Source organism: Bufo bufo, chromosome 4 (genome assembly GCF_905171765.1).
Source record: "Bufo bufo chromosome 4, aBufBuf1.1, whole genome shotgun sequence".
Lineage (NCBI taxonomy): Eukaryota > Metazoa > Chordata > Amphibia > Anura > Bufonidae > Bufo > Bufo bufo.
Window position 1 is genome coordinate 450098516 of NC_053392.1, and position 72089 is coordinate 450170604.

General features: G+C 44.4%; 1 long non-coding RNA gene across 1 annotated transcript; it reads right to left on the bottom strand.

Annotated features, from left to right (window-relative positions):
- Window positions 1-13136: 13136 nt before the first annotated feature.
- Window positions 13137-33865, bottom strand: LOC120998652. The gene is made up of 3 exons (XR_005778451.1): window positions 33733-33865; window positions 27459-27464; window positions 13137-13147 (listed from the first exon to the last, which is right to left on the bottom strand). It is a non-coding gene; the product is annotated as an uncharacterized LOC120998652 (long non-coding RNA).
- Between the last annotated feature and the right edge of the window lie 38224 nt (window positions 33866-72089).

The window sequence follows — 72089 nt, forward strand, 5'->3', positions numbered from 1 at the left end:
CATGGTTCAGATTTTCAGTTGTCACGGAGAAAGCCACGATTCGATTTAGTGATGAAGGACACAGAGCAGTTCCTCCCCTTTGTTACATAGTTACATAGTTGATACGGTTGAAAAAATACATAAGTCCATCAAGTTCAACCAAGGCATAGGTGGGGACGCGGATCACAGAAGGAAGCGAGACTCAGATTTCTACATTTATTTTAAGCATTAATGTTGTTTACTTTTAAGAATTCATCTAAACCCTTTTTAAAACTGTCCACTGCTCCTGCTGTGACCACATCCTGAGGAAGTCTTTTCCACTGATTCACAGTTCTTACAGTAGCTATAACGCTTCTGGAGACTGAACTTTTTCTTCTCCAGTTGGAGGCAGTGCTCCCTTGTCTTTTGATATAAAGTGTATATAAAATTTAACTTAACCAGCACGAATAAAAGTTACCTTTTATATACACTTTATATCAGGGTCAAGTTTGGGTAATTAGCCTTGTTTGGCTTTCAGTGTTAATAGTATACATCTGCCCATACCCTGATGGGGTCCATTAGGGAATTTTGGTATATGCCCTTGTCTTTTGAGGGCATTTTACATAGAACAGTTTTTCATTGTATTTTTTGTATGGCCCATTTATATATTTGGATAGGATAATCATGTCCCCCCTTAGACGTCTCTTCTCAAGACTAAATAAATTAAATTCTTTTAATCTTTCTTCATAACTAAGAACCTAAATTTCCCTTATCAGTTTAGTCGCTGTCTTCTGTACCTTTTACAGCTGCAGTGCATCCTTTCTATGGACCAATGCACAGAACTGAACTGCATATTCCAGATGAGGCCACACCAACGCTTTGTAAAATGGTAATATTACATCCCGGCCCCACGAGTCCATGCCTCGTTTAATGCATGACAATATCCTGGTGGCCTTAGAAGCAGCTATTTGACATTGTATGCTGTTATTTAATCTGCCATCTACAAGGAACAAAGACACCCAAATCCTTCTCTATAAGTGACTCTCCCAGTGTTATATCTCCTAGGACATATGAAGCACATAGATTATTACTACCAAAATGCATAACTTTACATTTATCCACATTAAACCTCATTTGCCAAGTTGATGCCCAATCACTCAAGAGTGTTCAAGTCAGCTTGTAGTTTATGGACATCTTCCATAGACTGTACAGTACTACCAGCTGCGTACATAGAAATCATGGGGCCCCATAGCAAAACTCAGAATTGGGCCCCCCTCCCCCCACTTGCAATAAAAAATAGAATTATTGTAGCTGATCCGTTGGGGTGTGGAGTTCAATCTGATATTGATGAGAATAAAAGCTTGTGAAATGTCTTTTGGCTTTTTTTTTTACTTTCAATAAAATGGTATGTGTATTATCTTTGGCACCCCCTCCCCCATACTTAAAAAAAATTGTACCACCTCACAGTAGTATTGCCCTCATTGCACAACCTTCACAGTAGTTTTGTACAGATGTGTGCCCCCTCAAAGTAGTTATGCCTACATTGTGCTCTCTCTGTGCCCCTTTCACAGTTGTAATGCCCTCTTTTTGCCCCCTTCACAGTAATAATCCCCATTGTGCCCACTTCACAGTAATAATCCCCATTGTGCCCCCTTTATAGTAGTAATCCCCATTGTGCCCACTTCATAGTAATAAATCCCATAGTGCCCCCTTCATAGTAATAATCCCTATAGTGCCCCCTTTATAGTAATAAGGCCTACTGTGCCCCCTTTATAGTAATAATGCCCATTGTGACCCTTCACAGTAATAATACCCATTGTGCCCCCTTAATAGTAGTAATTCCCACTGTGCCCCCTCCATAGTAGAAATCCCCATTGTGCCCCTTCACAGTAATAATGCCCAATGTGCCCCTTCACAGTAATAATGCCCAATGTGCCCCTTCAAGTAATAATGTCTTCTGTGCCCCCTTCATTGTAGTAATGCACTCTGGATCTGTGCCCCCTCCATAGTAGAAATGCCCATTGTGCCCCATTCACATTAGTAATGCCCTCTGTTCCACCTCCATAGTAGTAATACCCTCTGTGCCCCCTCCATAGTAATACAGTCCTCTGTACCCCCTCCATGGTAATAAAGCCCTCTGTGACCCTCCATAGTAATAAAGCCCTTGTGCCCCCTCTGTATTGAAAAAAAACAGTATCTACTCACCTTGTCCCATTCCTGAAGCTCACATACCTCTCTTCCCTGTAGGCACAGATCGCTCTGCAGCACTGTGTGGGCAGAGCTTATGCAGATTTCCGGGCTGCAGGCTCCACCCACACATGCTGGCAGCGCGATCTGTGTTTGCAGGCTGAATGGTGGAGCGGACAGAAGTCTTCCTGCTTCACCATTCAGAGCGCCGCCAGCCTGAAGGAGGGGAGGAGCTCAGGGAGATGAGCGGTGAGTGACAGGACCGCAGCTCCCAGCGCTCCAGCAATGAGCACTTCCATCTGTATTGATGGAAGCGCTCATTGCTGCTGGCACCCCCCCTGAGAGCCACCCCCCCTTGCTCTGCCCAAAATGATGACCAATCTCAGATAATGGTAGTATGTCAACAAAACTTATAAATTATTGGCTTGATATCAAACTAGGGAATATAAAGATTCCCAACAGAGAAGCTCTCTTGTTATCAATATCAGATCTTGTATTCAGTGATATGCATTTTCACTAAATGCCGTTGATAGTGATGTAATACTAACACTATACGTCCGCAATAGAAGGGGTTTGGCTAAGTATCAAGCCAATTAATTTATATCAATACTATATAAAACAAAAATATACGTTACCCAAGGATCAAGTGATGTGCAGAGTCTCGGGGCAGTCAGCTCCCAAGATTTTTTCTGATAATCCAAATCTTTCTCCAGAGATCTCCCTTCCTTTCTTTGTTTATCCCTCTTTTTTTGTGTCCCCCTCCTTTTTTTGTATGTGGTTTCTTAATCAAAACTTATCAGATGAGCACACCTTCCTAGTTTGGAACTTTCCAATCATTGTTGGATAGGCGTGTGCATTGATAAGGTATGTGACGTCATAACACTACCCAGAATGCACCTTTGCTACTGGTGTAGTGTTACCTGCTCGTACCTAGGTGGCACTGTTGTATAAGCTATAAGCATCATACCATTAAGGGTTAACTCACACGTGCCTGACATTTACAATACTACACACCTCTGACATCTGAAGGCCTTGTCTCAGAGCTGAGGGACAAACTTTGATACATGAATATATACTAGACAATTCTCATACTGTGGAATTCATGTTCAGATAAGAAATACAATGAACCCTCTACTTCTGCAGGTGTTCTGTATCTTCTGTCTAAATGTATAATAGATTGTTACAATAACATTAGCTCTTTGAATGACGCAGTAATCTTCCCATGGACTTACTTCGGCCTACATTAAAAATCCATACAAAATAGTAAATATAAACTAACATTGCTCTTAAAGGCAATATCCATTATAACTAGAATACTCATATACACTCATGAAAAGGCACAAGAACTGTCTGCACGTCACTGATGTCCTCTCTAGGTCAGGAGCCTGACCGCTCGCAACACTAGCTCCCACGCCACTCTCCTCATCATGACTTGCCCGCCTAGTGGAGGAAGCAGCGGATGTCTCCTCCACATCTTGGCTTGCCAGTAGCTGCTGACTGTCTTCTACTATCTCATCCTCACTATATAGTGGAGCTGAGCCTACAGCATACAATACTACTCTGGCTGAGGGAACAGAAAAGAACAGATGCAGGTTGAGGACAGGTGAGGGCACAGGGCCTGCTCCCAGGCCATGCCAACTAAGGGTTGTGTCTGACGAACCCAATGACTCTTGGCTGGGGGTGGCTGATGTCACTTGAGATGAAGTCGAAGATCAAGTCAAGAAATCAAGAACCGCTGGGTTGCTGGTCAAGACCCGACCGCTGGCTGACACTGGAAGCACAAGCCTCTCAAAGTAACCTCTGCTGCCACGGCCCCTTACTCTGCTGCGACCTCTGCCTGCACCAGAAACATTTAGGCCTTTGCCACTCCCCTGTGCAGGGCCTGGCACGTCCCTGTCTGGCATACTGTTAGATCAAATAAATAAAAAGAAAATTAAAGCACCCCCAAAAAGTCTGTTATTTTCTAACTTCACCACACAACGGCTATTAAGCCTTTTTTCCCCCACTCACGCACAGTGGCTTTAGAACATATAACTGCACCGCTGAACGGCAAATATATTTTACTTTTGCCACTATTACACACCACAAAAGGCTTTAGAACATAAAACTGCACTGCTGAACGGCAAATATATTTTTCTTTTTCCACTATTACACACCACAAAAGGCTTTAGAACGTTTAACTGCACAGTTGAACAGCAAATCTATTTTTATTTTTCCATTTATACATGACAAAAAAGGCTTTAGAACATATAACTGCACCGCTGAACGGAAAAGAGGCCCTTATTTTTTTCCACTTATACACGACACAAAAGGCTTTAGAACATATAACTGCACTGCTGAAGGACAAATATATTTTTATTTTTTCCACTTATACGCTCCACAAAAGGCTTTGGAACATATAACTGCACAACTGAACGGCAAATATATTCTTTTTTTCACTTACAGTATACACTCCACAAAAGGGCTTTAGAACATATAACTGCACAGCTGAACGTCAAATAGGCCCTTATTTTTTTCCACTTATACACTCCACAAAAGGCTTTAGAATATATAACTGCACCGTTGAACGGCAAATATATATATTTTTTCCTCTTATACACTCCACAATACACTCCTTTTCCTTTGCCACTAATACATGAAAAAAATTGCTTTAGAACATATAACTGCACCCCTGAACGGCAAATATATATTTCTTTTTTCCCCTTATACGCTCCACAAAAGGCTTTGGAACATATAACTGCACCAATGAACGGCAAATATATTCTTTTTTTGCACTTACAGTATACACTCCACAAAAGGGCTTTAGAACATATAACTGCACCGCTGAACGGCAAATATATTTTTCTTTTTTCCCCTTATACGCTCCACAAAAGGCTTTGGAACATATAACTGCACCAATGAACGGCAAATATATTCTTTTTTTGCACTTACAGTATACACTCCACAAAAGGCTTTAGAACATACTGTATAACTGCACAGCTGAATGGCAATTTTGCTCTTTTTTCCACTTATACATGACACAAAAGGCTTTAGAACATATAACTGCACTTCTGAACGGCAAATATATTTTTCTTTTGCCACTAATACATAAAAAAAAGGGCTTTAGAACATAGAACTGCATCTCTGAACGGCAAATATATTTTTCTTTTTTCCACTTATACATGACAAAAAGGGCTTTAGAACATATAACTTGTTGTGGAAATTTTATTAAGATGTGGTTTTAATATAATGTGTATTGTCATCATGTCTCTCAGTGTCAGGGTAAACCATTGGAGTGGATATTTTCCTGTGTATGTGGAGTCACAGCTGCCGGGTGCAGAGGTCTCCGTCGGCGAATGGTCCATGTGCTATGCACTGGGCTGTGGGCCGGGGGAGACTGATGTGTTCAGAAGAGCAGTGTTTTCTTGGCTAATGTATGGATGCATACATTAGCGCAAGACGTGGATTTATTGGCTTGGCGTGGATGCATTTGTTAAGAGAACAATATATGAAGGGAACATGCGTTTGTTGTCTCTAGTGCGCCTGATCAGCCGCTGGAGATAATGACTAGTGATGGACGAACATCTGCCGGGACGGTTTGCGAGCGCGATCGCGCAAACGTGATCAAATGTTCGCGAACCGCAAGTTCGCGGCGGGTCCCATTCATTTTAATGGCAGGCGAACCTGAAAAACCTTCAGCTCATATTTGCAGCCAAGAAATAATTACTAGAAGTGCACAAATAGTCCCACAACATGGACAGTGACATACCAGATGTTTTATTCGAATTTGCGATCTCCATTCATTTTTTTTTTATGCGAAATATCGGCAAAATAATTTTCACGTACGCGCATGCGCAAATGCACTATACAGTACCCAAATGCACTATAAAGAAAGTATATTGGTATATAACACTCAGCTTCAATCAGTTTTTTTGGGGGACGACTGGTATATCACACCAGTAGAAATTATTTGTTCCAATAACGCTTGTCCCTCTATATACCTGCAGTATCGCAGCAGAACCGCACACAACTGCCGCACAATACAAATGCACTATAATATACTTTCTACCATAGAAAGTACACTGCTCAAAAAAATAAAGGGAACAGTTAAACAACACAATGTAACTCCAAGTCAATCACACTTCTGTGAAATCAAACTGTGCACTTAGGAAGCAACACTGAGTGACAATCAATTTCACATGCTGTTGTGCAAATGGGATAGACAACAGGTGGAAATGTTAGGCAATTAGCAAGACACCCCCAATAAAGGAGTGGTTCTGCAGGTGGTGATCACAGACCACTTCTCAGTTCCTATGCTTCCTGGCTGATGTTTTGGTCACTTTTGAATGCTGCCGGTGCTTTCACTCTAGTGGTAGCGTGAGACGGAGTCTACAACCCACACAAGTGGCTCAGGTAGTGCAGCTTATCCAGGATGGCACATCAATGCGAGCTGTGGCAAGAAGATTTGCTGTGTCTGTCAGCGTAGTGTCCAGAGCATGGAGGCACTACCAGGTGACAGGCCAGTACATCAGGAGACCTGGAGGAGGCCGTAGGAGGGCAACAACCCAGCAGCAGGACCGCTACCTCCGCCTTTGTGCAAGGTGGAACAGGAGGAGCACTGCCAGAGCCCTGCAAAATGACCTCCAGCAGGCCACAAATGTGCATGTGTCTGCTCAAACGGTCAGAAACAGACTCCATGAGGGTGATATGAGGGCCCGACGTCCACAGGTGGGTGTTGTGCTTACAGCCCAACACCGTGCAGGATGTTTGGCATTTGCCAGAAAATACCAAGATTGGCAAATTCGCCACTGGCGCCCTGTGCTCTTCACAGATGAAAGCAGGTTCACACTGAGCACATGTGACAGACGTGACAGAGTCTGGAGACGCCGTGGAGAACGTTCTGCTTCCTGCAACATCCTCTAGCATGACCGGTTTGGCATTAGGTCAGTAATGGTGTGGGGTGGCATTTCTTTGGAGGGCCGCACAGCCCTCCATGTGCTCGCCAGAGGTAGCCTGACTGCCATTAGGTACCAAGATGAGATCCTCAGACCCCTTGTGAGACCATATGCTGGTGCGGTTGGCCCTGGGTTCCTCCTAATGCAAGACAATGCTAGACCTCATGTGGCTGGAGTGTGTCAGCAGTTCCTGCAAGATGAAGGCATTGATGCTATGGACTGGCCCGCCCGTTCCCCAGACCTGAATCCAATTGAGCACATCTGGGACATCATATCTCGCTCTATCCACCAACGTCACATTGCACCACAGACTGTCCAGGAGTTGGCAGATGCTTTAGTCCAGGTCTGGGAGGAGATCCCTCAGGAGACCGTCCGCCACCTCATCAGGAGCATGCACAGGCGTTGTAGGGAGGTCATACTGGCACGTGGAGGCCACACACACTACTGAGACTCATTTTGACTTGTTTTAAGGACATTACATCAAAGTTGGATCAGCCTGTAGTGTGTTTTTCCACTTTAATTTTGAGGGTGACTCCAAATCCAGACCTCCATGGGTTAAAAAATTTGATTTCCATTTATTTTTTTGGTGTGATTTTGTTGTCAGCACATTCAACTATGTAAAGAACAAAGTATTTCAGAAGAATATTAAATTAATTCAGATCTAGGATGTGTTATTTTTGTGTTCCCTTTATTTTTTTGAGCAGTGTATATTATAACATTGTACAAGGAAGGCAATTCATTAGAATATACATGAAGATAAAACGTAACCTTTAATAATTTTACTATTAGGGTCCATTCACACGTCCGTAAGTGTTTTGCGGATCCGCAAAACACGGACACCGGCAATGTGCATTCCGCAATTTGTGGACCGCACATCGCCGGCACTATAATAGAAAATGCCTAATCTTGTCTGCAATTGCGGACAAGAATAATACATGTTCTATTTTTTTGTGGAAACGGAAGCACAGATGCGGAAGTGCGGATCTGCAAATGCGGATGTGGATCCGCAAATGCGGATAGCACATTCCGGACCCATTGAAAATGAATGGGTCTACACCCGTTCCGCAAAATTGCGGAACGGATGCGGACCCATTTTGCGGATGTGTGAATGGAAAAGATGTCCCTCAAAATGTAAATAAATTAATTAAAGTTAAACAAAAAGCATAGATGTGGTAGGCAATAACAAGTGCTCGGCAGCACCAAATCAGAAACCATATGTCCTACCACAATCCGGGGGGTTCCAGTGCACATCGATGAATCCAAGAGGGAAAGCAAAAAAACATCCATCCCTGGGCTAGATGATGATGTGGTATTGAAGGACAGGGTGGGCAAAGAACTGTCCCTGATATTGCCCTACAGGGGGTGCTATTCTGGCCCTGATAGCCTAACCACAGACCACCCGCCCCGATAACAGCGACCCCATCTGGAACCTTGCCCTATATAAAAATGGCCCTAGTAAGCCCCTAGGCCCCTGACTTCCAGGTGATCACTATATAGATCTATGTTTTTTTGACTCATTATAAAAGTATATTATAAGTATATCGCACCCCTCTGTGTATCACACATATCAATAGCACACCTATACTAGTGCTTAAAATGACATTTGTGGCCCTATTAGCTAGCATTTGGTGTCCCTAACAGCCTGTCCCTGCTCCACACAGCAACCTCTTCCTACACTGGCAAAACACTGAATATAAAATGATGGCCAGATCAGGTTTATTTATAAGGTAGGGGGTATGTTCATGTGCTGAAATGTCTCAATTGGCTGTCCTGTACCACCTGATGGATGTGTCATGGGTCAAAGTTCTTCACAATGTAAAAAAATATGGCGGGCGCAAATTTCTCCATATGTTTGCATGTTCGGCGAATCGCGAACACGCAAAGTTCGCCGTGAAATGACCGCCGGGCGAACCGCAAGGCCATCTCTAATAATGACGTTGTCCTGTAAATAAACATGCATGAGGATCATAGTAACTTTATTTGGCATTGATCACTGGGCAGGGCTGGATAAAGTTCACTCCAGTGGTAATGGGAGATTATTGTATACATGTGTTTTGTTAGCTGGCTATGTTATTTTAAATGATAGTGGTTTCTCATCTTCCTGTATCATCACTTCCTGTATGTTTGTTACATGAAGGAAGTGGTCGGGTGAGGGGCCTGCCCCTTTCTATTGTTACACCCTTTTGTGAGTAAGAAATAATAGTGAAACAGACTGCGCAGGAAGGGAGGCAGTGCTCAGCAGAAACTCAACATGAAAATACCTTTGTCTGAGTCTTGAAGAGGTTTACCTTTCCTTGCACAAAGTCTGATGCAAGCGAATTTACACTACAAACTGCACTGCTGAACAGCAAATAGGCCCTTATTTTTTTCCACTTATACACTTTTCTTCTGCCCGCACGACAAAAATGGCTTTAGAACATATAACTGCACTGATAAACGGCAAATATATATTCTTTTGCCACTAATACACAACAAAAAGGGCTTTAGAACATAACTGAAAAGCTAAACGGCAAATAATTTTTTTTTTGTGCCATTGATACACACCAAAAAGGGCTGTAATTTTTGCACTTCACCACACAACCGCTAGTAAAACCTTTTTTCCCACTAATACAAGCCAAAAAATTATTTAGAACATATAACTGCACCGTACAAGGGCAAATAAGACGTAGAAATATTTCCTTGTAATAAACCCTGTTAATGCCTGTATCAAACAGCACTTGCACCCCAATAACAAGAACGGTTTGCTGGAATTACAGAGCTGTATAATGGCCATTTGGATCCCCAGTCAGTGTAGCAAGGTGTAATAGGATTGTTCCTATTACCCAGACTGTAACCTCACCTACTGAACTCTATTCTACATAAATTCTGTGAAATGATTTCTCTCTATCCTTTCCTTACACCTTGAATAATCTTTCCCTGAACTTATTAATTTTTTTTTTTTTTTTTTTTAGCACAATGAAGTATTTCCTAGCACTGTCCCTAGCGCCTGCTGACATCTCTCCCTGCACTTACATTGGAAAATGGCAGAATCCAAGATGGCTGAGGCTATTTATAGGGCTGTGACATCACTGGGCTGGCTGGCTGCTCATTGGCTACATGCATAGCATTATGGGTGATCCCCGTTCCCAGAGTTCCTTGCTCCATGTCCTCACACGTGTAGCAGTGTTTTTGGGAAAAATGCGATTCGTTACCACGAAGCGTGAGGAAATTCGGATTCGGTGGGAATCAAATTTTTCCTGAAATTCGGGTTGAATTCCAGTTTGTCAACTTCGATTCGCTCATCTCTCATAGTTACATTGTGGGGAGGTGGCAGAGGGTCAGGCAGCCCACTAGGAGAATGGGTAGAGTCTATGGCAAGTCTGCCCTTACCTGCAGCTCATAGAATGGCTGGTGCTGTTACCAAATCTATTTTGCACTATTAGTAACTAGGAGAATCATTCCAACAGAATTGCCTCACTCACTGTGTAGACAAAATTTATGCAAACTAAACCCAGTCCCTGCCTCCTAAACTTCGTGGCTCACAAGCATTAGCATCAGAGGCGGGAAAGTGAGGGGTAAAAGTCAAAATTGCAGCCGAAGAGAACAATGTACTGCTTTTCTATTGTATTTTTCATGGTCTACAATTGTGATATCTGACGAAACAAGAGCAAATAGCAAAGACAAAAAAAAGGATATTATGTTACATTTTGTTGGTGGCTCTTTTTTGTTTGAATTCTGGGTTTAGTGTCCCTTTAACCCCTTCTACCCTAGCCTAGACCACCAAAGTTAGTGACATTGACCTTTACACTTCATTAAGTGTCAGGGAAGTTTTAATAAGTGCCAGAGAAATTTTAAAGGAGTTATCCAATTTCTGAAACCGCACCCCATGGACCGGGCCCCTCACAGGTAATATACTTACCCCGCTCCAGGCGCTGCTCCTAGTCCCCGCATTGCCACTGCTGCTCCTCACTGTACATCAATGAAAACATCCGGTGGATCTTGTTTTTTCTTAATACAGTACACAATAAGTGAACAAGAACATTATCCAATGGACAAAATCATGGAAAATAAACAATATCACTGATGTCCAAGATTGTCAACAGGTATCAGGAAACTTTACAATGGTTTTTATTCTCCAGTTTTCTGTCCAATGGATGCTTTTAAGAACAATGGGAATTGATGGCAGCAGTGATAATAGTAAAAATTCTAATTTTATAAACAGGTTTTGTGTATTTAACAAATGAACAATAAACAATGGCTCATATTTACTAACGTGCAGCAATTTGGCAAAAATGGCTGTTGCTTCACATGAAAGGCGCTTGGTCTACGATGCAATTATAGCGTAAAATTCTGTCCCAAACTAAGCCACCCATTAGTTGGTACAAAGGTTTTTAGCTTCTAGCAAGGCACCAAATTTATCATCCAATATGAGCCATTGAGATACATTTGTTGCATTGCTTGACAAACTGTCAATGTTATTACCATCTATAGAATTAGGAAATCTATATTTAAAACTGTAACACAACTGTAACACAACTGTAACTGTAACACAATTTAGAAATGTTCACATACTAATTAATATAAGAAGTAACTCACTCAGATATGGAAGCACATTTTGGCTTTATTTTCTCACAACTGTCTGCATTTAGATTATCATCCATCAAGAAACATGATCTACTATTTTCTGTGAAGAAAAAGCAAATTGATAATTCATTACTTTATAACCATGTAGGGAATGTACTTGGAGAAAATATATATTTAACACATATACAACATTTTTAAGGCAAATTTTGAACACTGAGTCAACACCAAGAACATTTTTCACTGCCTCTATCTTCACGAATTGAGCCTCCTGATCCCGTTTTTTTTTTTTTTTTTTTTTACTACATAACTCCTATTACTGTCTGGTTAAGTATGCAGCTACATATGAAAAAAGTCAAGCTCCCTTTTTAATGCAGGACAGCAGCTGCCCACTGCTATTTTGGTTTAGTTCCACCTTCACTGTGACATCTGCAGTTTCAGAAGGAGCTTCAGTCCAAACGGATCTCAGATGGAAATGGCTCAAACAGATGCTAAATGTGCATAAGGCCTCATGCACACGACCGTTGTTGTGTTCCATGTCCGTTTTCCATCATTTTCTGCGGACCCATTGACTTTCAATGGGTCAGTTGAAAACTCGGAAAATGCACCGTTTGTCATCCACGTCTGTGATCCGTGTTTCCAGTCCGTCCAAAAAATATGACCTGTCCTATTTTTTTGACGGACAACTGTTCGTGGACCCATTCAAGTCAATGGGTCCGTGAAAAAACATAAAGGCACACAAGATTGTCATCCGCGTCCGTGATCCGTGTCCGTTTTTTTCCTATCATCTTCAAGGCAAACTTGACTTAGATTTTTTTTTTCACTTTTCATGTCTGGTGATCCTCCAAAAATCAAGGAAGACACACGGAAACAAAAACGGATTACGGAAAAACAGAGCCCCATTTTGCGGACCGTGAAAAAATACTGTCGTGTGCATGAGGCCTAACTGATGCACAGGATGTTTTTTCACTGGATCCTGTTTTTTTAATTTTATTTCTGTTCTTCTGATGGATCAGACAAATGGAAAATTAACGATGATGTGAACTCTATAAACAAAATGGTATGGTGAAAAAGGTATACGTCCAAATTAATAAATCAAGCAAATATAATTAAGGACGTTAAAATTCAAAATAAAAAAAGTTTAATGATACTCAACATTAAAAATACAAGGGGGTGTATATCCTCCAATCGTGATAGATGGATAAAATACATAGGTACAGGTATCAAGTGCAGCCTAGGGCAGTCTGTGGTGTATAATCTATGTATTGCCACAATAACACCCCTCCCTACAACGTGATTCACCTCGGGCAAACTGTGGTGTATGGTGTATTTATTATCTCAGTTAACACACAAGCCCAGCACATGGACAAATTATTGTAATTGATCCTCAATACCAAAGGCTGTCAACCTAGTGATATCGGGGTCAAACTGGGCCATATGTAACAAAATATGTGTTGTGCCCTGGCAACATAAGCACAGACCTCTGGGCATAGACAAAGAACCCAGTGCTAAGCACAATAAGCGTACCAATCTCGCCACTTGAAAATAATTGTCACCCAGGAGGTGGCCATGCACTTTGCCATCCACTGGGGACAGGAAAATGGTTCTACACTCACGCTAATCAATGCAACAGCTGATATGGCTCATTCACAGCCACCTATCAGCCAGGACTGGCGAGGGTGATGACAATGGAAGGCTCGACATGTTTCTGTGCTCCTGATTAGCATAGAGCACCAAAAACAAAAAGCCTGTCTAAGCTGCACTTCTCTAGTGTGAGAGTCGGCGTACTAATGTGGCTTGATGTGAGCCACGGCACTGTGATGGCCGAGAAGTGGCCGCGTGTGTGCTGCAATATAAAGGGTAAACACCCCGCCCACAGGCGTGCCTCCGCTCGCTCAGCCAACCCGGCGAGAGACCCGGCTCTAGCATTGCCGGTCAGTTGACAAACAGGAGGAGCAAGGTACTCCCTGGGGAAAGCGCATCAGTACTGAGGTAGGTAGGAGAATTAAATGGCGACCCTATAGTAGGGACTTTTAGAGTTAGAGAACAGCCACAAGGAGTTTTGAGTTTTAACGTCCTTAATTATATTTGCATGATGTGAACTCTACCTAATATTGGTGGCCTATCTTAGGATAGACCATCAATTTTCTAGTCTGGCATTAACAAACATATACCTCTAATGGAAGGCTGCAACATGTACATGTTGCCACTGCCTTCCAACATACAGTACTGCACTTTTTTTTTTCTTTACTGTAGCCCTCTGTACATGACAGTGATGCAGACCACTCTTCTACAACAAAACAAAAAAACAACCTTTATGGAAAAATTGGCATAATAAAAAAATTATGTCTAAACATATCCTAAGAAGGACCAATATGGTAACAATGTGATTTCCTACAGGCAAATATATGCTGATATAAAATAGAACCTTATAATGAAGTTACCTAAAAACATCCAAGTGTTAAAAATCCAGCTCGATTAAACGAGCTATAGCTTGAACAACTGCCATGTTTAATTCACTGCTAATTGTCGTCCTCCTGCAAATAGGACCTGCCAATCCAGTCCAATAATCACAATAAACTGGCAAGGATGCATATATAGCCAAATTTCTTTGTTAAATATACCTCATATACAAAAATAGACGTAAAGCAACAGACGTAAAGCAGTCCATTAGTATTTGTTCATAAAAGTCCAATAACGGCGGTAGCATCTTTAATACTGTGGCATGGTGCACCATGGAGGCATATGTAGCGTGGTGCACGTCACTTGTGACATTTCAGAATTCAAACACCCTTCTCAAGCTTGAGAAAGTGTGTTTGGCTCCCAAAATTTCGCAAGAGACATGAACCTTATACCTTATGTCTGTGGAGGCTTCACTTCTGCTTTTAGCTCACAAATCACTGATGGAAATCACTGACCAAACACTGAAGTTTGAACGAGGCCTCAGAGGTGAATTTGTGAGCATGTTCCTGTGTATTGCTCCCAACTGTGTGTTTTGTCTTTAGTGTGTTAAGAGATTACATGCCTTTAGATTCAGGGACTTTAGGAGGGCACTGCATTTATTCATTTGTCTATCAGTTTCATTGCATTGTATAATTAACCTTGTTTTTATTTTTGGTGTAATCCCCATTAGCAATTATGTGCTCCATGTTTGGAAGCACAGATCCTGTATCTAAATGAGCAAATTGCAACACTGAGATACATTGACAATATGGAAAGGAGTTTTCTGCTCACTGTGCAGACACTAAATGGGGTAGATGTAGGGGAAGGTGGTAGTATGAAGGAGCAGGAAAGGGAAGTAGCTAACTGAGAAACAGACAGAAGAGTGCCAGGGATGCTATCCCTGATCTCACACACCCCAACAAGTTTGCAAAGTTGGAAGGTGTCAGTTCAGCGATGGCACTACTCCAGCAAAACATGTCCTCTGCCAGTCAGGGGAATTTCAGCTCCAGTAAAGAGGGGACCAGGAGAGCAGTGCAGGTCAGACAGGTGCTGGTAGGATACTCAGTCATTAGGGGCAGGGGTATACATAGAAATCATTGGGCCCCATAGCAAGAATCTGAATTGGGCCCGCTTAACTCCGCCTCTACCCATCCCTGGCCCATCACACCTACTTTTCTGGTTCCTCCCCTGCCACACCCCCATTTGCCAATTCCGCCCCAATTTTCTGCCCTCTACCCACTACATTGTATGCCATATTAAAGTACAACTTGTCCTGCAAAAAATAAGCCCTCATACAGCTATGTGAACGGAAAAATTAAAAAGTTATGGCTCAAGGAAAATAGGGAAGAAAAATATAAATACAAAAATGAAAAAACCTTTGGTATACTAAGGGTTAAAGGGGTTATCTAACCCCTATTATGCCTCCCAAAATACCCAGGCACCGCATACAGATACCGTAATACTTATGCCTGGTGGGGGGGTGCAGCCAATAGCAGGCCGTGTTGGAAATTAGCCTCCCTAGCGTCACCCGCGATGCTAGGGAGGCTTGTTCCCATTGTGGCCTGCTATTTACTGCCCCGTCGCTGGATGTTTTCATCCGCATGACGGGGGGATGCAGTGGCGGCCGTGCGGGCATTAGGAGTGATGTGTGTGTCGGGTAGTGAGGTAAGTAAGGTGCCCGGGCATTTTGGGAGGCATTATAGGAGTTGGATAACCCCTTTAAAGGGTAAGTGTCATATTTTTTTTTTAAGTAATTGGCTTGGTCTCACTAAGTACGCCTTAGGTCCCTAGTCAATACTTTTCAATAGGTATTGAATTACCTAGTAATTGCAGCTTGCTCTTTGCTCCCCCAGGCATTTCAGTGGTGAAGCTAAAGCCTAATGCACACGTCCGTGGAACACGGACCGTGAGATACCGGCCTGGATTCCTGCTGAGTGCAGGAGCGCACGGTATCATTGGTTGCTATGACGCTGTGCGCTTTGTGCCGCCGCTGCTGTACAGTAATACACTGGTATAGATCATAGCATTACTGTGTATTACTGTACATCAGCGACGTCACGAAGCGCACCGCGTCATAGCAACCTATGACGCCGTACACACCTGCACTCAGCAGGAATCCAGGCCGGTATCTCACGGTCCATGTTCAATGGACGTGTGCATGAGGCTTAAAACAGCATTGCTAGGTGTCCTCCTTCTCCCATCTTGTATATACAGAAGATGGAGGACTTAGCAGTGGGTAGTCCTGAACGCTGCGTGCGCTTCCGTTCAACCACTGAAGTGACTTGCTTCTAGAGCGATGTAATTCCCACTCTAGGGACTAATAAAACCCCAAGTGCTCTCTGGAGGAAGAGGGCATGTTTAACTGTGGGAAAAGCTGATTGGTTGGGGTGAGGCTGCTCGTTCTCTAGATGATGTTAGTAAATCTGCGTAGTTAGTTCACACTGTCCTGAATCCTCTATAAACCTACAGTCAGTCCCCCCCCCCCCCAAACCCTACAGAAACTCTGTTTGCTGCTGCCCTCCCCACATCAGGAATACTAGGCATGAGTGAATCGACTTCGGATGAAACATCCGAAGTCGATTCGCATAAAACTTTGTTCTAATACTGTATGGAGCAGGAGCTCTGTACAGTATTAGAATGTATTGACTCCAATGAGCTGAAGTTAAAAAAAACATTTCCTGAATTCGTTTTATGCGAATCGACTTCGGATGTTTTATCCGAAGTTGATTCGGTCATCCCTAAAGAATACCCATAACTTTTTATTAAGACTGCTGTGCTCTTACTGTGGGCGGGCGGCTGACTTGCTTGTGGCACACTACAGGGGCATTACTGTTTATTCTGGCCGGACCGGCTCTGTGTTCGGTGACCAAAGGAGCCGGAGTGCTTCTTCAGTCCGGGCTGAGGGAGTGGCTGATGACTTGAGACTTGAGTTGAGGCAGGTGGCGGGCAGCATGTGAGCGCAGAGGACAACTACCGTGCCACTCACGCTCTTAAAGTTCTGTGTGTGCTTGAGCTGCTGTGCTGCTCCTGCTGCCTGTCAGCGATACACTGGCCAATCAACAGCAAGTTCTTTGCCCTGCTAAATTGCTAAATGCTGATTGGCTAGAGTGCAGTGCAGCAGGCACAGTGCCTGGGAAGGAGCCTGGATCATAGACAACAGGTCAGACAGGGACAGGGTCGGAATCGGTGCTACCTGTTCACTTTTGGGTGTCGGAGGGGGCCCTGACTGAGCATAGGAAGTTAGGAACACAAGTGGGAAGTAAATTATGAATAAAATGGCAGAGCAGAGATGTCAGGTAGGGTAGGGGGCGGGGCCTTCCATGTGCTCTGGGCCCCCCTGTTCCGCGGCCCCATAGCAGCTGCGTGGTCTGCCTATATTGGCAGTATGCCACTGATTAGGGGTACAGATAGGGCGGTCTGTCACAAGAACTGGGATAGTTAAACTGTTTGCTGTTTTCCTGGTTCTTGAGTTTGACATATTGCAGATCAGGCTGATAGACTACTGGGAAGGGAAGGTGAAGACCTAGCGGTCATAGTTGCACATTGGCACCAGGAATGATTCCACAGTATTGAAGCAGAATAGGGTTCAGTAGGGGAGTTTACAGCCTGGGTAATAGGAACAATCCTATTACACCTTGCTGCACTGACTGCGGATCCAAATTGCCATTATACAGCTCTGAAATTCCAGCAAACCGTTCTAGTTATTGGTGTGCAAGTGCTGTTTGATACAGCCATTAACAGGATTTATTACAAGGAAATAATTCTACGTCTTATTTGTCCTTGTGCGGTGTAGTTATGTTCTAAAGCATTTTTGGGCTTGTATTAGTGGGAAAAAAGGGCTTATTAACTGATGTGTGGTGAAGTGAGAAGATTACAGACCTTTTTGGCGTGTATTAGTGGCACAAAAAAACGATTTGCCGTTGTGTGGTGAAGTGAAAAAATTACAGCCCTTTTTGGCGTGTATTAGTGGCTAAACAATATATATTTGCCGTTCAGCGGTGCATTTATATGTTCTAAAGCCCTTTTTGGCATGTATTAGTGGCAAAAAATATATTTGCCATTCAGCGGTGCAGTTGTATGTTCTAAAGCCCATTTTGGCGTGTATTAGTTGGAAAAAAGGGCTTATTAGCCGTTGTGTGGTGAAGTGAGAAACTTACAGACTTTTTTGCAGTGTTTTAATTTCTATATTATTTATTTATTTGATCTAACAGTATGTCAGAGAAGTGCCAAGCCCTGCTTAGGGGAGTTGCAGAGGCCTAAATGTTTCTGGCGCAGGCACAGGTCGCAGCAGATTAAGGGGGAGTGGCAGCAGGAGTCGCAGTGAGAGGGCTAAACTCCCGGTGTCATCTAGCTGTCGTGTCTTCAGCAACAACCCAGCGGTTCTTGAATGGTTGACTCGGTTATCCACTTCGTCCCAAGTGACATCAGACGCCCCCAGCCAAGAGTTGGTGGGTTTGTCAGACACAACCCTTAGTTGGCATGGCCCTGGAGGAGGTCCTGTGCCCTCACCTGTCCTCAACCTGCCTCTGTCCTTTTCTGTTCCCTCAGCCAGGAAAGTATTATATGCTGTGGGCTCAGCTCCACTATACAGCGAGGACAAGCTACTAGAGGACAGTCAGCAGCTATTGGCCAGCTAAGATGTGGAGGAGACATCCGCTGTTTCCTCCGCTAGGCGGGCAAGTAGTGATGAGGAGAGTGGCGTGGGAGCTGGTTTTGCAAGCGGTCAGGCTCCTGACCCAGAGACCCTTGAGGAGGACATCAGTGACGTGCAGACAGTACTTGATGATGAAGATGTAGCTGATAACACTTGGGAGCTGGGTAAATTAGGGGCTTCATCATCATCAGGAGAAGAGGGTGGCAGAGCAGCAAGTCGCTAGCGTGGCCGGGAGTCAGCAGGATGGCAGCAGTGGGAGGTCGGTAGCCAAACGTGCCCGGGGTAGACCACTCGCTTTGCATGAGCCTACCTGCCCAGAAAGTAGTGGTGCACGGGTTCATGGAAGCAGCGGCGGTAGCAGTCAGTCAGTGCGTAGTGTTGGGGGTAAAATCAGCTATTCGGCGGTGTGGCAGTTTTTTGTTAAACCACCGGAAGAGGAGAACATGGCCATATGTAGAATCTGTGGGCAGAAGGTGAAGCGTGGCCAGGGTGCTAATGTTGGCACCACGGCACTACGTCAACATATGCAGCGTTACCATAAAGTGGCCCAGAAGAAACGTGACTCTGATATAGTGGTCCATCCTGCCACAGCAACCAGTAGCACAAACCCAATTTCAGGCAGTCAAGGCTCCACCACCTTAGCCGAAGGCAACTGTCACGGTAGTTATGACAAGGGAAGGAAACAGAACACTGCAAAGCAAACAAAACAACTGACTAGGCCCCAAAAGCTAGGGAACAAAGGGGTCACCTCCTAGCAATCCCTAAGAGACTTTCCCTATGCTGCTATGCCCATGTGCATGTGCATATCTCGATGGTAGATATGCACATGCCCACGTACCTAAAGCTGTAACACACTGGACCTAACCTTCAGCTGTAGGGAGAAGGAGAAGAGACAACCAGCTCCTTCCACAACTAAAGGAGCTAGCGTCACTCTAGGGGCCTAGTAAAAACAAACACAGAAGGAAAAAGGGAAAAGGACTTATCTATAGATGAGTTGGAGCAGACGATCCACCAAAACTTCCAGAGCTCAAACAAGGAAGAACTATAACCCGCAAAGGCTATAGGGAGAGGGAGGAATAAATAGCCTCACCAATAACCAAACGAACCACACCTGATGGGAGGTGGGATTCTGTTCAAACTAACAACAAAACAAACTGTCAGATCGAGTCACGTGCAGCAATTCTGACAGATCTCCTTAGAACACCCACAGAGCAGGGTGTGACAGTACCCCCCCCCCCCCCCCCCCACGGGTGACCTCCAGACACCCAGGCCCTACTTTAGCTGGGTGTGCCCTGTGAAAGGTATTAACAAGGTGGCTAGCGTTAACATCGGTAGCCGGAACCCACATTCTTTCCTCTGGACCCTATCCCCTCCAATGCACCAGGTACTAAAGGGAACCCCGAAGAACCCGTGAGTTGAGAATTCTAGAGATCTGAAACTCCAGATTACCATCAACCAAAACAGGAGGAGGAGGCAAAGGAGATGGTTCTGCAGGTTCCACATATTTCTTCAACAAGGACCCGTGAAACACATTATGGATCTTCCTCGCCTGCGGAAGTTCCAGACGAAACGCCACTGGATTGACAATGGCCGAGATTTTGTAAGGGCCAATAAATCTTGGACCCAATTTCCAAGAGGGTACCTTAAGCTTAATGTTTTTAGTGGACAACCACACCAAATCACCCACACACAGGTCCGGACTAGTCATACGTCTCTTGTCAGCCATCCGTTTATATCTTTCACCCATTTTTTTCAAATTAACTTGAATCTTCTGCCAGATAGATGACAAAGAGGAAGAGAATGTCTCCTTTTCCGGTATCCCAGAAGATTCGGTCTCAGAAAAAGTACCAAACTGAGGGTGAAAACCATATGTGCCAAAAAATTGTGACTTATCAGTTGACTCCTGCCTACGGTTGTTCAAGGCAAACTCAGCTAAAGACAAGAACGAGGACCACTCATCCTGATTCTCAGCGACAAAACACCTCAAATAGGTCTCCAGGTTTTGGTTAGTTTGCTCAGTTTAACCATTCGACTGAGGATGAAAAGCCGAAGAGAAAGACAACTGAATACCCAGACAAGAACAAAACGCCCTCCAAAACCTGGAAACAATTTGCGTCCCCCTATCAGACACCACATCAGAGGGAATGCCATGTAATTTCACAATGTTGTCAATAAAAACCTGCATGAGAGTTTTCGCATTGGGCAAACCTGATAATGGTACAAAGCGAGCCATTTTGCTGAAGCGGTCCACAACCACCAAAATCACAGTTTTCCCAGAGGAACTCGGCAAATCAGTAATGAAGTCCATGGACAAATTCGTTCAAGGACGAGATGGGATGGACAAAGGAAAAAGAGATCCTGATGGCCGAGTGTGAGCCACCTTCGCGCGTGCACAGGTCTCACAAGCTGCTACATAACTCTCAACACTTTTACGCAACCCTGGCCACCAGAATCTCCGGGAAATAAGATCCACAGTGGATCTACTTCCAGTATGTCCTGCAAGGACAGTATCAAGGTGTTCCTTGAACACCTTGTATCGCAGTTCAGTAGGAACACACAACTTGCCTGAAGGACAAGAATCAGGTGCCTCCTCTTGAGCTCCCAACACTTCTGTCTCCAGCTCAGGGTAAAGAGCGGAAACGCCAACCACATCAGCCAAAATCGGAGCGGGATCCTCCGAATCTCCCCCCCCGGAACTCTACGTGACAACGCATCCGCTTTGATGTTTTTAATCCCAGGGCGATAGGTGACCACAAAATTGAACCTGGTAAAAAACAATGACCATCTAGCCTGCCTAGGATTTAAACGCTTTGCAGATTGCAGGTAGGTCAGATTCTTATGGTCAGTAAATACTGTAATCGGATGGGTAGCCCCTTCTAGCCAATGGCGCCACTCTTCAAAGGCCAATTTGATGGCCAAGAACTCTATTCCCAACATCCTAATTTCTCTCTGCGGCCGAGAGTTTTTTGGAGAAAAAAAGCACACGGGCGCCATTTGCCAGGAGAGGGACCCTGCGACAAGACTTCTCCGACTCCCACTTCTGACGCGTCAACCTCCACAATAAAAAGGTTGAGACACATCAGGTTGCATCAGAATGGGCGCAGCAGCAAACATTTCTTAATAGCAGAAAAAGCCTGTAATGCCTCATTCGACCAGACAGAGAAGTCAGCGCCCTTCCTAGTCATATCTGTCAAAGGTTTGACAATGGTGGAATAATTCAGGATTAATTTTCTGTAGTAAATCCTAAAAACTGCATCAGGGCTTTCTGATTCTCCGGCCAGTCCCATTCCAGTACAGCACAGACCTTTTCGGGATCCATACGAAAATCGGAGGCAGAAAGCATGGCTGGCAGGAGGAATCGGGTACTGCAGGTAGGATACAAATATGCCTGCTCTGACTCCCCATTCACGCTACCAAGAGTAAGGGAGTTTTTTTTTTTCTTTGAAGGGATCCCCTATTAGTTTTTCATTACAACTTCGAGGTTTAGTAAAAGGGCACATATTAACGAAATTACCTTCTTTACCACAGAAGTAACACCGTCTATTCAGCTTCCTAAAATTCCTATTACCAGAGCAAGAAGTAACCTGACCCAATTGCATAGGCTCCTCTCCAACCCCTAATTCAGGTGTCAAAGTACCCCGAGGGACAGGAGGGACTGATTCCCCACCAGACAGCACCCCCTGCCCGAAGGGAACCTTGCATCACTCCCTAAGACATCTATCAATCCGTACGGCCAAAGACATGGCCGCCTCCAAAGAATCAGGTCTTTCATGAAATGCAAGGGCATCTTTTAATCTCTCAGATAGCCCCCTGACAGAACTGACTACTGAGTGCAGGATCATTCCACTCCGAGTCAGTCGCCCATCTTCTAAATTCAGCACAATACGACTCAGCAGTGCGTTATCCCTGGCACAACCTGCGCAACTTAGATTCAGCCATGGAGACCAGGTCAGGGTCATCATAAATCAGGCCCAGGGCTCCGAAAAATTCATCCACCGACTGGATGGACTGAGAACCGGTCGGCAGAGAAAAAACCCAGGACTGAGCGTTACCTTTTAGCAGAGAAATAATAATCCCTACTCTCTGGTTTTCGTCTCCAGATGAAATCGGACGCAGATGAAAATACAATTTACAGGACTCCCTGAACCGGACAAAGTTATTATTTCCCCCATAAAACCTATCAGGGAGAGCGACCTTAGGTTCCAGGCAGACCTGGTTTCCCCCAGAGGCACCAGACGGCAAAGTACTCTGACATCGTGCAACTGAATTGCCGAGGTAAGCTACCTTCAAAGACAATCCCTGCATGCGATCAACCAAAGCATCAATAGTCTCCATTTTGCAAAAAATGACGGTACGGCAGGTTATATTGTCGCGGGAGGTATGACAAGGGAAGGAAGCAGAGCACTGCAAAGCAAACAAAACAACTGACTAGGTGTCACGGCTGAGGATGGGGGAAACCCTCAGCCGTGTGCCGAAGGATGATGGTCGCTGCTTGACCAGGACAAACAGGATTAGGGAGCAGGTCACCTCCTACAGCGTCCCTAACCTGACCCTAACTCCTACCTGTATGGGCCGACCTTGAAGGTAGGAGGACCCATGCGCAGGAACCTCGGATCCCTACTCGCCCTCCGCCGGTCCCTAGGCTAGGAGTCCGAGTAAGACATCCTGTTCCTTCTGGATCCGGAGGAACAGGAGTCTCACTGGCCAAGCTGCAAGCAAGGGGAAACAAATGCAACCTATGACAATGGCAGGTACTTGTCACAAACATAACAGAGACCTACCACAGACAACAAAGCCTGGAACCCATGTGGATGTACTGCCCACAGACAGCAGGACTCAGCATACAAACACACAACACACGGGAACCCAGGACCACAGGTGCAATAAAGAAACATAAAACCAAACACATCTTCAAGACACCAAAGGACATATATATATTTGCTTATGACCAGAAGGTTGGCCCCCACTGGCAGTTGGTAAGTAACCAGGAGGATGTCTACAGCCAACATGGCTGAAACACCCTCTCTGGCTACTGACTACAACTGAGGCTTTATAGGGCCAAGAGGCCACACCCAACAATCACCCCGTGACTCACACACACTGAAAGGGAAAACACACCCCGTGACTCACACACACTGAAAGGGAGTTAACCCTTCCAAAACCACAGAAGGGAAAACATACTGTAACTTAAAGGGGAAGTGTCCAAACTACAGACACACTGACTGTTGCCGCAGGCAACGACATGGGTGGCAAGCGTGTCCTGGGAGTCAGCCCGAAGGCCAGGACACTGCCACCACATGTACATAATACAACCAAACGTTGCCACGGACAGCCACAGTGATGGGAAAATGTCAGTGCACACCAAAAATAAACAAAGTGCACACAGACATACAAAAGTGCTTACAAACGCACACACAACTCCGAGGGAACCGCACACATAGCTGTTGTCCGCGGCAACCGCACCTGAAGCTAACAACCTTATGCCTCAAGCTGCGGTTGACACTACAACCCAAAACCGCGGACAACTGTATGCGGCTCCCAAGGAGTCATGGCCATAACCGTGGCCGTGACACTAGGCCCCAAAAGCTAGGGAACAAAGGGGTAACCTCCTAGCAATCCCTAAGATACTTTGCCTACGCTGCTATGCCCATGTGCATATCTCGATGGTAGATATGCACATGCCCACATACCTAAAGCTGTAAAACTGGACCAAACCCTCAGCTGTAGGGAAGAGGGAAAGAGACAACCAGCTCCTTCCACAACTGAAGGAGCTAGCGTCACTCTAGGGGCCTAGAAAAAACAGACACAGAAGGAAAAAGGGAAAAGGACTTATCTATAGATGAGTTGGAGCAGACTATCCACCAAAACTTCCAGAGCTCAAACAAGGAAGAACTATAACCCGCAAAGGCTATAGGGAGAGGGAGGAATAAATAGCCTCACCAATAACCACATAAACCACACCGGATGGGAGGTGGGATTCTGTTCAAACCCACAACAAAACAAACTGTCAGATAGAGTCACGTGCAGCAATTCTGATAGATCTCCTCAGAACACCCACAGGGCAGGGCGTGACAGCAATTGTCTGTCCTTCCCATCATCTGCTGGTCCCGATGCTCATGCTCCTACTCCTCGTCAGTCATTCCGCCAGCAATCGATCACCAAAGCGACTGCCAAGAGACAGCAGTATGCGTGCACTCATCCAAAGGTGCAGAAGCTGAATGTGCTCCTGGCCAATTTGCTAGTGCTGCAGTCCCTTCCTTTCCAAGTGGTGGACTCTGCACCTTTCAGAGAACTGATGGCTTATGCCGAGCCGAGGTGGAGAGTCCCAAGTCGTCATTTCTTTTCCAAAAAGACAGTACCAGCCCTGCACATGTATGTAGAACAGAAGGTGGGCCAGTTCTTGAGCCTGTCGGTGTCTGCCAAGGTGCACGGCAGCGCTGACGTGTGGAGCTGTAACTATGGTCAATACACAGCCACACCAGCAACTTGGTCAGGTGATGCCACTTCCTCCTCCTCTTTCTCAAGCTGTTGGTCCTGCAACAATGTCCGTCTCTGCCTCCTCATCCTCCACCGTGTCCTCAGCCTCCACTGCAGGGACAAGTCACAGTGTCCCTCCAGCATACCACATGAGCAGGGCATGGCAGTCTCATGCGGTTCTGCACCTCGTTTGCCTGGGCGAACTGAGTCACACAGGGGAGGAACTGCTCCGTGTCCTTCATCAAGAAATCGAATCCTGGCTTTCTCTGCGAGAAAATCAAAATCAGAACCGTGGTGACCAACAACGGGAAGAACATGGTGTCAATGCTGCATCAAGGAGGGCTGAGCCATGCGCCTTCATGGCACACATGTTCAATCTGGTTGACAAGCGGTTACTGAAGTCTTGCACCTATCTGCAAGACATCCTAAAAATGGCCAGGAAACTTTGCATGCACTTCAGCCACTCGTACACCGCAAAGCATACCCTCCTTGAGCTGCAGCGGCAGAACGGCATTCCCCAACATAGGCTGATATGCGACGTTTCCACCCGTTAGTATTTCACCCTCCATATGTTGGACCGACTCTACAAACAGAGAAAGGCCATAAACGATTTCTTGATGATCCAAGCAGACAGGAGTACTCCCCTGTGTAACTTCGATGTCAGCCAGTGGCAGCTCATGCGTCACACCTGCCATTTGCTCAGGCCCTTTGAGGAGGCCACATTACTTGTCATTCGCCAGGACTACAGGATGAACAATGTCATTCCACTGCTTCATGTCCTGGAACAGTAAATCTGGCTGGTCAGGTGCCTAGAGATGTGGCGCCTAGATCTCACGGCCACATGAGCCCTGTGGGGGCTGAACTGGAAGAGGAGGAGGAGGACATTGGAGCACAAGCAGTGTGTAGTGAAATAGGTGGTTTTTCTACACAGGTGACAGGAGAGGAGGAGCAGGAGCAGCCAGAGGAGCTACAGGGCGATGAGGAAGATGAGGCAGAGGACCCAGACACACCACGGCAGTATGCAGTGGAGATGGAGGCAGGGAGTCCCTCCGAGTCACTTGCACAAATGACCCTATGCATGCTCACTTCCTTGCGTAGTGACAGCTGAATTGTCACCATTCGGCACAGGGATGACTTCTGGCTCTCCACCTTGTTGGACCCTCGCTACCGGTCCAAAATGGGGGCCTTTTCTACACCCGCTTAGAGGGAGGAAAAACTTAACTACTATAGAGACATCCTATGTAGTGAACTGGCCGTGGCCTATCTGCGCCATCGTCCATCTTCTCGGAGGTCTGACCGGGGGGCCCTCTCCGCTCACGTTCCTCTGCCATGGCTGCTGTGGCAGGGTGGGGGGGGTAGGAGCAGTTTCAGCTCCATCAGCAGCACTTGAGTCTAGAGTCACTAATGAGAAGCTTTCTTCACCTGCCTAGTGAAGAAACTACTCACTAGCCGCAGCAGCTAGACCTGGAGCAGGACCTGAACCAGCAGGTGGTGGCATATTTGGACAGTACCCTGCCACCCCACATTGAAGATCCGCTGGACTACTGGGCAGCCAAACTTGATTTGTGGCTGCACCTGGCAGAGTTTGACCTGGAAAAGCAGTCCTGCCCAGCCAGTAGTGTGGCATCAGTGGGTATTTAGTGCAGCAGGGGCCATAGTTACACCAAGAAGAACTTGTCTGTCCAGCCAAAATGTGGAGAGACTGACTTTGTCAAGATGAATAAGGCGTGGATCAGCCAGGATTTGCCTGATGCATCAGACTAGATCCTCCATGGTGCCACACCAACACTTTGACAAGAGAGACCGGTTTCTGCTGGCTACCTGCCTCAGCTATTATTCTGATGCTGCAACCCACCTGATGCGACACATCTGATGCCAAGTGCTCATTCTTTCACCCACCATATTCACCAGGTACTGGTATTGCCACCCACCTCCCCACTCTGTCACCGGGTCACTCTGTGGTCTCCTGATGCTGCTGCCACCTCCATACTATGTCACCTTGCCACTCTGTGGTCTCCTGATGCTGCTTCCACCTCCACACTATGTCACCTTGTCAGCCTGTGGTCTCCTGATGCTGCTGCCACCTGCACACTATGTCACCTTGCCACCCTGTGGTCTCCTGATGCTGCTAGCTTAACACTATTTCACCTTGCCACTCTCTGGCCTCCTGATGATGCTGCTGCCACCTCCACACTCTGTCATTGTGCCACTCTGTGACCTCCTCCTGATGCTGCTGCCACCTCCACACTGTCCTTGTGCCACTCTGTGGTCTTTTCATGCTCCTGTTTCCACCTCCACATTGTAATTGTGCCACCCCATGGCCTCCTCCTGATGCTGCTGCTACCACCTCCACACTGTCATTGTGCCACTCTGTGGCCTCCTGATGCTGTTGCCACCTCCACACTGTCATTGTGCCACCCTGTTGCCTCCTCCTGATGCTGCTGCCACCACCACCTCCACACTGTCATTGTGCCACTCTGTGGTCTCCTCATGCTGCTGCTGCTGCTGCCACCTCCACACTGTCATTGTGACACCCTGTGGCCTCCTCCTGATGCTGCTCCCACCTCCAGACTCTGTCCTTGGGCCACTTTGTGGTCTCCTCATGCTGCTTCCACCTCACCACTATGTCATAGGGACACTCTGGACTTCTCATGCTGTTCCCACCCTGACTACTTCATGACTGGGCCACTATTTTGCCTTTCGGCCTGGCTGACATCATCATTTATTTGACCCTTCTTCTGATCTGTCAGAAGGAAGGAAAAACGAGACACACAATGGATCCTGTCTATGTAACAGCTGTAAGGCCTGCATGACATGGTCTCTATTTTGCATCAGAATTGGCTTATGATTTGGTAGCCAAAAGCAGGAGTAGGTACAAAACACAGAAGACATGCAAATATTCCATTCATGTGTCATCTCTGTTTTGGATCCACTTCAGGTTTTTTTGGCTTTAGCAATACTGATGGATTACTGACCAAATGCTGACAAAGTGAAGGCGGATGCTCCACAGACAGGATCCGTTCTTTTAGTGGTTATTGTTCTGATGAATCAGAGGAAGGGCAAAATAATCAGTGACGTCAACACAAACTTACTGCTGACATCCTCTCCACTCTGTTGGGGGGCTCTACTTGTATAAGCGTTTAATAGAACAGGTTCTATAGACATCTATGTGGAATCAGTTGCTGTTGCTCAGGTGTAAAAGGAGTGTGCTTCTTTTTGACGCTGATATTGACCTGTAAGGCTGAGTTCACAGTTGAGTTATTTGGTCAGTTTTGGCCTCATAACTGCCTAAATAAGTAAAGTGTGCAGTGATTCTAAGAGCAACACCTGTCATCTGCATGTCATACTGACTCACAGTATTGTTTTACTACCACAGCAGGCTCCCTATGCCTGTTACTGCAAGGCACAGTGTTCTACACCACTATAAAGGCTCTCTGCAGCTAGGAAATAGCATTTTTAACGCGATTCGCCACATATAAAATCGGATCAAACCGAATTTGTTCAAAAAATTGGGCAAAATGGAAAAATCTCATTTTTGAGAAATTCGCTCATCTCTAATGCTAACGAATCAGATTTTTCTAAAATGGATGCTGCACATGTTACAAAGTAACAAGTCTAGGAATGAGGGATCACCCAAAATGCTTTGCAACCAGCCAATCCGTAGATAGTCAGCCCCTGTGATGTCACAACCGTATAAAAAGCATCATCTTGCCTGGACTACACCATTTTTCAGTGAACTTAGCATAGGGACAGATTTGACAAGTGCTAGGGACAGTGTTTTACAGAGCTTTTAATAGTATAATCTGGGATACGGACAGTGAAGGGACAGTGTAGGGAGATCATAGGGAGCATTTTCAGACACTGTAGGGGGGGTACAGGGAGACTGCAGCACAGTGCAGGCTCTGTAAACTGAAAGGATCTTTAGGAGACAAAGTAGTTTGTATCAATCCCCTGTTTATGGCACAGGGCTATCTAACTGAACGGAGCCCACCTTGTTTAATAGATAAGCAATTCTATTATGCTTTTATTCTCAAATTGGGGTTAATAAACTGTGTAATCTACCTGTTATTTGGGTGCCCACCTTGTGTAATAGATAAGCTTTTGGAAGCTTTGGAATAAAAAAAGGCATAACACATGTGCCAGCACTGTGTGTTTTTAAACACTCTGTATGTTAATTCTGTCAAGCATGCGTTTACCCACAGCTATGTCAGTGTCACTCAGACATCATTTACTATTGCTGTCATTAAGCTCCATAGCTTGGGGAGGAAGAAGAGGGAAATTTCTTTTATAAAAAAATAAATAAAAGAGATATAAGTTTTCCTAAAAAAAATCCTAGGAGTCTAGAGAGGGTTATATACCAACTTTTAGGGCAATTGGAGCAACTTCAGTTTGGCCTGATTCAGGTCTGAACCAAAATTCAGTGAACCGGGCTCAAAACGAATCTCTTGTGGTTCGCTCATGTCTAGAATTCTCCAAAATTGACTTGGAGATCCTCCCACCTCATCGACCCTAAGATTGCGCAATAAAATTGCTACCTGTTGTGAAATATACCAAGGGACATATTTACAGTCTCTCAGGTCCAGAACATCAGGCTATGCGAGAGTATATACAATATAATTTACAGAGGAGTCATGTTTGACCTTCTGTCTCTCCTATTGGAGCAGGATTTTTCTTTGTGAGTAAAAATTATAGGGGTCATAAACCATGCATAGATTATAGAGAATTGAATGAAATCACAATAAAAAATCTGTACCTACTGCCTTTGATCCCTGATTTACTTAACCAGATTCTAGGGGCTCAGTGGTTTTCTAAATTTGACCACAGTGGTGCTTACAATCTCATCTGTTTCAAGGAAGGAGATGAATGGAAAACGGCATTTAATAACTATGAGGACCATTTTAAATATTTGGTTATGCCATTTGGGAATGCTCCTGCAGTATTTCAATATCTGGTAAGCAATATTTTTAGAGAGCATATTGGGTAATTTATGGTAGTTTATCTGAATGATATACTATTTTTCCCCTAACTGGGAATCGCACATATCACATATTAGGATGGTGCTACAGATTCACTGGGAGAACTAGTTATACATCAAAGCAGAGAAATGTGTGTTTGGGGTCTAGGAGGTGCCTTTTTATGGTACAACCTTACCCCTAAAGCCTTTAAGATGGACTCCACAAAAGTCTAGGCAATCATGGAGTGGGTACAACCCATGTCTCTCAAGGCCCTACAGAGTTTTCTTGAGTTCGCAAATTACTACTGCAAAGTCGTTAAAGATTTTTCTGTAACTGTCAAATCACAGTGACTAAGAATGGGGCAGATTTACGTCACTAGCGACCTGAAACTGTTAATGCATTTTAGTAAAAGGTGTTTTCTTGATGCTCTTGTATTAATTCAGCCAGATCAAACTAATCATTTGTGGGTGAGGTGGATGCTTCTGAGGTGGAGGTAAATGCCCTGCTCTCACAAGGAACACTGGCACTTCTCAGACCTTGCGCTTTTTTCCCCGTAAATGTTCTGCTATTGAAAGGAATTATGATATTGGGAATTGTTGCCATTAAGTGGGCCTTTGAAAAATAGCACCACTTTTTGGAAGGAGCTCAAAATCAAGTAACAGTGATTATGGATCACAAATACTTAATATTCTTGGAATCAGCCAAATAACTGAACCCCAGAGAGGAGGGGTGAGCATTATCTTTTACTAGTTTTAATTTTGTGATCACTTTTAGGCCAGGATCTAAAAATGTTAAGGTAGAAGCATTATTTTGAACCTTCGGTGCAGTCCACCCTCCAGAATCAAAACCAAAGCCTATCTTATCTGTGTGCATTGTAAGTTCCACCATTTCACCCATATCTGGCATATGAAATTGAAAGAAACCAAAATCTATCCCCTGAGAATCCTCCAGATGGTAAATTGTTGGCCCCAAGCCATCTTCTAAATATTTTCTCCTCTTTTACCATGTTGATTCCCTTTATGTATTTAAAAGTTTCTATCATATCCCCTCTGTCTCGTCTTTCTTCCAAGCTATACATGTTAAGGTCCTTTAATCTTTCCTGGTAAGTTTTATCCTTCAATCCATGTACTAGTTTAGTAGCTCTCCTCCTTCTGGAGATATGGTCTCCAGTACTGCGCACAATACTCCAAATGAGGTCTCACTAGTGCTCTGTAGAGCGGCATGAGCACCTCCCTCTTTCTACTGTTAATGCCTCTCCCTATACACCCAAGCATTCTGCTAGCATTTCCTGCTGCTCTATGACATTGTCTGCCTACCTTTAAGTCTTCTGAAATAATGACTCCTAAATCCCTTTCCTCAGATACTGAGGTTAGGACTGTATCACTGATTTTATATTCTGCTCTTGGGTTTTTACGCCCCAGGTGCATTATCTTGCACTTATCAACATTACCTTTTAGTTGCCAGATTTTTTACCATTCATCTAGTTTTCCTAAATCCTTTTCCATTTGGTGTATCCCTCCAGGAACATCAACCCTGTTACAAATCTTTGTGTCATCAGCAAAAAGACACACCTTACCATCTAGGCCTTCTGCAATTTCGCGGATAAAGATATTAAACAATATGGGTCCAAGAACAGATCCCTGAGGTACCCCACTGTTAACAAGCCCATGGTCTGAATATACTCCATTGACTACAACCCTCTGTTGACTGTCCCTCAGCCACTGCCTAATCCATTCAACAATATGGGAGTCCAAGCTTAAAGACTGCAATTTATTGATAGGCCTTCTATGTGGGACAGCTTTAAAAGCCTTACTAAAGTCTAGATAAGCGATGTCTACTGCACCTCCGCCATCTATTATTTTAGTCACCCAATCAAAAAAATCAATAAGATTAGTTTGACATGATCTCCCTGAAGTAAACCCATGCAGACAGAAAACATTCTCAGGGGTTAGATTTTATAGTAGGAGATAAGGTTTGGCTATCGACTAAGAATCTGCAGAGGTATCCCCATTTCTTTCGCCCTTATGTAATAATCAAAATTGCTAACCTTGTATTATACCTTAAGTTTCTGGATTCCTCCAAAATTCATAATTTTAATTAATTAATTTAAAGGTCTTGATTAAAAGGATTCTCCAGACTTTTAATATTGCTAACCTATCCTCAGAATAACTTTAGGGATGCTTTAGGGGGTGACCTGATCCCAGCATCCTGGCTCTAGTCTTCTTTCTGTATGAGCTGACCCTAATGGTAGGAGGGCCCATACGCCGAAACCTCAGAACCTTGAAATCCCTGAGGTATGGAGAAAGGGAAATCCACGACACAGATGAGCCAGAGTCTCCCACAGGCCTAGCAACAAAGGACAACAACACTAAGGAAATGACAGGTAAGTAACCAGTGGCCAGAGACAACTAAACCAACCACAACAGTAAATATGGTCACTTACCTGCTGCTGCTGCAGCTGCTGGAAGACACCAAAGAAGAACACGGCTGAAGTAACCTGAAACCCAAATAAACGTGCTGCCATCCAAACACCTTCCAGATGCAGTCCGTACTGACACACACGAACCAGGACTCCAGCAACTGCACATCATAGGAAAATGGTTCCCCCCTCCGGGAAACCAACCCCCTACCGGAGGGACAACACACACACAGGGAAACGTCTTGCACACATGCAGGGACAAACACCAACAACATCCCAGACATGTAACAACAAACAAGATGTACAACAAACCCTGAACATAAAACCCACATACAAGGGAGACAAAGGAATGACATTGCTAAGAGACCTCGATGTCCAACAAGATGGCCCTCAATGACTGGGCAGATGGAACAGCCACAGAATGGAGAATAGCTTCCAGCCCATAGCAAGGCTAGAGCACAACTAACCTTCAAGCAGAGGCTAAATAGCTAGAAGAGACCACACCCTGATCTAACCAAGTCAGGATATTAACCCCACGCACACCACACAGCAGGGAGACACAACTTAAAGGGGAAGTACACATGCAAACCACAAACTACACGTTGCCACAAGCAATGAGTCTGCACGGCAACCGCGTCACGGTCAAACACCAATATGACAGTGACATGCATATATTTAAAAATGTATTATAGCTACTGAGTTATTCAATGAACTGTACCTGTATAGCACAACCTACTGTTTTGCTTGTTTTCTAATTTCTCTGTCTTGCTGACTGAGACAGAAGCACATGGTGATTTCTGTCCTTCAAATGCCTTCAGCTAAAAGGGCACATCTATGAGAAAGGATACACCCCCTAAGCTGACATTTTAAAATAAATCTAGCAGAAGAATTGGAGCAATAAATGGGGAGATCTCTAGATCCACGTGTGGCACTGAGCTGGTTATAGGTTTGTTAGAAAAGGTTGTCATGTACTACAGTAAATGGCAAACCCAGGCACTCAGCATATACACAGATATAATACAAAAATATATAGCCAAAAATGGATCTTTATCGAAATTGATAAAACAAATAAATAGATGCATAAATTGTCAAAGACAAACACAACCTCATTGAGAGAGCACAAAACACATTGGGACATCAAGTTACACCACGCAACAACAAAAAACATTTCGTCTGCTACTGGGCAAAAATCATTTGTCCTATACTAAATCGAGTGTGCGGATTACAAATCCGAAGTCAGAATTGTTGTAATACGTCACAAAATTTTGCTATGCATAAGTATGCCTAAATGAATTAAGCACTTGGAAAGCATTGAATAATTTTTAACAGAACGAGTTTTACTCCAACAATTACCTGATCTACATCAAAGTTTGCGTAGAAAACAGTGTATAAAAATGTAAGGAAATAACTCAATTTCAAAAAGTCTCGTTTTTCAGTTTAAAAGTCTTACTTGAGTAAGGCCCAGTACTGTTAAAAGTGCTTCAGGCATCTTCTTTTGTGAACGGTCATATTTTCCCGTTGCAAAACCAGCAGTAGTTCCCCATCATGTTGGGATTCCAGCAGCCTTGATACCTGTTCTCCATTGTAGAAATATCTTTATGGAACCGCTCTCCATGTTCATCACTTACGTGTCCCAAATTAGGTGGGAAAAAGTCAAGATGGGAATGTAAGAAATGCCTTTCAATGACATTCGGCAGCCAAGTTGTTCATATGCTGTAAGCATGTTGACTACTAATTCAGCATAGTTTGCAGATCGTCTATTCCCAAGGAAGTTCTGCACTACTAGCACAAATGCATCCCAAGCTGCAAGACGCACTCGCTTTGTCAGATTCTTGCGCTGATCATAAGTAGTGTATTTGACACATACAGCCAGGTCCATAAATATTGGGACATCGACACAATTCTAGCATTTTTGGCTCTATAAACCACCACAATGGACTTGAAATGAAACAAACAAGATGTACTTTAACTGCAGACTGTCAGCTTTAATTTGAGGGTATTTACATCCAAATCAGGTGAACCGTGTAGGAATTACAACAGTTTGCATATGTGCCTCCCACTTGTTAAGGAACCAAAAGTAATTGGACAATTGGCTTCTCAGCTGTTCCATGGCTATGTGTGTGTTATTCCCTCATTATACCAATTACAATGAGCAGATAAAAGGTCCAGAGTTCATTTCAAGTGTGCTATTTGCATTTGGAATCTGTTGCTGTCAACTCTCAAGATGAGATCCAAAGAGCTGTCACTATCAGTGAAGCAAGCCATCATTAGACTGAAAAAAACAAAACAAACCCATCAGAGAGATAGCAAAAACATTAGGCGTGGCCAAAACAACTGTTTGGAACATTCTTAAAAAGAAGGAACGCACCGGTGAGCTCAGCAACACCAAAAGACCCGGAAGACCACAGAAACTGTGGTGGATGACCGAAGAATTCTTTCCCTGGTGAAGAAAACACCCTTCACAACAGTTGGCCAGATCAAGAACACTCTCCAGGAGGTAGGTGTATGTGTGTCAAAGTCAACAATCAAGAGAAGACTTCACCAGAGTAAATACAGAGGGTTCACCACAAGATGTAAATGATTGGTGAGCCTCAAAAACAGGAAGGCCAGATTAGAGTTTGCCAAACGACATCTAAAAAAGCCTTCACAGTTCTGGAACAACATCCTATGGACAGATGAGACCAAGATTAACTTATACCAGAGTGATGGGAAGAGAAAAGTATGGAGAAGGAAAGGAACTGCTCATGATCCTAAGCATACCACCTCATCAGTTAAGCATAGTGGTGGTAGTGTCATGGCGTGGGCATGTATGGCTGCCAATGGAACTGGTTCTCTTGTATTTATTGATGATGTGACTGCTGACAAAAGCAGCAGGATGAATTCTGAAGTGTTTCGGGCAATATTATCAGCTCATATTCAGCCAAATGCTTCAGAACTCATTAGACGGCGCTTCACAGTGCAGATGGACCACGACCCAAAGCATACTGCAAAAGCAACCAAAGAGTTTTTTTAAGGGAAAGAAGTGGAATGTTATGCAATGGCCAAGTCAATCACCTGACCTGAATCCGATTGAGCCTGCATTTCACTTGCTGAAGACAAAACTGAAGGGAAAATGCCCCAAGAGCAAGCAGGAACTGAAGACAGTTGCAGTAGAGGCCTGGCAGAGCATCACCAGGGATGAAACCCAGCGTCTGGTGATGTCTATGCGTTCCAGACTTCAGGCTGTAATTGACTGCAAAGGATTTGCAACCAAGTATTAAAAAGTGAAAGTTGATTTATGATTATTATTCTGTCCCATTACTTTTGGTTCCTTAACAAGTGGGAGGCACATATGCCAAGTGTTGTAATTCCTACACCATTCCCCTGATTTGGATGTAAATACCCTCAAATTAAAGCTGAGAGTCTGCAGTTAAAGCACATCCTGTTTGTTTCATTTCAAATCCATTGTGGTGGTTTATAGAGCCAAAAATGTTAGAATTGTGTCGATGTCCCAATATTTATGGACCTGACTGTATGTAGCAGAAATTGTCTGGATCGTTAACACATTTGCGTTTATCCATCTTAAGTTTCAAAACTGATAGCACTATAACAGATCACTTTATCAAAATCTGTCCAGCTTGCCTTATATGCTTACTGCTAACTTTAGCCTGAGTGTGTCCGAACAGGTCTGGACATGTCCATTGGAATATCTCCAATATAATGCATTAATATTATAACTGAATAGGCTTTTTATGTATAACCTTAAATCTAGACGTGTCAGGCAAACTCTGAGTTCATATTTGGAATCAGCGCATCATTGGAATCATTTTAGTATAAATCACATGTTTTTCGCTCAGTAGCAAAATCATTGTTGCGTGGTGTTATAGCATTGCAAATAATGGAAAAGGTGGGATGGAAAAACAAGTATAAATAAATACAAAATCAAACCATGTGGCTCCCCCACCTAGATAAAAAAAACATGATTCACAACATATACCTAATACAGACCCGGCTGGTGGCACCTCCAAGAGACCCTGACACGTGTTTCGCATCAGCTTCCTCAGGGGGAGTAGGTATGTACTATGTACTATGGAAGTATGCACTATATCATGTATGATTTTCATTTTTTACATTAATCATGAGATATTATTGCAAAAAACATTTATCCACTTTCCACTGGATAAATGTTTAGCTGCTGCAGTTATTGCTATAAACTTCAACCAAACACGTTAAGCATCATAATGACCATATCTGAAAAAGAAACCAACTTCTATATATATTTTTGGTTACATCTATTGTTGATCGAGCACCAAAGTGCTCGGGTGTTTAGATGCTCAGGTCGAGCACCTCGGGATGCTCGGGTGCTCTACCGAGCACACCAGCACAATGGAAATCAATGGGAGAACCCGAACATTAAACCAGGCACCCCCTGCTCTGAAGAGGGGAGGGTTTCTGGATCATAGGAAAAGGTCAGAAATTGATAGAAACACCACCGAAATGGTTCAGGAAAAGCATGCAGAGGATGTCTGGATGCATCTTGGACTCCCAGGTCACTGCTGAGAACAATGTTATTACGCCACTTTTACAGACTGACACTAATACGCACAAAACCGAAGACAAGATTGATTTACTTGTATATAAAGTGCAAGTGCTGCCAAAAATTACAAGGAAGAAGAACTCTGATACAACCTGTATATCACATAAAAGAGGGCCTCATTCACATTGTGGTAAAATTGTTCAGGTAGTGGGACTCCTACACTCATAAAGCCTATGCACTAAGTGAAAGGGCTGCCAAAAATTAGAAGGAATTGGCACTCCAATACACCCTTTATTACACATAAAGGAGGGTATCATAGACCCTTGAAAAATTATGATTGCTGGCATGCTGGTGACCCTCAAAAATATTAGGAACAAGGGCCTGCTGGTGACCCTCTAAAACATTAGGGGTGAGGGTCTGCTGCAGAGCTGACTCTCTAAAACATTAGGGGCGAGTGCCTGCTGCTGATCTGAGCATCGAAAAAATTATGGGCTAGTGCCTGCTGCTGAGCTGACCATTGAAAAAATTATGGGCGAGGGCCTGCTGGTGAGCTGACCCTGTAAAACATTATGGTTGAGGGAATGCTGGTGAGCTGACCCTCTAAAACATTACATGCAAGGGCCTGCAGGTGAGCTGACCCTATAAAAGATTGTAGGTGAGGGACTGCTGGTGAGCTGACCCTCTAAAACATTATATGCGAGGGCATGCAGGTGAGCTGACCCTCTACAACATTAGGAGTGAGGGCAGACTAATAAGCATGTTGAAATGATGGAAGAGGAGGAGGAGGAAGAGAAAAGGAAGATTGAACAATATACCCTTTTTCTGGTGGAAGGGGTGCATGGGAATACAGTGTATTCAGTACATTATAAAAAACACATTTAAAGTGCCTTTATGTTCAGCCGCTTTCCTCTGGTGGAGTAGAGAAGTCAGGGGCAATCCAGGCCATGTTCATTTTTATCAGAGTCAACCGGTCAGCATTTTTCAGTTGGCGGATGCGCTTATCAGTTATTATGCCCCCAGTAGCAATAAACACCCGCTCTGACAAAACGCTGGGTAGTCTGCTACGTACTTCATCACCATCTTCTAAAACTTTTCTCTCCTTGTGACACTAGGCCGCACATCAGGGTGAGGGTGCTGGCGGGGTGTCATGAAACTGTCCAAGGCCTTGGAGAGTGTTGCCATGCCTCTGTTGGAACTGCTGTGTGTTCCCCTCCTCTCCCCTCCTCGGTTGCCCAAGGAACTAAGTACTCTGCTGCCAGCATTGTCAGATGGAAATTTTTGGAGCAATTTTTCCACAAGGACCTTCTGGTAATGCACCATTTTGCTTGTCCTCTTCACCACAGGAATGATAGATGGGAAGTTCTCTTTGTAGCAGAGTTCGAGCAGGGTGAGAAACCAGTAATCGGTGTTGTCCAAAATGCGTAAAACGCGTGGGTCACGGGAAAGGCAGCCTAACATAAAGTCAGCCATGTGTGCCAGCGTTCCAACAGGCAAGACTTCGCTGTCATCATCAGAAGAATGCTGTAAAAGGGCTGTGTACTAGCTTGTACACACTGTGATACCTTTTCGCGCAAAACCACAATAGCGAAAGTCATCTTTTTAGAAATATTTATTTGTTCAGGTGACAACGCGTTTCGGAGTAAAAATACTCCTTTATCAAGTCTTAAGGGCCGGGCATACACGATTGGCAGGGCTGGTCCAATTGCTGGTGCCGGGTCCTGTCCTTGTGTAGGCTTGATAAAGGAGTATTTTTAGACTTGATAAAGGAGTATTTTTACTCCGAAACGCGTTGTCACCTGAACAAATAAATATTTCTAAAAAGACGACTTTCGCTATTGTGGTTTTGCGCCAAAAGGTATCACAGTGTGTACAAGCTAGTACACAGCCCTTTTACAGCATTCTATATCACTCCTCTGGAGTACTGGCGACTCCAAGGATTGAGAAAGATACCGGCAGCATACCTCATCTGGATCTAATTTTTACTCCCCCCCCCCCCCCGCCTTTGCAAGTGTGGTGCTGACACAAGCACAAACACCAGAAGGTGAGTGTAATTACTGATACAGTACTCTATCTAACACTATCTACCAGAAACTACTACCCTATGAGCGCCTTGTTTCCCGTTTATCTCGCCAAATCATCAGAAGAATGACTCTCAATCTCCTCATCCTCTTCCTCCTCTTCTGCCCATCCACGCTGAACAAATGGAATTAAAATTCCATGGGTACTACACTCTGTAGCGGAGGCACCCGTCTCCTGCTTCTCCTCCTCATCCAATTTGCGCTGAGAAGACAAACTGAGGGTGGTCTGGCTATCATCCTGTATAATGTCTTCCCCCATTTCCACCTCTTCCACATGAAAAGCATCAGACTTAATTGTGAGCAGCGAGCGTTTGATTAGACACAGAAGTTAGATGGTGAGGCTGATAATAGCGTTATCACCGCTCACCATCTGTGTTGATTAATCAAAGTTTCTTACAACCTCACAAAGGTCAGACATCCATGCCCACTCCTCGATTGTGAAGAGCGGAAGCTGACTGGAAAGGCGAAGACCATGTTGCAGCTGGAATTCCACTACTGCCCTCTGCTGCTCACAAAGCCTGGCCAACATGTGGAACGTCGAGTTCCAGCGCGTGCTCATGTCACACAACAGTCGGTGAGCTGGCAATTGTAAGCGCTGCTTCAGCGTTAACAGACCAGCGGAAGCTGTCGATGACTTGCGGAAATGTGCACACAAGCAGCACACCTTCACCAGTAGCTCAGGCAAATTAGGGCAGGTTTTGAGAAACCGCTGAACCACTAAATTGAAGACGTGGGCTAGGCATGCGATGTGCGTGAGCTTGCCGAGCTCCAAAGCTGCCACCAAGTTACGGCCATTATCAGACACAACCATGCCTGGTTCTAGGTTGAGTGGCTAGAGCCACAGCTCAGTCTGGTCTCTTATCCCCTGCCACAACTCTGCGGCGGTGTGCTGTTTGTCACCTAAGCAGATCAGCTTAAGCATGGCCTGTTGACGCTTCCCCACTGAAGTGCTACACTGCTTCCAGCTACCGACTGATGGCTGACTGGTGCTGCAAGAGGATAATTCTGAGGTGGAAGTGGAGGAGGAGGCGGAGAAGTGGGGGTTGGAACCACTAACATAGGTGATGGCGGAAACCCTGATGGAATTAGGGCCCGCAATGCTTGGCGTCGGTAGCACCTGTGCCTTCCCAGGGTATGACTCGCTCGCAGCCTCAAGCACGTGTCCATGTGTCAGTGGTTTAGTGGACCTTCCCAGTAACTGCGTTGGTCAGGGCACGGTTGATGTTACGGGACACATGCTGGGGACTGTGGCCAGGGACTGCTTAACGAGGTACGGCTGACGACATCAGGCTGCGGAAGGCCTCAGTGTCCACAAGCCTAAATGGGACCATTTCCAGGGCCAGTAATTTGGAAAGTTGTGCATTTAGTGCTATGGTATGTGGGTGGATGGCTGGGAATTTCCAATTGCGTTCAAATGCCTGGGGTAAGGACATTTGTACGCTGCGCTGGGACACGGAAGTGGATGTGGTCGCTGATGGTGCTTGCGAAGGTCCAGGTGCAGGGCGAGAGGCATCCGGGGCTGCGCCTTCCACAGGGGATTGGCCAGCACGTAACACAGGGGAAGATGAGGCAGTGGTATGACCCGCAGACACAGATTTTGGACCCAGGCATTCGGCCCACCTATTACGGTGCTTTGATGCCATGTGGCGGATCATACTGGTGATGGTGAGGTTGCTAGTGTTCATGCCTCTACTCATTTTTGTATGGCACAGGTTGCAAATTACAATTTTTTTGGCAATGCCCTGATAATTGGTATATAACACCATAATAGCAATAGCAAATAAGTGTGACTGACATATATAGCTATTGGTAAGTGCATGTTTGACAGTGTTAACAAACAGCTTGCTTAAAAACACAGTGCCCCATTGCATGTGTTACGCTTTTCCATATTGCACAAAAATTGTACTCTATCAGGGGCATATAGTGTTTAAACACACAGTGTTAGAGGGGGAAAAAAACTGTGGTTGAGACTAAGAGTTCAAAAAATTATGCCTCAACAGAGGCATACTGCCTGCCTGAATTTAGACACGCACAAATATTAAGTGTCAGAAGAATAGCTAAACATCCAAAAATTAGACCTTAGTGGGGCAAAATAGCTGCCTGTATTTATACATGGCATGTACAAGTGTTAACTGTAGGAAGATGGAGTGGCTCATTCTGCATAGGTGTCGACAAATTTGGCCTTAATGGGTGCAGAATGTCTGCTCATATTTATACATGGCACGCACTATTTTTAATTGTCAGAAGAAGGAATGGCTTGTTATGCACAAGTGACTAAATAGTATGCATTAATGGGGGCAGAATGCCTACCAGTATTTATGCAAGCAAATGCACAAAAATGCAGAAGTGTTAATTGTCAGATGAAAGAGTGGCTTGTTCTGAGCAAGCCTGTAAAAATTATCTCTTTCAGGACTTACTGAATTTAAAATCTTTTTGTATCAAATTATTGCTCTTGCATTATCAAGGCAACAAATTTATCGACTCAGTATCAAATTTTTCACTGAATAAGGCCTCATGCACACAACCGTTTTTTTTTTAAGGTCCGCAAAAACGGGGTCCATAGGTCCGTGATCCGTGACCGTTTTTTTTCATCCGTGGGTCTTCCTTGATTTTTGGAGGATCCACGGACATGAAAAAAAAGTCGTTTTGGTGTCCGCCTGGCTGTGCGGAGCCGAACGGATTCGTCCTGAATTACAATGCAAGTCAATGGGGACGGATCCGTTTGATGTTGACACAATATGGTGCAATTTCAAACGGATCCGTCCCCCTTTGACTTTCAATGTAAAGTCAGGAGTTAATATACCATAGGATCGGAGTTTTCTCCAATCCGATGGTATATTTTAACTTGAATCGTCCCCATCACCATGGGAACGCCTCTATGTTAGAATATACCATCAGATTTGAGTTAGATCGTGAAACTCAGATCCGACAGTATATTCTAACACAGAGGCGTTCCCATGGTGATAGAGATGCTTCAAGTTAGAATATACTGAGAACTGTGTACATGACTGCCCCCTGCTACCTGGCAGCACCCGATCTCTTACAGGGGGCTGTGATCCGCACAATTAACCCCTCAGGTGCTGCACCTGAAGGGGTTAATTGTGCATTTCATAGCCCCCTATAAGAGATCAGGGGCTGCCAGGCAGCAGGGTGCAGACCACTCTCCCTCCCCAGTTTTAATTTCATTGGTGGCCAGTGTGGCCCCCCCTCTCCCTCCCTCTATTGTATTATTTTCATTACTGTCACTTACCAGTAGGAGGAGCTCCCGGCCGGTCACAGACAGCGCAGCAGGTAAGTATGATGCTTCTAATATTGCTAAGTAACCATGGCAACCAGGTCTGCAGTAGCGTCCTGGTTGCCATGGTTACCAATCGGAGCCCCAGCGATTAAACTGTGACTCCGATCGGAACTCTCGCTGCCACCAATGATCTGGGGGGGGGGAGAGGGGAGGCCGCACACTGGCCACCAATGATATTAATACAATAGAGGGGGGGCCGGGGGGGGGCGCACACTGGCCACCAATGATAATACAATAGAGGGAGGGAGGGGGGCCGCACACTGTGCCACCAATGAAAATAATACAATAGAGGGAGGGAGGGGGGGCCGCACACTGTGCCACCAATGAAAATAATACAATAGAGGGAGGGGGGGCGGGGGGAGCCGCACTGGCCACCAATGAAATTAAAACTGGGGAGGGAGGGGGGTCTGCCCCCTGCTGCCTGGCAGCCCCTGATCTCTTATAGGGGGCTATGATATGCACAATTAACCCCTTCAGGTGCAGCACCTGAGGGGTTAATTGTGCATATCATAGCCCCCTATAAGAGATCAGGGGCTGCCAGGCAGCAGGGGGCAGTCATGTACACAGTTCTCAGTATATTCTAACTAGAAGCGTCCCCATCACTATGGGAACGCCTCTGTGTTAGAATATACTGTCGGATTTGAGTTTTCACGAAGTGAAAACTCAGCTCTGAAAAAGCTTTCATACAGACGGATCTTCGGATCCGTCTGTATGAAAGTAACCTACCGCCACGGATCACGGACGCGGATGCCAATCTTGTGTGCATCCGTGTTCTTTCACGGACCCATTGACTTGAATGGGTCCGTGAACCTTTGTCCGTCAAAAAAATAGGACAGGTCATATTTTTTTGACGGACAGGAAACACGGATGCGGCTGCAAAACGGTGCATTTTCCGATTTTTCCACGGACCCATTGAAAGTCAATGGGTCCGCGAAAAAAAACGGAAAACGGCACAACGGCCACGGATGCACACAACGGTCATGTGCATGAGGCCTAATTGCCATGCACTCTCTAATAAATAGCGATAGGGTATTTTTGCTGGTAATAGCTTGTATCCATTCACTCTTTCCCTAGGTTAATGTCCCTAGGCTGATAGCAATACTAATCTCTATCCCTAATCGCTGTTATCCCACTTAGGCCTCATGCACATGACCGTTTTTCGGGTCCGCATCCGAGCCACAGTTTTTGCGGCTCAGGTGCGGACCTATTCACTTCAATGGTGCTGTCCGCATCCGTTGCTCCGTTCCGAGGCCCTGCAAAAAATATATAGCATGTCCTATTCATGTCCGTTTTGCAGAAAACAAAAGGGATGTCTACAATGGGCCGCCCGTTCCGTTCTGCAAATTGCGGATGGCACACAGACGGCTTCTGTTTTTTGAGGATCAGCGGTTTGCAGTCCGCAAAAAACAGCATGGTCGTGTGCATGAGGCCTAACTCTCAGGTTTCTCTCTCTCTCTCTATAATCCGGCCCGTGAAGCTTTGTCATGCAGCCCTTGCAGTCACCGAAGGGACGTGCCTGCGCCGCCATTCCTAATTATACTGTGGGGCAGTACTATTATTTGTTTTGCGGCAACTGAAGACCTCATCTCCCCACACCAGCCCGTACAGACCCCCTCTGGATTCTCAGCCAGGCACCAGAGCACGTCGAAGGAGAAGGTAAGGACAATTCAGATGGGAGCAGGAGGTCTATGGAGGATGTGACTGGCAAGGTGTGGTAGTGGTGGAAGTGATTGGACGTGAGCCTATTTCTTAATATGTGATTACTATGTCTGGTGCCCGTGTGAGAGGACTCAGTATTGCAGCACAAGGAATTTCTAGAGAGAGTTACCTGCATTCCACTCCTTAGTCTTGCTATGCCCAGAGATGTATCACCTTCAAAGTAATGCTCACATGCTCCCTTCACTGTGGTAATGCCCAGATGTGCCCCTTCACAGGGTTAATGCCCAGATGTGCCCCCTTTACAGGGTTAATGCCCAGATGTGCCCCCTTCACAGGGTTAATGCCCAGATGTGCCCCCTTTACAGGGTTAATGCCCAGATGTGCCCCCTTCACAGGGTTAATGCCCAGATGTGCCCCCTTCACAGGGGTAATGCCCATATGTGCCCCCCACAGGGGTAATACTTAGATGTGCCCCCTTCACAGGGGTAATGCCCAGATGTGCCCCCCCCCCACAGGGGTAATACCCAGATGTGCCCCCTTCACAGGGGTAATGTCCAGATGCGCCCCATTTACAGAAAAAATGCCCAGATGCACCCCTTTTACAGAAAAAATGCTCAGATATTTGCCTCTTCACAGTAATAATGCTCACACTTGCCCCCTCACAGTGTTTGCATTTCATTCTGGCAAAGCTGCCTGGTTCTGGCCAGCAAAATTTATACCATGTCTAGTGTGGCCCTCAGACGAAAAATGGTTGGGCACCACAATGTGCCAGGTGCCTGCAGCATACCACGTTCCTACATCTGTATTAACATGTGGCCATTTACTTTAAAAATAAGGTCACAGCTCCCCCGACATGTTTCGCCGCTTAAACGCGGCATCCTCAGGGGTGATGAAATGAATATCCCAATGAGACCTCCCATACACTAAAACAATGCGCCGGCATCCTCCATTGTACGCATTTTTTGCCGGGGATTGCCGTTGTCTGCGGACAGCATGCAGAGGAATTGCTCCCGCGGTTATAGACATGCTACAGTGTCTGGGTTTGGAGCATTTTCACCTGTTTAGGCCACTTTTTTAAGTGAGTTTTCATACACTAAAACAACCCTTAGTAAAATCATAAAAAAATATATATTAAGACAGGAAAATAAAAATCAATAATCTCTATATCACCATATGAACATTTTCAGGTTTTAAACCATTTTTGGGGGGGGGCAGATTGATGTTCTTAACGAAAATAATAAATGTTATGTTTTGATAAACAAAATGACCGGAAACAGGAACTAGATAGCCCTTCAGCAATTGAACTATGCATTATTGATTAATCCTGGGTCCATTTAGGGTCCTTTTTTTTTATTTGATTTGCCTCAGTCTGGCGCGCCACATTGAAAAATGTATCCATCATGTTGATGATAGTGAACTGGCTACTGATGCTGCGGCTTCTGCTGCTTGTGGTAGCGGACACAGAAGGATGTGGGTTACTGTGCAGGGGGCAGAGAGGGGCCTCAGACATGCGGGTGTCAGGCGTCTGCTTGCTGAAATCTGCAGAAAGCTACATACACAGTGTTTTCTGGTAATAAAGTAATTTGGCCTTCCTTTCACAAGTGGAAAACATTCCTCCATTTTCATTTGATGGTGAGGGTCTAAAATCATGCCCATGCCTCAACTGATTGGATATCATGGCTGGTATCATTGCCATCATCATCCTCCTGCTTCTCCAGAACTGACTCATCTTCCTCCTTCAGTTGTTGCTCGTCATCCTCATGCTTTCTTCTTGTGGGTTCCGAACAGCTACAAGATGGACAGCAAGATATGTACGCTATTCTTCTTCCATTGTTGTCCCTTGTTGTATGAGCACGTCTATTTTAAGATAAATATGAGGGAAATGATATTGTTTAAACCGCAGTAACGGGAGAACATTCTGTCACTGCAAGTCCAGGAGTTCAGTCCTTTCCATATAAGAATAGCTGAAATGCGAGGACAGTCTGCTGTACATTTCCGGCACCTTCTGCAAGCAAGTGTACATTTTTTTTGTTGCAAAACTAGTAGTGTTGAGCGAGCATGCTCGGCCGAATACCTGTTCGGCTCAAGCATCGCTATGCTAGGCACATGGCGGTACTCGGCTGAGTACCGCATGTGCTCGAGAGCCATGCTCGAGTCTCCTCCCCGCACGTTTCGCTGCTGCTTCTAATTGCTTCTGATTGGTCGGCTGGGCAGGTGGGCGGGCGCAGCGGCAATTTTGAATTGCCGGAGCTCCTCTGCCCGCTCATACAGGTCCATGGAACGGGAGAGAGAGGAGCTCGGCTGTACTGTGAGTTTTTTTGTGCCATCAGGCACAAATCGGTGTATTTTGTAGAGGTAGGGAAGGTAAGGAAGAGTTAGGGGAAATATATATTTTTTTATTGCGGTCTAGCACCCGGATCGGGTGTCTGGGGTCCACAGCACTCAGCTGTGTGACCCTAGACCCCCCATGGGTGCTGAAGCTTGCCCCCCCCCTGCCCCCACACACACATTTATTTGGGGCGCAAGTGTTTTTTTTTGTTTTTTTTCGGGTGGGGATTTTCAATTTTTTTTTGTTAGTTTTTTTTTCTGTTAGGTGTAAAACAAAGTACACGAACACCTGTTCCCCACACACACGCACACTGAATAAAGTTTTCCACGCATTCACACACACGCACACACACACTCCCCTATGGACCGCCGGACGTTCTCGGCCGAGAAGGCATACGCCCTGCTTGCCTCCGAATCCGAGAGTTCCAGTGAGGACGAGGATGACCCCACTTTCCCCTCTTGTCATCCACGTCCTCATCATCTAACGATGATAATGAGCCCCCAAGGCAGTGGAGACGCTGCCAGGCGGAGCAAGGGGACCACCATGCCAGGGACCCTGTGGCCCACACTAGTACGAGCAGCTCTGGGGCTCGTACTAGCTTTTACCGGTGAACCTGTCTGGTGTACCCCAGAGCATTTTGAGCCTGTGATTCCTAATTTTGTTGGCCAAGCAGGAATCCAGATTCCCACAGTGGGCTTCACTGAATATGACTATTTTAGTCTTTTTTTCAGTGACCACTTTGTGAATCTGATGGTGGAGCAAACGAACCTGTACGCCCAACAGTTTATTGCTCAACACCCGGGCTCCTTTTTGGCTAGGGCTGGTGGCTGGACTCCGGTCAGTGCAGCCGAGATGAGGACGTTTTGGGGTCTCGTGCTGCACATGGGCCTAGTCAAAAAACCCAGTGTCAGGCATTACTGGAGTGGGGACGTCCTCTACCAGACCCCACTTTACAATACGGCCATGACACGCTCCCGGTTTGAGGCCATCCGGAAATGCCTGCATTATGCAGATAATGCAGCATGTCCCCCCCAAGGTGATCCTGCCTATGACTGCTTGTACAAAATCAGGCCGGTCATCACTTTGGGGACAAATTTTTGGAGGCCTATGTACCTGGAAGGGAGGTCGCGGTTGATGAGTTTCTCATTGCTTTCAAGGGAAGACTCATTTTCCGCCAGTATGTTCCCTCTAAGCGGGCGAGGTATGGCGTGAAGCTGTACAAACTTTGTGAGAGTATCTCAGGGTACACTTACAAGTTCCGTGTGTACGAGGGTTGAGATTCCCATATTGAACCCCCAGAATGTCCCCCCACTCTGGGTGTTAGCGGGAAACTTGTGTGGGACCTTATGCACCCACTGCTAGATAAAGGTTACCACCTGTGCGTGGACAACTTTTATACTAGTATCCCCTTGTTCCAGTCCATCGCCGCCAGATCCATGTCCGCTTGTGGGACCGTGCAGAAAAATCAACGCGGCCTCCCTACCCACCCCCTCCAGGTACCTATCCCCAGGGTTGAGACCCGTGCCCTTACCAGTGGAAACCTGTTGCTGGTCAGATATAAGGACAAGAGGGATGTTCTTGTACTGTCCACAATTCACGGTAACGGCATAACCCCTGTCCCTGTGTGAGGTACCGCGGCAACGGTCCTCAAGCCCGATTGTATCGTCTACTACAATCGGTATATGGGAGGAGTTGGTCTCTCTGATCAAGTCCTCAAGCCATATACTGCCATGCGCAAAACCTGGGCATGATACAAAAAAGTTGCGGTCTACTTGGTACAGGTTGCCTTGTACAACTCTTTTGTGCTGTCCCGGAACGCTGGAAACACAGGAAAATTCCTCCAGTTCTATGAGGCAGACCTCAAGGCCCTGATATTTTTTGACCGGGAAAGAGCAGGCCGGAGTACCTCATGAACACTTTCATCAACACTTTCATCAACACTTTCCAGGTGTAGTCCCCCATACTGGAAAGAAGGGACGGTCTCAAAAAAAGTGCAGAATGTGTCACAGGAGGGGGATACGGAAGGACACCACCACTCAGTGTGACACGTGCCCCGATCATCCAGGCCTCTGCATTGACGGTTGCTTCAGGGAGTACCACACTTCCATGGAGTACTAAATTTATAATCCCGTTCCCCAATTTTAATTCCATTTAGCCACTGACCATCGAAAAAAAACTATGGTTCTCAGACTTGAGACACTAAAACAAAAAAAAAAATTTTGTCACAAATATTATTTTGTAAAACTAAAATAAATAAAAAAGTTGACATATTAGGTATTGCCGCATCCGTGAAAATCTGCTCTATAAAAATACCCCATGACCTAACCACTCAGATGAACACGGTCAACAAAAATTAAATAAAAACGGTGCAAAAAAAGGTATTTTTTTGTCACCTTACATCGCAAAAAGTGTAATAGCAAGCAATCAAAAAGTCATATGCCCCCCAAAATAGTGATAATAAAACCAACCTCTCATCCCACAAAACATGAGCCCCTACCTAAGATAATCGGCTAAAAACAACAAAAAAATTACTCTTAGACTATGGAGATACTAAAATGTTTTTTTTTGTTTATAAAAAGATAATATAGTGTAAAACATAAATAGACATATTAGGTATCGCCGCATCCATAAGAATCTGCTCTATGAAAATACCCCCCCCCCCACCAACTCCTCAGATGAACACGGTAAAAAAAAAAAAAAACCGCTGCAAAAAAAGGAATTTTTTTGTCACCTTACATCACAAAAATTGTAATAACAAGCGATCAAGAAGTCATATGCCCCCCAAAATAGTGCCAATAAAACATGTCCTCTCATCCCGCAAAAAATGAGCCCCTACCTTAGATAATCGGCTAAAAATGAAAAAATAAATGACTCTTAGACTATGGAGATACTGAAATGTTTTCTTTGTTTATAAAAAGATAATATAGTGTAAAGCATAAATAATTTTAAAAAAGTAGACATATTAGGTATTTCCGCGTCCGTAAGAATCTGTTCTATAAAAAATACCCCCCCTAACCCCTCAGATTAACAAGGTAAAAAAATAAAAATTAAAACAGTGCCAAGAAAGCAATTTTTGGGCAAATTTTCCGTTTTAATCTATTTTTTTCCAATAACAAAGTAAGGGTTAACAGCCAAACAAAACTTTATATTTATTACCCTCATTCTGCAGAACACCCCATATGTGGTCGCAAACTGCTATATGACCAAACGGCAGGGCGCAGAAGGAAAGGAACACCGTAAGGTTTCTTGAAGGCAGATTTTGATGGCCTTTTTTTTTGGGCACCATGTCCCATTTGAAGCCCCCCTGATGCACCCCTACAGTAAAAACTCCATAAAAGCGACCCCATCTAAGAAACTACACCCCTCAAGGTATTAAAAACTGATTTTACAAATGTCGTTAACCCTTTAGGTGTTCCACAAGAGTTATTGGCAAATGGAGAAGAAATTTCAGAATTTCTATTTCTGGTAACCTTGCCTCACAAAAATGTAATATAGATAAACCGAAAATCATATGTACCCTAAAAAAAAGTCCCAACAAAACTGCCACCTTATCCCGTAGTTTCCAAAATGGGGTCACTTTTATGGAGTTTCTACTCTAGGGGTGCATCAGGGGGGCTTCAAATGGGACATGGTGTAAATAAACCAGTCCAGCAAAATCTGCCTTCCAAAAACCACACAGCGCACCTTTCCCTCTACACCAGGGGTGCACAACCTGCGGCCCGGGGGCCACATGCGGCCCTTGATAACATTCTGTGCGGCCCCCAACCATCTGGTAACAGACATGTATGCCTATGTCTTGTGGCTGCTCACATGTATTTTTCATGTATTTCTCCCATTAGATGGGAGTCCTGGAAGTGTAACTAGACGTTAATGGTATATAATGTGTGTTCAATATGCCATAAGTACAATATTTCAGTTGTTAATACACCTTTAAATTTTAATTTCGGCCCTCGTCATTGGTTCAGTCTGGCAATGTGGCCCCCAACCAGGAAACGTTGTGCACCCCTGCTCTACACCCTACTATGTGCCCGTACAGTAGTTTACGGCCACATATGGGGTGTTTCTGCAAACTACAGAATCGGGCAATAAATATAGCATTTTAAAAAATAAATAAATAAATTGGACTGGCACTCTGTATGTGTGGTAATGGAATAAATACAATAGATAATATAATAAAAGGTGATCACAATTTAATTCATAAACAAAATGCAATAAAATGCACAATAAAGTAAAAACATATGTGAACGCTAAAAAAATGAATGAATAGCAGCACTGGTATGGTAGTTTGTTTGTTAGTTCATGATATAAAGTTCATATATTGGAACGACCAAACTTAATTGGGTATAGTGATTGTCCTTTCAATCACAGAATTTTATAAGGTGCAAAGGAACGCATACAAGCGTAAAGTCTGATGATTGTGCAATTTGAGCAAAAAATTCAGCCCACTGAGGAAGGGGAAGAGGTCCCCGAAACGCATCTGGCGTAACCAGCTGATACACTCCCATTGTAATCAAGGCCTTCTCCGTATATACAGATGAGAAAAGAATCATTGTAATAACTGGAGCGCTCCAGTGAAAAACTCCATCCAGGACCTGCCGAGCATAGCTCTTGCTATTCTGACTGCCGCACATCAGGTCTCGCGATACTCTGCCAGAAGTCCCAGACCGGAGACGTCACGGATCACGTGGGACGCAGCATACTCTGCGATACAGACGGTCAAGCAAGCAGCACGCTATAGACCGCATTGCTCCAGCGTTTACTTCCAAGTGCGGGATCATTCGCACCATACACGTGAGTGACTTTGTTTTCCACTTCAGCCGGCTCAAGGTAAGATCTGATATCTCCCTTACCTTGGAGTACTGCATTACAGTGACTGCAACTTACCGCTATTCAGGAGATAACCTATCTGTGCTGAATTTTTTGCTCAAATTGCACAATCATCAGACTTTACGCTTGTATGCGTTCCTTTGCACCTTATAAAATTCTGTGATTGAAAGGACAATCACTATACCCAATTAAGTTTGGTCGTTCCAATATATGAACTTTATATCATGAACTAACAAACAAACTACCATACCAGTGCTGCTATTCATTCATTTTTTTAGCGTTCACATATGTTTTTACTTTATTGTGCATTTTATTGCATTTTGTTTATGAATTAAATTGTGATCACCTTTTATTATATTATCTATTGTATTTATTCCATTACCACACATACAGAGTGCCAGTCCAATTTATTTATTTATTTTTTAATACTCGTCTGTAAGGGTGATACAGTTCTTCTGGCCTAGAGCACCTGGTCCTTTTTTGCATTTAGAGTGAGCTATTCCTTAAATACTTCTCCTTTAAATATAGCATTTTGTTTGGCTGTTAACCCTTGAGATAATAATAAAAATTTGAGATTTTAAATTTTTGGGCAAATTTTCCATCTAAGATGAGATAAGATGCCTTTATTGTCACTGTACAATACAATGTAATACAATGAACAATACAATGAAATGTTGTTTGGAGCAATCCTAGATGCCATGGACAGAGGAACAAGAACTGACATTTAAACTAAAGCACCCACTTCAATGACCAGGATCGGAGATAATAAATGACCAGGATCCAGGTCATTTAACTCCTCAAATGCTGTGGTCAATAGCGACTGCAGCATCGGAGCAGTTAGACACATATTGCCACATTTGAAAATGTCAGAACAATTAAATGTTTCAATTAAGAATATTTTTCCTGCTTGCTGAATGCCCTCACAAAAAAAAAAATAATAATAAAAATGAGTGATTCAAAATTTTGGCCTTTGGCCCTCCCAAACAATTTAGCAAAAATGTATGTCCCCCAAAATAGAATAAAAAACTAGAACTCACCCCACAAAAAAATAGCACTCACACAGCTCACACAAAAACATTAAACATTTATGAGTGTCAGAACATGGCGATGCTAAGAAAATTTTGATTATTTTGAATGGTTTAAAAAAAAAATTAAAGTTAGTAAAACAAAATAAAACTATATGAATTTGGTATCGCCATAATCATACTTACCCACAGAATAAGGCTGTCATCATGAGACTCTTATTCTGTGGGTCACATGACAATCTCATGTCATTTTTAGCACACCATGCATGTCATTAAAAACAAAAACAAACATGGGGTGAATTCATTTTTTTTCACCCAAAAAAGAACTTTCTTATGATTTTTAATACAAGATAGAGTGAGTTAATTGCTGCCATTAAAAAATACAACTTGTCATACAGAAAATATATGAACAGAGAAGTAAAAAACTGTAGTGGGTCTTGGAAGGCGGGTACTTAAAAATTAAAACACTATAATGAAAATTGTCCCTGTCTTTAAAGGGGTTGTACAATCTCGAGTTTCCATTGTGTGATGGGACAAATGCCGACCTCAGGTGATCGGGCTTTTGGAAACAGCTGAACAGGCCATCGTTCCACTGATTCTGTAGTTCCTATTGCAGTGAATGGAAGCTACATAAACAACATAGCTTAGCAAGATTTCCAACTGTAACTTGGTAGTTACAGAAATAGCGTAGCTTGTTCTGCTACACTGTTGTATATAACTCCCATTTTCTGCAAGCCTGGTCACCTTAGGTCGTCCTTAGTCCCATCTCACCATGGAATCGTGTGATAGGACAACCTCTTTGAAGAGTTAATAAGAAGGAACAATTGGGGTACGGCTACATGGCTCCAAGGATCACAGTGTAGCACCACCAGGTTGAATTTTTTGTGATTCTGCAGTTGCAGCACATGTGTAAGTCACACTGTGGCCCATTCATTTCTGTGGTAGCACTCCTTGGGAGTGACAGCTGTCATGTAGCCAGGATTGCTTTGTAGCCAAACATGGTGCAGATTTCATGCATTTTTTTCTGTGTAGATTTACATACATTTACCGTATTTTTCGCTTCATAAGACGCACCTGATGATAAAACGCACCTACTGTAGATTTTTGAGGAGGAAAGAAATAAAACTAAATTTTGAACCAAAAGATGTGCTTTTGGTGGGTTTTGAACTAATGGTGGTCTGTGGATGACGCACTGTCATGGGGGGATCTGTGGATGAAACTGTTATGGGGGGATCTGTGGATGACGCACTGTTATGGGGTATCTGTGGATGACACTGTTATAGGGGATCTGTAGATAATGCACAGTTATGGGGAGATCTGTGGATGACAGTGTTATGGGGGATCTGTGGATGATCTTATGCTTGTCACAGTATCATATGTGTCACAGTATATTGTCCCTGTGTGAAAAGTGACCCCCATCTCACCATAAGCCCTGCTCAGAGCAGTCTTTATATGTAAAATCTTTTTATGTAATGCTCCAGCAATGGCTCTGCTTTCTTCTGTAACAGTACTCAGTATCAAAGCAGCGGTCCGGCCGGCAGCGTAACATAACTCACTCAGTCAGTCATGCTCCTTCCAGATTACCGAGTGACGTCACGTGCCGGACGCTGCTGAGAGCAGGATTTAGTGTAATGGAGTACAGTGACTGCACCGGGCCCCGCTCACAGCAGTTTTCATATGTAAAGTCCATTCATGTAATCTTTAAGCAGTGGCTCTGATTTAAACTAGCGCAATCCTCTGTAGTAGTACTCACTATCAAAGCGGCAGGCAGAGACTGCACCGGGCCCTGCCGCGAGTGAAACAGCAGTTACCGGCCTCCAGCCCCTCCTCCATCACCGCTGATACATCGCAGGCCGCGCTGTGCAGCATAGCAGCCGGCGATGTATCACTGTCAGACATTCAAAAAGCACACCATTAGCTTTATAAGACGCACTGACATTTTCCCCCCACTTTTGGGGGGGGGGAAAGTGCGTCTTATAAAGAGAAAAATATGGTACATTAGAGATGCCCTGATGTAAATGGAGACTGCTCTGATCGTATGACTAAAAGGGATGTGCCACCATAATAACTTATCTATCGACAGGATACAGTGATGGGAACCCCACCATCAAGAGTCAGAAGTAGAGTTGAGCGAACCCGAACTGTAAAGGTCGGGTTCGTACAGAACTTTAGGTTTTTCGGCACCCGGACCCGAATCCGAACATTTACGTAAAAGTTCGGGTTGGGGTTCGGTGTTCGGCGATTTTTATGGCGCTTTTTGAAAGGCTGCAAAGCAGCCAATCAACAAGCGTCATACTATTTGCACCAAGAGGCCATCACAGCCATGCCTACTATTGGCATGGCTGTGATTGGCCAACTGCAGCCTCTATTTAAACTAGAGTCACGTAGCGCCGCCCGTCACTCTACTCGGATTAGTGTAGGGATAGGCTGCAGCTGCTGTGAGGGAGAGATCAGGGAGGAATCTTATGAAGAACTGCTTCTTTACTCAGCGATCTACAGCAAATGTGTTTTGTGGGTACAGTGCACAATTGTTTTAAGCCTGCTCTGAGCCAACTACTACTGAAAACAAACTTTTTTTCCTTCAGTTAGTCAATAAATAATCGGCAGCCATTTTATGCAACGATAGTGCACCAGCACAGGATATCTGCATGTCTGCAAGTCCAGAAATACTGCTTTAAGACACTGGGGTTAAAAGAAACCTCTGTTTCATATAGTGCACATCTAGGATTATCGCTGCATAAGTGACTGTTCAATTTAAGCCAAAAATACGGCTTTCTCATACTGGGGCATACTGGGGTGAAAAAAAAACATCTGTTTCATATAGTGCACATCTAGGATTATAGGTGCATAAGTGAGTGTCACATTTAGGCCAGAAATACGGCTTTGGCATACTGGGGCATACTGGGTGAAACAAACCCCTCTGTTTCATATAGTGCACATCTAGAATTATAGGTGCATAAGGGACTGTTCATTTTAGGCCAGAAATACGTCTTTCGCATACCGGGTGGAAAAAACACAGTTTTTTATATACTGCCCATCTGTGATTATAGGTGCATAAGTTACTGTGAAATCTAGGCCACAAATACGGCTTTTGTTTACTGGGGTTAAAAAAAAACTCTGATATACTGCACATCTGGGATTAGAGGTGCATAAGTTACTGTGAAATTTAGGCCACAAATACGGCTTTTGCTTACTGGGGTTAAAAAAAACTAACTCTGATATACTGCACATCTGGGATTAGAGGTGCATAAGTTACTGTCAAATTTATGACACAAATACAGCTTTTGCCTATTGGTGCTAAAGAAAACTTCTGAAATACTGCAGATCTGGGATTAGAGGTGTATAAGGGACTGTTCATTTTAGGCCAGAAATACGTCTTTCGCATACCGGGTGGAAAAAACACAGTTTTTTATATACTGCCCATCTGTGATTATAGGTGCATAAGTTACTGTGAAATTTAGGCCACAAATACGGCTTTTGCTTACTGGGGTTAAAAAAAAACTCTGATATACTGCACATCTGGGATTAGAGGTGCATAAATTACTGTGAAATTTAGGCCACAAATACGGCTTTTGCTTACTGGGGTTAAAAAAAAACCTCTGATATACTGCACATCTGGGATTAGAGGTGCATAAATTTACTGTGAAATTTAGGCCACAAATACCGCTGTCATATAGAGTTTAAAAAAAAATTTGAGTGCAATACCCTACATCAGGGTTTTTATTGGCGGATAATTATTTTTAACAGACTCAACCACTTTTTACTTTGCTTGGTGAAGGCTAACTATGAGGCAAACATCTAATAAGGGACGAGGTCATGGTCGTGGTGTTGGTGTTGGTGGAACCTCTGGTGCAGAGAGAGGACGTGGCCGTTCTGCCACAGCTTTACGTCCTACTGAACCTACTACCTCAGGTCCCAGTAGCCGCCAGAATCTACAGCGATATTTGGTCGGGCCTAATGCCGTTCTAAGGATGGTAAGGCCTGAGAAAGTAGAGGCGCTAGTCGATTGGGTGGCCGACAGTGGATCCAGCACGTTCACATTATCTCCCACCCAGTCTTCTGCAGAAAGCGCACAGGTGACGCATGAAACCCATGCCCATCAGTCTGTCACATCACCCCCGTGCATATCGGGGAACCTGTCTGAGCCTCAAGTCATGCAGCAGTCTCTTATGCTGTTTGAAGACTCTGCTGGCAGGGTTTCCCAAGGGCATCCACCTAGCCCTTCCCTAGGGGTGGAAGACATAGAATGCACTGACGCACAAACACTTATGTTTCCTGATGAGGACATGGGAATACCAACTCAGCACGTCTCTGATGATGACGAAACACAGGTGCCAACTGCTGCGTCTTTCTGCAGTGTGCAGACCGAAAAGGAGGTCAGGGAGGAAGACTGGGTGGAAGACGATGCAGGGGACGATGAGGTCCTAGACCCCACATGGAATGAAGGTCGTGCCACTGACTTTCAGACTTCAGAGGAAGAGGCAATGGTGAGACCGAGCCAACAGCGTGGCAAAAGAGGGAGCAGGGTGCAAAAGCAGAGAAGCCGTCGCAAAAACGGTTCGCCTGCTACTGCCCACCGTCAACAGGGACCGAGCACACCAAAGGCAGCTTCAAGGAGTTCCCTGGCATGGCACTTCTTCACACAGTGTGCTGATGACAACACCCGAGTGGTTTGAACACTGTGCCATCAGAGCCTGATGCGAGGCATTAACGTTCTGAACCTTAGCACAACCTGCATGACCAGGCATCTACATGCGAGACACAGACTGCAGTGGAGTAAGCACCTTCAAAACCAAGAAAGGGCTCAGGCCCCTCCTGCTCCCTCTTCTGCTGCTGCCTCGGCCTCTCCCTCTGCCTCTGGAGGAACGTTGGCACCTGCCGTCCAGCAAACAGAGGATGTGCCACCAACACCACCACCTCTGTCACCAAGCATCTCCACCATGTCACACGGAAGCGTTCAGCTCTGCATCTCACAAACCTTGGAGAGAAAGCGTAAATTCCCACCTAGCCACCCTCGATCCCTGGCCCTGAATGCCAGCATTTCTAAACTACTGGCCTTTGAAATGCTGTCATTCAGGCTGGTGGAGACGGACAGCTTCAAACAGCTCATGTCGCTTGCTGTCCCACAGTACGTCATTCCCAGCCGCCACTACTTCTCCAGGAGAGCCGTGCCCTCCCTGCACAACCAAGTATCGGATAAAATCAAGTGTGCACTGCGCAACACCATCTGTGGCAAGGTCCACCTAACCATAGATACGTGAACCAGTAAGCACGGCCAGGGACGCTATATCTCCCTAACTGCACACTGGGTAAATGTAGAGGCGGCTGGGCCCCAGGCGGAGAGCTGTTTGGCGCACGTCCTTCCGCCGCCAAGGATCGCAGGGCATCATTCTTTGCCTCCTGTTGCCTCCTCTTCCTACTCGGCTTCCTCCTCCTCTTCTACCACCTCCTCATCCGGTCAGTGACAGACCTTCAGCACCAACTTCTGCACAGCCAGGCGTAAACGTCAGCAGGCCGTTCTGAAACTAATGTGTTTCGGGCACAGGCCCCACACCGCGCAGGAGTTGTGGCGGGGTATAGAACAACAGTGGTTTCTGCCAGTGAGCCTCAAGCCCGGCCTGGTGGTGTGCGATAATGGGCAAAATCTCGTTGCAGCTCTGGGACTAGCCGGTTTGACGCAAATCCCTTGCCTGGCGCATGTGCTGAATTTGGTGGTGCAGAAATTTATTCACAACTACCCCGACATGTCAGAGCTGCTGCATAAAGTGCGGGCCGTCTGTGTGTGCTTCAGGCGTTCTCATCCTGCCGCCGCTCGGCTGTCTGCTCTACAGCGTAACTTCGGCCTTCCCGCTCACCGCCTGATATGCGACGTGCCCACCAGGTGGAACTCCACCTTGCACATGCTGGATAGACTGTGCAGGCAGCAGCAGGCCATAATGGAGTTTCAGCTGCAGCACGCACGGGTGAGTCGCACTGCAGAACAGCACCACTTCACCACCAATGACTGGGCCTCTATGCGAGACCTGTGTGCCCTGTTGCGCTGTTTTGAGTACTCCACCAACATGGCCAGTGGCGATGACGCCGTTGTCAGCGTTACAATACCACTTCTATGTCTCCTTGAGAAAACACTTAGGGCGATGATGGAAGAGGATGTGGCCCCAGGATGAGGAGGAGGAGGAGGAGGAGGAAGAGGGGTCATTTATAACACTTTCAGGCCAGTCTTTTAGAAGTGGCTCAGAGGGAGGTTTTTTGCAACAGCAGAGGTCAGGTACAAATGTGGCCAGCCAGGGCCCACTACTGGAGGACGAGGAGGAGGAGGATGAGGGTGAAGCATGTTCACAGCGGGGTGGCACCCAATGCAGCTCGAGCCCATCACTGGTGCGTGGCTGGGGGGGATACGGAGGTTGCCAACGATACGCCTCCCACAGATGACAGCTTGTCCTTACCTCTGGGCAGCCTGGCACACATGTGCGACTACATGCTGCAGTGCCTGCACAATGACAGCTGAGTTGCCCACATTTTAGTAGTGTGCTGACTACTGGGTGGCACCCTGCTGGATCCCTGTTACAAAGACAATGTGACGTCCTTAATTCCCTCACTTGAGCGTGATCGGAAGATGCGCGACTACAGGAGCACGCTGGTAGACGCACTCCTGAGAGCATTCCCGACTGATGCCGGAGGACAAGTGGAAGCACAAGGCGAAGGTAGGGGAGGAGGAAGAGGTTGCCAACACAGCTGTGTCAGCTCCAGCACCTCAGAATGCAGGGTTAGCATGGCCAACATGTGGAAAAGCTTTGTCACCTCGCCACAACAACCGGCCCCGACTGCTGATATGGAGCGTGTTAGCAGGAGGCAGCATTTGAACAACATGGTGGAACAGTACCTGTGCACACGCCTACACGTACTGACAGATGGTTCTGCCCCATTCAACTTCTGGGTCTCCAAATTGTCCACATGGCCAGAGCTTGCCCTGTATGCCTTGGAGGTGCTGGCCTGCCCTGCAGCCAGTGTACTCTCTAAACGTGTATTTAGCATGGCAGGAGGCGTCATTACAGACAGACGCAGCAGTCTGTCCACAGCCAACGTGGACAAGCTCACGTTCATTAAAATGAACCAGGCCTGGATGCCACAGGGCTTGTCTGTACCTTGTGCAGAATAGACAGTTCTAACAGCCTCAACCATCCATCCTTGTACTCAAGTGCACTTATTCCTTTTTTTTTTTTATATGTCCCAATATTTTGGGGAATACCCCTATGTAAAAATGCAAAATAACACACATCTGTGTTGGCTACCTATTCCTCCTTCGCCGCCGCTTCCACCTAGACCGCCATGTGAGCCTACACCGCCACATCCACCCATTCACCGCCTCCTCAACCTCTTCCTCCTACCTCAAATTTTTCTATATTTTTTTTAAGGTCTTTTATGTTTTTTTAATTCATTTCCCTATCCACATTTGTTTGCAGGGCTATTTTAGAGCCATTTTAGTGGCCAAAAGTTCGGGTCCCCATTGACTTCAATGGGGTTTGGGTTTGGGGTCAAGTTCGGGTCCCGAACCCGAACTTTTTTTTCAAGTTCGGTCGAACCTGCCGAACCCGAACATCCAGGTGTCCGCTCAACTCTAGTCAGAAGCTGTCTTACATTTAGAATTGGTGCTGGATGCAACAAAGTTGTGGAAAGACCTGCACCTGTCTTAAAAAATGTGCCCCATTGTTTTGTATAAAGAAATCGACCCTGATTAGCAGCCTACTAATTGGAAAGCTTTAGATTTGCTTGGGCTGTTGTACAATTGGAAGCTGAAGGAGAGTTTGACTCATTTTGTCGTGGCATTAAAGATCTTTTTAACTATCACTGTTTCAACTGCCAGTTTTGAAATAAGTTTCTGAAAACCGAAATTTATAAAAAACATATCTAAAATCTACAATGAGCCAAGAAAGACTGACTAACCTAGCAATGCTGTCAATTAAGCAATAATTGAACATAGAGTTCAATACCATTATTGAAAAATTAAAAACAGGAAATTTTAAATAGCATGAATATAGAAGAAAGATAATGGCTCCAGTTTCAATCAGAGGATTTTTTTTTTACTTGAAACTTTATTTTTTTATTATGAAAAACACTTTTTTTCAAAACTTTTTTTTTATTGAAATATATTGGATGTCAGCTTGTTTGCTGAGAGCCTGCCTGTGAGACCCAGCCTAAGGGCTGGATCTCGCAGACTTCCGTATAAGGCAAGCCCCGATGCCTATGGAAGGCATTGGGCTTGCCTTCTCTGCCATGGGGTCCCCACCACTGCAGCGCGGAGACCCGGTGGAGATGCAGAGGGCACCCGTACCCTCTGCAAACCCTCTGAATGCTGCGGTCAGCTTTGACCGCGGCATAAAAGGGGTTAACACACCGGCATCAGTGTTTTCACAGTTTCCGGCGTATGCAGCAGGGACCCGGCTGTCAGTGACATGTACGACGCTGTTCCTTAAGTGACATCCACCATCGCCGTACATGTACGGCGCTGGTGGACGTCACTTAAGCAACAGCGCCGTACAGCCGGGTCCCTGCTGCATACGCCAGCATCGGTGAAAACACTGATGCCGGTGCATTAACCCCTTTTATGCCGTGGTCAAAGCTAACCGCAGCATTCAGAGGGTTTTCAGAGGGTACGGGTGCCCTCCGCATCTCCATCGGGTCCCCGCGCTGCAGTGGTGGGGACCCCATGGCAGATAAGGCAAGCCCAATGCCTTCCGTAGGCATCGGGGCTTGCCTTCTACGGAAGTCTGCGAGATCTAGCCCTTAGGCTGGGTCTCACAGGCAGGCTGTCAGCAAACAAGCTGACATCCAATATATTACAATAAAAAAAAGTTTAAAAAAAAAGTGTTTTTCATAATAAAAAATACAGTTTCAAGTAAAAAAAATAATTTAATTTTCCCAAAATAAAACACATACAATTGTAGAAAGAATAGAAAAAAAAAGAAAACCAGACATATTGGGTATTGCCGCATCCGTAACGACCAGATCTATAAAAATATCATATGATCCACCCCCTCACCTGAAAGCCGTATAAAAAAATAAAATAAAAACTGTGCTAAAACAATCATTTTTTTGTCACCTTACATCACAAAAAGTGAAACACCAAGCGATCAAAAAGGTGTATGCCCTCCAAAATACAACAACCTGCTGTATAAAAATATCACATGAACTAATCCCTTAACACCGTAAAAAAAAAAAAACTGTGTCAAAAAAGCTATTTTTTGTCATCACAAAAAGTGTAGGATACCAAGCGATCAAAAAGTTATACGCACCCTAAAATGTCATGATGAAGGACCCATATTGAGAGTGGTCTGAAACGCATCACAAGATTATTCGTGTACTGGAAGTTTTAAAACCGCTGAAATAAAGTTATCTTACCTTGCTAATTGAAGCTGGACTTTTTTTTTTTTTTTTTTTAAGTTTTAAAATATTTTATTTTCATTGTCAGAAAAAGACATAGTAACAAGACACCAACAATGGTGTAACAAGGTACCAGATACAAAGTCAAGTAAAGACATCAAGTTATATATAGGATGGTAATAAATAGCAGCTGGATTCAATTAGTTATTGAACAAACATACTTTTCGTAAATTTAGGATCCGAGAGGAGACAATCATAATATTATTAGACAACACTTTTTCTAGGTTGGCAGGAGAGAAAGGGAAGAAGAGAAAAACGGCCAAATGCTGCTTGAACAATACTTTTCTATCACAATAAAAAGCGTATGAGATGTTAGAAGGTGGATGAAGCTAATTTCCTTTCTATCATCAAAGTAAAACGGTGGTTATAAGAAGGCTTCTCTCAGTTTAGCAGTGGAACACCGAAGGTAGAGCTATAGAATGCTAATGGATTGAGACTGAAGTTTACTGGGTTCTATGAAACCTGTATTTTGTCCATAGGACCCAGCGTTTAGTAAATGCAGGGTGGGTACGAGACTCCCAAGAGGCAAGTTCCTCGCTTCCTTTTGAAGTTTTTTGGAGCACCCTAAAATAGTACCAATCAAACCATCATCTCATACAGAAAAAAAATAGCCCCTAAATAAGAAAAAAATAAACCCCTTTCAGAATATGGAGACACAAAAAAAAAAAAAATTTGTCATACGTAATATTGTCGCATCCATAACAACCGGCCCTATAAAAATAGCACATGATCTAACTTGTAAGATAAACACTGTAAAAAAACTAAAAATAATAACCAAATGCCAAAACATCTATTTTTTGTTACCAAACCTACCAAAAAGTGTAATATAGAGCAACCAAAAATCATATGTACCCTAAAATAGTACCAACAAAACTGCCACCTTATCTTGTAGTTTCCAAAACTGAGTCACCTTTTTGGAGTTTCTACTCTGTCACCTTTTTGGAGTTTCTACTCTAGGGGTGCATCAGGGGGTCTTCAAATGTGACATGGCAACTTAAAATTATCCCAGTGAAATCTGCCCTCCAAAAACCACATGGCGCTCCTTTCCTTCTGCACCCTGCCGTGTGCCGTACAGCAGTTTAAGATCACAAATGGGGTGTTTATGTAAACTACAGAATCAGGGTAATAAATATTGAGTTTTGTTTAGCTGTTAACCTTTGCTTTGTTAGAGGAAAAATTTTTATTACAATGGAAAATCTGCCAAAAAAGGGAAACTCTGAAATCTTATCTACAGTTTCCTTTAATTTTTGTAGAACACCTAAAGGGTCAACAAAGATTGTAAAATCAGTTTTGAATACCTTGAGGGGTGTAGTTTTGAAAATGAGGCCATTTATAGGTGGTTTCTATTATGTAAGCCCCACAAAGTGACTTCAGAACTGAACTGGTTCTTAAAAATTTTCTTAAAAATGTTAAGATTTGCTTCTAAACTTCTAAGCCTTTTAACGTCCGCAAAAAAGAAAATGTCATTTACAAAATGAAATTGAAATTTTCCAAATTCTTGGAAATAAAAATAATATTTTTATAAATAAAAATAGATTTTGACTCAAATTAACCACTGTCATGAAGTACAATATGTGATGAGAAAACAGTCTCAGAATGTGCTGGCCCCCCAGAGCATTTTGCTTGGGGGACACATGGGGGCAATGGCACCTTACAGTGGGATGCGAAAGTTTGGGCAACCTTGTTAATCGTCATGATTTTCCTGTATAAATCATTGGTTGTTAAGATAAAAAATGTCAGTTAAATTTATCATATAGGAGACACACACAGTGATATTTGAGAAGTGAAATGAAGTGTATTGGATTTACAGAAAGTGTGCTATAATTGTTTAAACAAAATTAGGCAGGTGCATAAATTTGGGCACTGTTGTCATTTTATTGATTCCAAAACCATTAGAACTAATTATTGGAACTCAAATTGGCTTGGTAAGCTCAGTAACCCCTGACCTACATACACAGGTGAATCCAATTATAAGAAAAAGTATTTAAGGGGGTCAATTGTAAGTTTCCCTCCTCTTTTAATTTTCTCTGAAGAGTAGCAACATGGGGGTCTCAAAACAACTCTCAAATGACCTGAAGACAAAGATTGTTCACCATCATGGTTTAGGGGAAGGATACAGAAAGCTGTCTCAGAGATTTTAGCTGTCTGTTTCCACAGTTAGGAACATATTGAGGAAATGGAAGACCACAGGCTCAGTTCAAGTTAAGGCTCGTAGTGGCAGACCAAGAAAAATCTCGGATAGACAGAAGCGACGAATGGTGAGAAAAGTCAGAGTCAACCCACAGACCAGCACCAAAGACCTACAACATCATCTTGCTGCAGATGGAGTCACTGTGCATCGTTCAACCATTCGGCGCACTTTACACAAGGAGATGCTGTATGCGAGAGTGATGCAGAGGAAGCCTTTTCTCCGCCCACAGCACAAAAAGTGCCGCTTGAGGTGGGCTAAAGCACATTTGGACAAGCCAGCTTCATTCTGGAATAAGGTGCTGTGGACTGATGAAACTAAAATTGAGTTATTTGGCCATACCAAGGGGCGTTATGCATGGAGGAAAAATAACACAGCATTCCAAGAAAAACACCTGCTACCTACAGTAAAATTTGGTGGTGGTTCCATCATGCTGTGGGGCTGTGTGGCCAGGGCAGGGACTGGGAATCTTGTCAAAGTTGAGGGACGCATGGATTCCACTCAGTATCAGCAGATTCTGGAGACCAATGTCCAGGAATCAGTGACAAAGCTGAAGCTGCGCCGGGGCTGGATCTTTCAGCAAGACAACAACCCTAAACACTGCTCGAAATCCACTAAGGCATTTATGCAGAGGAACAAGTACAACGTTCTGGAATGGCCATCTCAGTCCCCAGACTTGAATATAATTGAAAATCTGTGGTGTGACTTAAAGAGAGCTGTCCATGCTCGGAAGCCATCAAACCTGAATGAACTAAAGATGTTTTGTAAAGAGGAATGGTCCAAAATACCTTCAACCAGAATCCAGACTCTCATTTGAACCTACAGGAAGCGTTTAGAGGCTGTAATTTCTGCAAAAGGAGGATCTACTAAATATTGATTTCATTTATTTTTTGTGGTGCCCAAATTTATGCACCTGCCTAATTTTGTTTAAACAATTATAGCATACTTTCTGTAAATCCAATAAACTTAATTTCACTTCTCAAATATCACTGTGTGTGTCTCCTATATGATATATTTTACAGACATTTTTTATCGTAACAACCAACGATTTATACAAAAAAATCATGACGATTAACAAGGTTGCCCAAACTTTCGCATCCCACTGTATATATGTATAGTATACTGTTAGGATGGCTTCCCTTTCTCTCCCCCCTCTGGTTTTTCTCTCTCCTTTTTCCCGCTTTTTCTTACAGGTTACCTCAGGCTTGGGTTTGTTTTGATTTACCTGTGAGCTGTGGTGACAGCTGGGGCCTCAGCTGGTTGGCCGCTGCTGTTGCTGAGGGGATTCAGGGACCCTGGTTGGTGGCTGTCGCTGTGGCGGGAAGTGCCCGGTCTTTATATTGCAGGTCCGGCAGCGCTTCTGGGCCAGTTTTTAAGACCGGATCATCTGATCGCTGGATCTGCATGGAGGCTTTACTTCATCGCCTGATAGAGAAGGCTGAGGGTGCCGGAGGGGAAGACTGGTTAAGAGCCTACCTGGAGATGCCGCCGTGTCACGCGCCGACGCTTGCTGCGCGTCGCTCACCCCTTCATACACCGCTGGCTGATTCAGCGCTGCGCTCCTCACCGCTGCCTGCATCGCTTCTTCCTCCTCGTCAGACGCCTTCACCCTCGCTGCCTTTAACGCCGCTGTCCCAGCCTGGAGTTTCGGGATCGAGGGAGAGAGGACATTGCGCAGCATCCTGTGTGGTTCCGGTCCTTCCAGTGGTTCCTGTGTCGGGTATGAGCGGGGAGGGGGGGCAATGGCGCGCCCAGGCAAGAGAGCTCGTAAAGCCAGGGCTGCCTATATCCCTCCCCCTGTTGTTGGCCGCAGGAGGAGCTGTTCTTGCAAGATTTCGGCTCCGTCTCGCCGGCTGAGTCAGCGGTCCTCCAGCACCATAGAGAGAGCAGTACAGAGGGGCCAGAACAAGAGAGAAGTCGGCAGCAATGTGGGAGAGATCCTTTTACAGCGGAGACAGGAGGCTGTAGGCACCATCAATCCTGCGCAGGAGGCTGTCAGCCGACAACAAGAGGTGTTGGGGTTGCCTGTTGAGGGGCTCCCACAGAATGTGGTTGATCCTTCTCCAGGCCCCCTTGAAGCTTCAAGCCACGCAGTAGCCTCAACCTCTGGTAGCTTCCAGGAGGTACAGCAGTGTGGTAGGATTGATGTCCCTGTGCCTGACGCATTAAATGGTTTTATTAAGTTAGTTAATGGACTTCTTGGATTTCATTTAAGCATCAGCATTAAGGATAGGATTTGGCGGTCTGAATATGTTGACATTATGTAATTACTGCCGTCTGTTAAAGAGCAAGTAGCTAGGTAGGATAAAAAGGATGACAAAGGTGATGAGGAGAGGAGGCATACAGTGTCTAGATCACCTAACAATTGGATTCAGGCGTTTTGTATTTTTTCAGCTATCTTGGGTGAGAAGCACCCTGAATTTTGTACTGGTTTATTTCAGCATCTGGATATCATCATTTAGGCGTATCGCAATTTTGGGGACTTAGCCTGGTTTTATTATGATGAAACCTTTCGCCAGAAGTTGGTGGTTCACCCTGCACTTAAATGGGGTCTTAAGGACATTGGTCTGTGGGTGAATCTAATGCTACCACAGAAATCTGCGCCAGTCAGAACTGTGAATACGGCTCAGCTTGCTACTAGAAAGGATCTTTGTTTTGCATTTAATGAAAGCTCATGCAAATGGTTAAATAATTGTCGTTACAGGCATGAGTGCTCCTTTTGTGGGGGTGCACACCCCATGGTGCGTTGCTTCAAAAGAAACTCTCAGTCAAGTCAGCAGCAGCCCGATACCAAGGAACAGTTACTTAAAAGCATTGAGTCCAGTGAAATTGTCCGCAATGCTCCCATGGTTAGAACGCTACCCAGAGCGGCAGAAAGCTAAGTTGATTTTTGATGGTTTCAATGAAGGGTTTGACATTCCTGAGTTCCTTGACACTGGCTGTTGTTGGGTTAATAATGTAAAATCGGTTTCTGTTCATAGGGATGTAGTTAGGTTGAAATTACAGAAAAAATTGGAGTTGGGTAGGATCGCAGGTCCATTTAGAGATCCGCCTTTTGTAAATTTTAGATTATCTCCGTTAGGAATTGTACCGAAAAAAGAGCCGGGGGAATTTAGGCTGATATATCACCTGTCATTCCCAGAGAAGAATTCCTTGAATGATATGGTGGATAAATTGGTTGCTTCGGTTAATTATTCGTCATTTGATGATGCTTTAGTGTTGCTCAGGTACTATGGGAAAGGATCATTGTTAGCCAAAGCTGACATTAAATCAGCCTTCCGTCTTCTTCCGGTAAAGCCGTCTGGTTTCAGCTAGGTTTCCAATTTGACGGGTTTTATTATTTTGATAAATGCCTCCCGATGGGTTTTGCATTGTCTTGTTTTTATTTTGAAGCGTTTTCTTGTTTTATTCATTGGGTTTTGCATTCTCAGAGCTGTTTTGGTAGGATTTTACATTATCTAGATGATTTTTTGTTTGTTGGTCCCCCCTGTTCTAGTGTTTGTTCAGAATTATTGTTCAAATTTTTTGATGAGGAGAAAACCGTTTTACCGTATACATTGTCATGAGTTTTTAGGTATCACAATTGATTCGGCTAGGATGGAATTTCGGCTGTCGGAAATTAAGTTGGACAAATTGAGGTATTTGGTGGTTTCTTTGTTGAGTAAGAGGAAATGTACTTTGAGAGAGATGCAATCGGTTTTGGGTTCGCTTAATTTTGCAAGCAGAGTTATCCCCAATGGTAGAGTCTTCTCAAAGCGTTTGTATTTTTCTACTAGAGGTCTAAAGTCTCCTAGCTCTCATATCCGCCTTAATAAGGGTTTGAAAGATGATCTTGCTATCTGGTTTGAATTTTTGCAGGATTTCAATGGTTCTAGCTTGTGGCAGGATGATTTCATTGATTCTGATGCGCTGGGCTTGTTTACTGATGCTGATGGGAGTTGTGGATATGGTGTTTTCTGAAATGGTAGGTGGTCCGATGAGGAATGGCCAGAGGCATGGGTCAGGTGTGGTGTCACCAAGAATATTGGGTTTTTGGAGTTGTTCCCTGTTGTCGTGGCTGTTGTTATCTAGGGTTCAGAGTTTAGGAATAGGAGAATTTTGTTTCATACTGATAATAAGGGAGTTCTTTTTGCAGTTAATACGTTATCATCCAAATCTGAATTAGTAGTTAAGCTTTTAATCAAATAAAAGAGACTGCGCTGCCAAAATAATATTACTTTTCTTTTCCTCTCTTTTACAAACTTCTCTCCTCGGATTTAAAGGGAAAAAACTCGGTTTTCACCAGATTCACAAGATGTAAAAAAATCCTCCTCAGAATCTGAAAGTGCCTGCAGGGTGCAAATAGAAACTCCATATGGTGAAGTACTGCCACTGTGTTTTACAACCGCAATGAGATAATATACTCACAAGATTCCATTCACAGTGTGCGTATTCATCACCACTTGTGCCCCCACAGCTCCATAGGCTTCAGAAAACACCTTCGTTGGTATTCCTTGATCTTCCCATAGATCCCTGGAGTTGCAGGAGCGGAATTGACCGAGCCTAAAAAGGAGTATCACCAGAACAATGGCAATCAAGTCTTTTAGGAAAATTTCCGAGGAACTGTAATACCTGAGGCGGGATAAATATCAATCCGACATGAGCCCTAAATGACCTGGCGAGAAGAATCGTGACCCTCGTGAGTCAGAAATGGAGGTACGGGACAGCTGCAATGCTGAATACATGTATACCCAGAATTATGTATTTTGGACAGTTAAGCTTTTAAAGCATTTAGTTCTGTTCTGCATAAAATGTAATATTTGGGTCAAAGCAAAATATGTGGAGGGATCAGCAAATAGTTTTGCCGATTATTTGTCTCGATTACAGTTTACAAGGTTCCGGGAGCTCGCTCCGGAGGCGAATCAGCAAGGGATTCCATGTCCTCGTCATCTATGGGACCTTATTTGGGATTAATCTCAGACAATATTGTACGATCTTTAGCCCCGAGAACATGGGCTGCTTATGCGGCTGCATGGTGCGACTGGTTGTTATTCAAATGTAGCATTGATGGGAGTGTTAGTGTTCATGTGAAAGGTTTATTATTTGTGGCTGGATTGTGTGACAAGCAATTGTCTTTCTCTGCAGTTTCTGGGACGGTTGCAGGGGTTTCCTTTTTTCAAAAATTGTATGGTGATCTCCCTCTTTCTTCCTGTTTTCAGATTAAGCAGATGTTGAAGGGTTATAAGAAACGGTTCTCTAATATTGATGTTAGAAGACCGATTTCGATTCAGTTGCTGTTGGATTTGACCAGAGTCTTAGCGGAGGTTTGTTTTGATGATTTTGAGGTGCTTTTATTTAGGACGGCTTTTATCTTTGCTTTTTTTGCTGCATTGCGGATTGGGGAATTAGTAGCTGCAAGTAAGTCGGTTTGTTCTGGGCTAGCGTATTCAGACGTGACAGTGAGGGAGGCATCAGTGGACATATTTTTGAGGTATTCTAAGACGGACCAATTTGGGAGAGGGAGGGTTATTAAGTTGAATCAATGGCCGGGTTCTGTGCTGTGTCCAGTGTCTGTGGCTAAGTCCTGGGTAGCAGTTTGTCCATCTAAGTTAGGCCCTTTTTTATTACATAGGGATTGTTCACCGTTAACTATATTTCAGTTTAAGTCAGTTTTAAAGAAATGTTTGAGTGTTCTGGGGTTTAGTTCTTTAAAATTTCGTCTCATTCATTTAGAATTGGCGCGGCTGCCGAAGCAGCCAGGTGTGGTCTTGACAAATCAGTGATTCGCAGGATCCGGCGTTGAGATTCGCATAGAGTCAGGCTTGATGTGAGACCAGATTTATTATTATCCAGCTAATGTGTGTTTATTATTTGCAGGCAACCAGGTTATAGTCTGGATTCTGGGCCATTCTTTTATATACTGGGCTCAGAAGCGAGCTGAGAAGAGGTGTTACTCAACGAATCTATCTTTTGACAGTTCATCGTTGTAGTTATTTTGGCGGGGTGTTCGGGGTCTAGCGTGGAAAAGGGTAATGTCTGAAATTAGGAAGCTTATTGCTAAATGGCCTTTGCCTAATCTGATTATCATTCATGTCGGTGGTAATGATATTGGCAAGATCAAGACATGTGATCTGTTGTGGGAGGTGAAGAAAGACCTTGCGCTGTTGGTGTATGTTGCCGAATACTAAGTTAGTTTTCTCTGAGATAGTTCCGAGGCTGTGTTGGGCGCAAGCGGACTGTGCCTTTTTTGAGAGGATTAGGAAGCGGGTGAATAGGGCGATGGAGAAATTTCTTCCGCTGTTGGGCGGTTTTAGTTACAGACATGTTGATCTGGAAGGGTTTTGAGTTAGGTCTGTATAGAGCAGATAATGTTCATTTGTCTGAAGTAGGTCTTGATATATTTAACGTGGGTTTGCAAAATGTGGTTGAGAAATGGCTGCAGTGCTTGTGGGGGGCCTCGCCTTGTTGAGGCTTGGCTTGTGGGGCTGTGTCACTCAGCTATTGCTTGTGGGGCTGTGCCCAGTCTGTGTGACCTTAGAAGCCATCACAGCCATACCTACTAATGGCATGGCTGTGATTGGCCAGTGCAGCATGTGACCCAGCCTCTATATAAGCTGGAGTCACGTAGCGATGCACGTCACTCTGGTGTGCTTAGTGTAGGGAGAGGATAGGACAAAATCTGTTATCAGAACTCTAATTGAACTCAGCGATCTACATAGATTTAGTTGTGTGGGTGCAGTGCACAATCTTTTTACCCTGCCCTGATGCCATTTTATGCAAGCTCAGTGCACCAGCACTGCATCTGTGCTTTTGTGACATTCAAATCCAAGCTTGAAATACTGCAATAATAATCTGGCTTTGAAAAAACACCCATTTTAGGCAATATCCAACATCTGGTGCCTTTGCAGGATTAGTCAGTGTGCAATTTAAGCTAGAACTACAGCTATAATTTTCTGGGTTTTTAAAAACGCCCTTTTTGGGCAAAATACACTATTTTACAGCCCTTGCTGCATCTGCACGTGTGAAATTCAAGCGTTATATACAGCTTTCATATTCTGTTAGTAAAAAAACACCCTTTTTTTTGCAAAATATTTAATATTGCAGCCCTTGCTGCATCTGTGATAGTTAAGAACAAGTTTTAAAAACTTCAATACTTTTCAGGCTTTGAAAAAACACCAATTTTTGGCAATACCTAACATCTGGTGCCTTTGCAGGATTAGTCAGTGAGCAATTTAAGCTAGAAATACAGCTATAATTTTCTTGGTTTTTAAAAACATCCTTTTTGGGCAAAATATACTATTTTACAGCCCTTGCTGCATCAGAACATGTGTAATTCAAGCGTAATATACAGCTTTCATATTCTGTTAGTAAAAAAACACCCTTTTTTTTGCAAAATACTTAATATTGCAGCCCTTGCTGCATCTGTTACTGTTTAAAACAATTTTGAAATACTTCAATAATTTTCTGGCTTTGACCATTTTTGGCAATAACCTTCATTTTGGGCCTCTGCCTCATTAGTCAGTGTGCAATACAGCTTGGTTTTTAAAAACTAATTTTTTGGGCAAAATACACAATTTTACAGCCCTTGCTGCTTCTGCACGTGTGAAATTCAAGGGTTATATACTGCTGTCATATTCTGTTATTCAACAAACACCCATTTTGGGCAAAAAACTTAAATTGTGGCCTAGTCTGTATCTGTACATGTGAGATACACACTTTAGATACTGTGGTTATATTCTGCTTTTAATAAAACACCCTTTTTGGGCAAAATACACAATTTGACAGCGTTTGCTGCATCTGCACGTATGAAATTCAAGGGTTATATACTGCTGTCATATTCTGTTACTAAACAAACACCCATTTTGGGCAAAAAACTTTAATTGCGGCCTAGTCTACATCTGTACATGTGAGATACATCATTTACATACTGTGGTTCTATTCTGTTATTTGAAAAACAACCATTTTGGGCAAAAAACTAAAATTCCGGCTTAGTCTGGATCTGTACCCGTGAGATACACACTTTAGATACTGTGGTTCTATTCTGTTATTTGAAAAACAACCATTTTGGGCAAAAAAACTTAAATTGCGGCCTAGTCTGTATCTGTATGTGTGAGATACACACTTTAGATAATGTGGTTATATTCTGCTTTTAATAAAACACCC